At 39.3% G+C, this 72,089-nt stretch overlaps 2 protein-coding genes, 1 long non-coding RNA gene and 2 pseudogenes across 3 annotated transcripts in view; 4 read left to right on the top strand and 1 right to left on the bottom strand.

Annotated features, from left to right (window-relative positions):
• Positions 1-14,748: 14,748 nt before the first annotated feature.
• LOC139475448 (uncharacterized) lies at positions 14,749-19,622 on the top strand (annotated as a pseudogene).
• Positions 19,623-26,259: 6,637 nt separating this feature from the next.
• Positions 26,260-52,055, bottom strand: LOC139475447 (uncharacterized; annotated as a pseudogene).
• On the top strand, positions 33,740-39,382 carry LOC139474017 (uncharacterized). Its single transcript, XM_071256873.1, has 4 exons — positions 33,740-33,881; positions 36,721-36,807; positions 37,922-38,645; positions 39,229-39,382. Exons 1-4 carry the CDS (start codon positions 33,740-33,742, stop codon positions 39,380-39,382), a joined length of 1,107 nt encoding a protein of 368 aa, XP_071112974.1.
• On the top strand, positions 39,532-40,550 carry LOC139473627 (uncharacterized). The gene is made up of 3 exons (XR_011653958.1): positions 39,532-39,622; positions 39,855-39,996; positions 40,426-40,550. It is a non-coding gene; the product is annotated as an uncharacterized lncRNA (long non-coding RNA).
• A 19,137-nt stretch (positions 52,056-71,192) lies between the features above and the next one.
• LOC139474522 (uncharacterized) overlaps positions 71,193-72,089 on the top strand; it is an 8,807-nt gene continuing 7,910 nt past the window's right edge. Inside the window, exon 1 of the mRNA XM_071257575.1 lies at positions 71,193-71,684. Within this exon, the coding sequence (XP_071113676.1) occupies positions 71,531-71,684 (154 nt within the window). The 5' untranslated portion in view covers positions 71,193-71,530. The remainder of the gene's footprint in view (positions 71,685-72,089) is intronic.

The following is a 72,089-nucleotide window of genomic DNA, read 5'->3' as shown; positions in this document are numbered from 1 at the left end:
TGCCTTTATTAGATGAACAATGTGTTAGCATATTATTATCATTATTATCATTGTACGTCACTATTATATATTAATTGATGTAACTTGAATGATATGACACTTGCTTGAATAAACCCTAAGGACCTCACAGCTCTCTTCTCTCTTGTTTCAAGGCGAGCTCCCAATAGCTAATTCCCTAAACCGAGGCCTGACAGTTATTTGAATTACCCCTCAAAGCTGTCTTAATAGCGACAAGCCGACTGTAGGTTTTAGACACCATGTCTTTGCCACTATTGCTTAACGTTCACGGCACATTCCGCAAACGACGCATTTATGAGTTGAAACTACCCACCCTACTTTCAGATATGCTGGCACACTCAGAAAGGATTTCGAGGCCTGCGTTGTGAGCCGCCTTAATATCAATGAGTGGCACATTCAAGTTGTTCGCGGGAGTTGAACTGCTCGCAGTTCTTTGACAGTGTGTTATATAAAGAACAAATATAAATCTGTAAGCATCGAGAGTTCCACGGGATATGTGCGATGAGGTCAACAAAGTAGAGTATATTGTGAATGTAGATAACCACAACCACAGCTCTGACGTCATACTGACGTCATCTGACCTGTCCTTGACCTGTATTGAATATGTATTAAATAGGTATTGTTCTTAAGTCAACAGTGGGTTGAATAGGTATTGTCTTTATGTCAACAGTGAGTTGAATAGATATTGTATCCTATACTGACATCATCTGACCTGTATTGAAATAGGTATTGTCGCTATATCAACAGTGAGTTGAATAGCTTATTGTATCCTTTCGCACCTGTGTCAATAATGTATTGAGACCGAATTGAATAGCTATTGTACGACGACCCCATCTTGTACCCATCGCACCTGCGTCAATAATGTATTGAGACCCGAATTGAATAGCCATTGTTACGGTGGTCCCGCCTTGTACCAACAGTGAGTTTGAATAGCTTATTATATCCCTCGCATCTGTGTCAATAATGTATTGAGACCCGAATTGAATAGCATTACGATGGTCCCGCCTCGTACCGACAGTGAGTTGAATAGCTATTGTATTCCATCGCACCTGTATCAATAAGGTATTGAGACCGAATTGAATAGCTATTGTACGACGATCCTACCTTGTACCGACAGTGAGTTGAATAGCTATGCTAGCCCATCCCACCTGTGTCACCTAGGAAACGTTCTTCCAAAGAAGTACCTGATAACATCGGGGAAGACAAAATTTTCAAACACAAAGTGATCACTCTTTCCCGACATGATCTGATGAAGAACATTGATGACGACGGAATCTTGCAAGAACAGACTTCCAGATGTCGAGTGAGTGACCTACCCATTAATCTTCTGTTGGAGATCGTCTCACACGAAACTTTGACTATTAAGGATGAAGACCTATGGAAAGTCTCCTACAGTGAAAAAAGAAGGCTGCAAAGACTTTGATGTTCTCCTCAACATGCAATACTCTGAGGCGCTTGAAAAGTCGACTCACGTGATTTTCGAAGGACAAGGACAATCCAAAAATAATCAGACCTTCAATAAAATTAAATTCTTTAACTGCAGCGAAGTTGACATCATTGAAGAAGACGTGGAGGATGATGCATAATCGATGACACAGAGTCTGTCTTAGGTGAGTAATATGAAACGCATTGATTTTTCATGGATATATGTATCTCTTTTCTTTTTTTTTCGATTTGTCCACCTCTCAACGTTTGTGTGTTTGTGTGTGTGTTATGCATATCTTGTATGTTATGTTATGTATGCACCATTTTTTATAACACAAATGTGACTAAATAATGACTAATATGTTTATCTTGTGTGAAAATAAGTTCTCCTTAATACTTGTTGCTTACATTTACAAGTTAAAGTAAAATGAAGAAAAAAAAATTGAATTGTTTGATACAGACTATAGCTAATTCCCGCGCGAGGTTAATCGCTTGACTGCGTCCTTATAACAATAGAAGCCCCTCACTGCAGAAGATGTAGTCTGTTTCTACAACATGAATGCATTTGTAAAACTTTCCAGGGAAAGTCTACAAGCACCCCTCATTAAGAAGTACACACTGGGAAAACGAAGTACACCATGGGAAAACGATGAGAAAAAACTTAAGTTTTTATTGAAGTGAGATAAAGTAATATTTTGTTGTGTTATGTCTGTTTTCACAGTGAGGGGGACGGTAGAGTCACGTGACACATGTAATACTCTCAGTCTTCCATACAATGGACTTGAACTCAAAGTGGTGTTATAAAACAGTGCGGTTAATGTTTAACATTAAAGGTGTCTTTAAAAATAAATGTTATGGAATTAAGATGACAAAGAGAAACCTTAAATAATAAACATTAGATACTACTACAGTGCATATATTTCATTATACTTTTTATATTTTTTACAAATTAAACTTAGACTAGAAAATTCTAAAATTCGAACGTCGCTAGACCCGTCTTTCTCGTTTTTATTGCCACTGGTCGACCATGACGGCTGCTCCTTGGCAAGCTCATTTACGCGAACAGTATATTACGTAATCATGGATAAAGTCGGCGCTTACGTCCCCCCCGGCCCTTGTTCTATTGATAATGTTTTGTTACCAGCTGGCGCAGGTTTTGACCATCATCTAAAACTGTAAACTCTTGTTAGGCAATACTGATACTATTCTATTACCACCTGCTTTTGTGTAGTCAACTTGACAGCCTAGTGCAGATAACAGAGACCGAAATTAACACTTTAAAGTAATTGTTAATGTGATAAGAGAGTAGAGCTGTGGGGGATATAACACCTTGGGCGGTGGTCCTCAGCACAATTGCTTGAATAAACCCTAAGGACCTCCCAGCTCTCTTCTCTCTTGTTACAAGGCTAGTTCCCAATAGCTAATTCCCCAAACCGAGGCCTGACAGTTATTTGAATCCCCTCAAAGCTGTCTTAATTTGTGGAGACGTTCGATCCTCGGTGCCTGGAGCCAGCCTTGTGAACTACAAGTGACGTTACCGGTACCTGACTTCACACTACCACCACCACCTCCACGGCTTGACACCACACTATGCTTGCTGACACTATCGTCCCCTAGAGAAGCAAGAACACAGTCAGTCTCATCTTACCAAGCAACAACCCCCATTAATGGCACAGATACATCTCCCCAAATACACAGGTCAGCAGGATACTGAAAGTTGGTGGGCAGATTTCTACAATTTCAACTTCCTCCGATCCCATGGTCACGCAGACACCCAATCCTGTAGAATTCTGCCCTTCTACCTAGACAGAGCTGCTAAAGTATGGTTCAGGGACCTGCCTGCTCACACACAGCACGACATCCACTTGACGAAAACAGCCTTTCAGCAACGATTCTGAAGTTCATCAGCCTTCAATTGGAGTCTTCTTGACATGACACAGAAGGAACAGGAGGACGTTGGAGACTTCATCACCAGGGTCCAAGGATCCACCTTACACTCCTGCTTACCACAATCTGTGATAGTAGCCATTGCAATCAATGGGCTACTCCCATAGATTAAGCAGTGGGTGTATATGAAGGAGCCATTGACCCTGGATGAGGTTCGTCACCATGCCCAACTGGCTGTACAATCGCAGGCCCCAAGCAAGGAAGAGGTCAGCTTGGTCCGACAAGTTGGGCAATAAACGAACTTGGTGACCATGCTGATCACTACAAACAAGGTCTGTGCTGTACAATCAGCAACTCCCTCATCCCACCATCAACAGCACGAGCCCGAGAGACACCACACCAACAACAGCCACCCACCCCATCGCCAAGACACCATCGGCAACTACAACAGTACCTTCCATCAGTACCACTACAGGATCCATACCAGCCACCACAGGAACCATACCAACCACCACAAAATCCATACCAGTCACCACAGCAGTACCAACCACCACAAGATCCACCCAGCTAACACACGACGTTGTCACAACGTTGTGGAAAGGTTGTGGATTGGTAACGTCGTGATATTACGTTGTCACAACGTTGTTATAACGTCAACGTGCAACGTTATTTCACAACGTTATAACAACGTTGCACATTCACGTTGTGAAAACGTTGTGCATTGGACATCACACAACGTTTTGTAGCTACGTTTCTGAAACGTCGGTGAAACGTTATAGAGTTTGCTTCTCGATAGTCATAAAGGAATAGAACTCCTTTATCAAAATCAACATGAATTTGTCAGAATACCAAGGCAGTAATGCATTATCTTTGTATATATTCGGCATTTAAATTTTCATCTCTTAATACTAAAATTTCCAGAACGTAATTGCGTATCTCTATGACAACGTTATTCCATAACGTAACAACAACGTTGCAAATTAACGTTGTGATAACGTTGTGCTTTGGACATTACAACACTTTTTGTAAATGATGTTTAGGAAACCACTTGTAGATCTACCATCTCTTAGTTCTATTTTTTTTAAACATATATATCTATAACGAAGTTAAATGTTGTCACAAGCAATATTACAGTTAAAAACAATTGCGCCCATTTTTTGCGGCGTGAGAGCGACTGCTGAAAAGTTTAGCCTGTTGCCTCGTGAAGCGACGTCAGAATGACGTCACATTGTCGCGGAAGATTTGTTGTCACCAGCCATCTTAGATCAAGCTCACTCTAGACATATTAGAAGTCTACAACCAAGAGATTTTGCAGCAACTGGAACTGGACAGATGATCTGTGAATTCGGATAAGGTAAGTTAATTTTTCAGAAGCAGCCTCCGCTTGTTGATATGTTTCTGTACATGCAGATCGTATTATTCAGCAGTGGCAAGGTTTAGAATCCAGTTTGCCGGTCACTTTCACTGAGCGTCAGTGATGATATTATATTTGATACACAGAACATAATGTATATAGAGGTGAAGGAGGTCCAAGACTTTTTTCCATATTATTATTTTATGGATACCAAGGGTAACTACCAAGGGCAAGCATTATATGTTTGACCAGAATTCAGTCTGGCGGCGTTTTGTGGCCGTCATATTATGTTCGGGTTTCGATCGTAAACGTGTAGGTCTGTAAATAGGCCTAACTTATGCATCACTTACTGACCACTGACAGTTATCGCCATTTCTTCCGTGTTATTTCGGAAATCATTACTATTCAAAGTTTACTTGTACTAATCTTCGGACTTAGATTTTTGTGAAACAATGTGGCTCATTCAGGCCATGGGAAAGGTTTAGTATATTTTTCTTATACAGCGAAGAGAGGGAATCAAAACAATGGAAGTATTTTCAGATCGACTTTCTGTAGGCTACTAGTTATAGCCTTAGTCTTAATGCGCTCAATGATGTTATGAAAAATTGTATTTTCGGGAAGAGATAGAAACATACCTGTTTCCGAAAAGGCCTAATTAGCACTGACTGAAGTAGCCTAAATGTGGACCATCAGGTTGTTGGTGCTGTCTATACATTTTAGCAAGGCTCTTATCATGGTGTATTTTTTATTATTTCCAAAAAAGAATCAATTCATCATTTTCCGATAACTAGATCTATGTCCGACTCCCTTCTAATGAAAACGAGCAAAAGTAAAACGAGTCTCTCGTTGCGCGCTATAACGGGGTGTTTGCGGTATTGTCATATTGGTGATGATAAGCTAGTCGATAGTCAAAAGTTAAATATCACCATATATTGTCAGTGATTTGGTCATCGTTTGTTGATTATTAAGGTGAGATAGGTGTAGCCAATGTGCACCAATGAAAAATACAATGGAATTGATAGCAACCCTATTCGTTCGGTTTTCGATCTCCATATGTTGCCACGTAGGCTGCCATACTAGGTCTACAGAATTATATTTAACGATATTGAACTGTATTATGTTAATAAACGTAGTAACAAATAAATTTCAATAAATATTTACAGAGCTTTGTAAATATTAGAACATAGATTCTATATAAATATCCTGGCAAATTAATATGGAAAATATTAAGGTTAGTATTAAAAAAAATAATCACAATTTTAATTAGGATAAATACCCCAAAGTGTTAACACTTCTATTCATAATTCATATTCAACATTCATGCTTCAAATATGGGAACTATTTTTTTTATTTGGCAATGCATATTTTTCATTTATGTATATATTTTTCAAATAAGGTTTTAGAAACTTGGCCAACATATTCACTTGAATCACTAGTTTGTGATGTACAGCAGAAAGGTAAAGTTACTGCTTTTGAATAACTACAGTTGATCTATTGACTGATAAAACTATTTGCCAATACTACCACCAGTTACATCATACTCCAAGTAAATGTGATTTATCTATACAGTACTGGTTTATTTAAAAATGTGATACTTTGTGGTTTCTGTTTTTCTTTCAGGTGGAGAAAACAGTATTGTGGGAGCATATTTGTTTAAAGTACATCACTGACAGAAAGGTATGTATGATGCAATAATATATAGATGATTCTTATTTAATTATACCCACAATCTAAAAGGGCGGGGGGATAAAGTTACACCAATGATTCAGTGCTAAAAGCTTTTCTGCATATGTATGATCCAAGAGCATCATGGTTTTACTATCAGCGCCTTCTTCGCACTTTCAGCAGTTTTTAACTGTTTAAAGACTGACATCAGACATCAAAATATTATTTTGGGGAATGCAACCATTATTTTGTTATGTCAGAAATATGTCCCTTGCCTTGCCATTTTATAACATTTGTGTAATTTTTTATTCAGTTACCAAGGCTTAAGGAGAGACTATGGATACAGTTGAAGATCATCCCTGTGACTTTTCATTTGAGGATTGAAAAGGCTCCTCAGCCACTCAGCCCAAGTTCTGACTTGTCATTTAATAAATAAATAAAGGTCCACTCAAACAGAATTCTATTGTCATTTCGTTGCTGGGAAATGGATCTTAGGACATCAGATGAATAGACTATTCTGTGTGTCACAGTGTTGCTCTCAATGCTGAATGTATGGGGTAAGGCCAAGAAAATTTAAATGTTTCAATTTGTGCAGGGCTTATTGTTTGATGGTTTTTAATTTGCAAATTCGTGGGAAAATCAAATATCTTTTAATTGTGTTGAAACATTTGTGAACAATTTGCACATAGCCTTGAAAACTGTTTGGGAAAATAAATATCATATAACCAAATTGTACATGTAATTTAAAACATTTAGATTTTTATCTAAGCCGTATTTCAAACTCTGCCAAACGAGAGTGCATTTCATTGACTTGCTGTTTCACGGATAGGGTTAAAGTGAATTTAGTTTGCAGAATGTATTGCTTGGTACCTGATGTCTTAACTAGATTGGTACAAACTTTTCAGGCTGCCTGGGAGGTATTGAGGAATAAGACAGGCGTTAATCTACATGGATATTGCAACAACGTGCTGCAATGGCTGTAGTGTCGCCACATGCATGCGATACCTACGTTGTCGCGACGTTTTGGATAAACGTTGTAGCAACGTAAAAAATGGATGTTGTGACAACGTCTTGATTTGGTTGTATTTTGGTTTACGCACAACGTTGTAGCAACCAATCTGGGAGTCTACAGATTGACGTTGTGACAACGTTACATCACAACGTTGTAGCAACGAAAAGTTAACGTTGTCACAACGTTGTCACAACGTAGAATTGTTTGCTGGGCATACCAGTTACCACAGCAGTACCAAACACCACAGGGTCCATACCAGTCACCACAGCAGTACCAACCGCCACAAGATCCATACCAGTCACCACAGCAGTACCAACCACCACAAGATCCATACCAGTCACCACAGCAGTACCAACCACCACAGGATCCATACCAGTCACCACAGCAGTACCAACCACCACAAGATCCATACCAGTCACCACAGCAGTACCAACCACCACAAGATCCATACCAGACACCACAGGAACCTTCCAACCACCACAGGATTCATACCAGTCACCAGAGGAACCATACAAGTCACCACAGGACCAAAACCAACCACTACAACCTAATACCAGATACTGCAGGAACACTATCAACCACCACAGGAACAATACCAACAGTACCAACCATCACCACAGCACTATCAGCCACCACCACAGGAGTATCCAGCCCCACCACCACAGCCCAACCACACAGCACAGCAACAGCAACAGACACCATGCTTCTTCTACCCGTACAGCTCCGGCAACAGTCAACGTCTGCCAATTCCACAGCACCTTCAAGGCAGATGTCGCGGATGTGGTGAGTTTTTTCGGTTCCCTCACAAATACCCTCATAGAAATACAGTCTGTAATATTGCTCACGCATAAATCACCATGCAAAGGTGCATGCGCACATACTATGCACAATATCGACAGCCACAGGGACTCATACCTAATACTGAGCGTTCTGGGGTCAGGCAAGAGTCAGCCTTTGTATCACTTGTGGCTCCCTTGACAAAGAACACTGTTCATGTCAGGGTGAAACAAGTGAGAACTACAGCTCTTGTTGACACAGGTGCATCAGTTAGCTGTGTCAGCATGGGCTACTTTAACAAAGTTGGCATCAAACCCTCTCATTTACGCCCTTCTCACCTAACCGAAATAATAAGTGTAGGTGGTGAAAAACATTCTGTGCTAGGTTTCTCATGACATTAACATAGGGCATATCTACCTCTCCCAAATCTTTCATGTCTTTCATAACTTACATCACTCTTTCAACTCAGGCATTGACTTCCTTGAATTAAACAAAGTCATTATAGACCTGCCTTCAAAATGCCTTCACATACACGATGGTCTTGTTTCAGTCTCTCTGGCATCAATCAATGGAGACTACGCAAGACCATGCAAGGCTGTAATTATTCCTCCACACTCTCAAGCTGACATTCCCATCAACATTTCTCACTGTCAACAAGGTCAAGTTTTTCTCCTTGAACCAGTTCCGGCATTAAATGACATGCAGCTCCAAGGTGCTAAGTGCCTTATAACCAACAATCCAAAATCAGCTTGCATGAGATTTCTTAATGCTAGTGACAGCCATGCCACTTTATATTCAAAAACAGTGGTTGCTGTTGCCTCAGAGATTGACCCCACATCTGTCCTTGACCTTCCTGACACTTCTGATTCTGATCCTCCTACTTCTACAAGTGCTAACACAACACATTCACAGGACATTGACTTTGATCTTAGTGATGCTGACCTCACACATGAACAACAAACACATTTACGTGCATTTCTCCAATCACAAAGGTCAGTTTTTGCCTCAGATTGGTCAGAATTAGGACACACCCACTTACATCAAAACAAAATAGAAACAGGTGAAGCCAGACAGATTAGACTCCCTTTTTACAGGCAAAACGCAGAATGTTCAAGACAAGTGAAAGAAATGTTAGATGACAATATAATTCAACGTTGTTTTTCTGAGTGGCACTCACCTGTTGTCATTGTTAAGAAACGTGACAGCTCTTACCGCTTTGCCGTAGATTAAAGACGCCTCAATGCAGTTACTAAGCCTATATTTTTTCCTCTGCCACGTTTTGAAGATGTCGTTGATGCCAAAATTTTTAGTGTCCTTGATTGTGCTAGTGGCTTTTGGCAAATACCACTCCACCCAGATACAAAAAACAAGTCAGCCTTCATTACGCCTAATGGTGTTTTTGAATGGAATCGCCTTCCTTTTGGCCTCAAAATTTCTCCTATGGCATTTCAGCAAACCATTTCAGAGGCACACAAAGAGATGAATTGGCGTTACATCTTTATATATGTCGAGGACATAATAATATTTTCTAAAACCTTTTCTGAACATCTGAATCACCTCAAGGCAGTATTCCAAAAGATCAGTGAAGCAGGCCTCACTCTAAAACCCACCAAATGTAACTCTGCGACAAAACAAGTTACCATCTTAGGACATATCTTCAGCAAAGATGGCATCAATGTTGATCCTTCCAAATTAGATTCAGTCACACAGATTCCAACTCCTAAAAATGTCCAGGACGTGCGTCATTTCCTAGGTTTGGCCTCACATTATCGGAAATTTGTAGCAAACTTTTCGGGCATTGCCTCCCCAATCTTCTGAAAAAAGATGCATCTATCGAATGTCATACAATTGTCAACAGGCATTTGAAAAACTAAAACATGCCCTTACACCGGCACCTATCCTTGCATACCCTGACCAAGACCAACCCTTCATCCTCACAACTGATGCATCACAAACTGCGATAGGGTACATCTTGGGCCAACTTGATTCTCAAGGTAGAGAACATGTAATATGTTATGGCGGTCGCTCTCTCCATACTGCTGAAAAGAATTGGGGTATCACACATCTAGAATACTTGGCCGTCCTAGAAGGTATAAAAAACTTCTGGGTGTACTGTGCAAATGGATCATTTTCTGTTTACACAGACCACAAAGCTCTGACCTGGCTTAAGAAAACCAAACATGACTCTGGTCGCCTTATAAGATATACCCACTCCACCCATTTCAACAGAACCCATCTCATCAACCCACACATATGCACAAGTAGCTGCCACTGCTTCATCTCCTCTCTTACCCACTCCAACTTCACATTCGATGTCACCATCAAGCAGTCCCAAAGTGTCATTCCCTCATCACCAAGGCAACATGAGGCCTACTCCTTCGACTGCCTCCACTCGCCAACATGCTAAAGGCAACATGAGGTCTACACCCTCGACTGCCACTTTTCACCATTATGCCAATCCCAATACAGGCAACATGGGGGTCTACATCCTCGACTGCCCATTCTCCCCATCATGCCAATCCCAATGCAGGCAACATGAGGCCTACACCCTCGACTGCCTCTTCTCTCAAACATGCTAATACTCACTCAGCCAACAAGAGGTCTACACCTTCGACTTCCTCCACTCACCAATATGCTTATTCAAAAGCAGGCAATATGAGGTCTACACCCTCAACAGCCTTATCTCACAAACCAGCCAGCTGTGCTCACCCAAGTCCCATGCCACCTACTGACAAGAAGACAAACAAGTCGGCCACCACTGCCACAAAATCCTCCAACAACAGTGTCCACACCAAACTACAATTCATGTCTCGTCCCTCCAGCCAACTGAGGTCTTCTTCCTCTTCAACCAAATCATGCCCATCTCCACAAAACATGAAAACATTGACAATGACACTCTTGACTCACACAGTGTCTCATTGGAAGATATCGGTAGAGATGACATAACATCCTCTATATCTGTAGACTTTGTCTACAAGTCGGGTCCTCCCGATCCTCCTTCAGGTCCTATGGTCTTTGCTATAGGAACTGATCTTGATGATCAAGACTTGGCAGAAAAGCAACGTAAATCCCCTGACCTTCGTCCAATCATGGACTACATTGAAAAAGGTGAAATTCCTTCTACCTATACAGATGTTCTAGTCAAGGGTCTAACTGGCCTTGCTGAAGAGTATGACATATGTGATGGTATTCTGTACCAATTCTATCATGCAAAGCATAGAGGTCAGAAAAACTATCGCCCTCCTATGGTAACACAGCTAGCTGGCCCTGTCTGCTGTTGCAAAGAGCTTCTTTTTGCCTACCATGATTCCAAAGCTGGCGGTTGCCACTTTGGACGAGATGCCACTCGTCAGACAATACTGTATTACTGGCCAAGCTTATACCAGGATATTGAGAATTATGTCAAGTCCTGTGATGACTGCCAACGCTCCAAAAGAAGGACAAATGCCAAGCCAGCACCAATTGTGCCCATGCCACATTCTCTCGTCTAACATCCTTAGGCCATTGCCTGAGACTAAGGAAGGTTATAAGTATGTTCACCTTGCAGTTGATTCCTTCTCACGCTAGACAGAAGGTTTCCCTATGTGCACTCAAGAAGCCTCTGAGGTTGCATCAATCCTGTTCTCTGAGGTCTTCTCACGGTTTGGTGCTCCCCACAACTTCTCACCGACAGAGGAAAGGCGGAACAGCGTCATAGAGCATGCTCTCCGAACATATGCTGACTCTGATCAGACCAATTGTGTAATGATGGCCATGTACAATGTAACCTGTCAATCTACAGGGTATTCACAACACTACCTTCTGTTTGGAAAGGAAATGAATCGTCCATCTGACACAATCTTGCTGCCGAAATCTATCCTCGGAAAAGATGCACAGGGTCATCTTCAAGATCTTTTGAAAAATCTGAATGTGGCAAAATCCCTTGCAAAGGACAACATGTCTGCTGCTCAGGATAAAAGCAAGAATCGTCAGGATATCAGAGCCAAGGAACCTTTATTTACAGTTGGTGATCAGGTTCTCATGACTGATTTATGCAAGGACAACGGATTGGATATCGCGAGGCCGGTTCACAATCCGTAAAAGCCTGTGATCTGTCATGAATAGCCCATTGCATCTCCTGTACAAAAACTTTCTTTTGTACGTGTTGTCACAGAGCCACAAACTTATAATTAGCAGTCGTTAACAAACAAAGAAAAACACAAGAAAACAAAAGTCTTGTCATGCCACGCCTTTCAAATGTGCAACGTGAACGTGCCATCGGCATGTTGCAGACGGGAACGTCCGTAGCTGAAGTCGCAAGGACAATGGGTTGTAGTCGACGGACTTTATGATTTACAGACGCGTCTACAGCAAACGGGTACCACCGCTGATCGCCCTCGGCCAAGTCGACCACGAGTGACGTCACATGCAGAGGATCGTCAGATTGTCTCACGTCACCTCCGTAACCGATTTTTGACGGCTACATCAACCAGAAATGAACTGTTTAGGGGTAGACTGAGTGTGAAAATTGTTCGAAACCGTCTGAGAACTGCTCACTTTCAAGCACGACGGCCATACTGCGGGCCGATTCTGACTCAATTACACAGACGTCAACGTCAATTGTGGGCACAGCGACACTTACGATGGACTCGTCTTCAGTGATGAATCCCGATTTAATCTTCGATTTGCTGATGGTAGGGCGAGGGTGTGGAGGCGCCGTCATGAACATTACGCCCAGTGTTGTGTACAGGAAGTTGACAGATTTCAAGGCGGAAGTGTCTTGTCATCCGTGGCAACCTCAATGCTGCTGCTTACTGCGACCAGGTACTGGCACCAGAACTTCTGCCTTTTATGGCAGCACATGGACCCGGTTTGATCTTCCAACACGACAATGCCAGACCCAAAACAGCAATTTTGACTAGGAATTTCCTTCAGAATGCGGGAGTCAACGTCATGGACTGACCGTCAAGGTCTCCCGACCTCAATCCCATCAAACACGTCTGGGATGCTTTTGGCAGGAGTCTGCGCACTCTCCAGAACCAACCACAGAATCTGCAAGATCTTGGCACCATTTTGCAGCAACAATGGCGTTGTCTTCCCAATCATGTGTTCACAAGCACCACAAGGTCCATGCGGAGGCGTTGTGTGGCAGTTGTCAACGCACATGGTGGCCATACACGCTACTGAACTTGTGTGCCATCAGATTTTCGTGCTTGGGACTTATGATTTAAACTGTTGATGTTATTACCGAATACCGTAGGTGCTTGGAGCAAATTATGGTTACCACCGCTAATTAAAATCCTTCTTTGGACATTAATGATTAAAAATTACCTTCTCTGATACATTTGTCCGTTGTATATCATATTTTGGAGTACTTTTAAAAATGGGAAGTTTTTAATTTGACTCGACTGAAATTATGATTCCACATATCTCATTTTCCATGTAACAATCGATATATGACGATGGTTTGATTGATAACTGATTAGTAAATTGGGTTATCAATGGATTTATAGATGGTTGAATAAACACCTGATTATCTTAACCATGAGTTTGACCATTTCCGTGTTTCAGTAGTCATGGAAGCTCTTTTCCGATAATCAAACAGGATAACACAGGAGCCAAATGTTAACCACATTCACATAACTTCAGACGTGCTCATACAATCTGGAAAAACAAGCAAAGATGCCAACAAAGCTAATCGAGAGAAAAACGGAACATTTTAAGGATTTTTCAGAAAATTGTATCGGCTCTCCGCAATTCGAAGGGAGGATGCATTCAGAGACATATTTCAACTTGTCAGCATTCAATGAATTTGCAGATCACAGTCTGAAATCATTGATTGGTGACAGATCCCTTTACGCAGATGTATTCGTGCGAAAAATGATTAAGAGAATGTCCCAAGTTTGAAGATTACACCAACATAATTGTACTTACTGTCAGTTCAGGCAAGGGTGTTTCAACAGTAGAACCCAACACAAAGGTAGGATCTGATCACGAACTAGTAGACCCTTAGTAATTTGAACTACTTGCTCTGCTGTCAAAACCTGACAAAACGTCAAAACTTGAAATTCGTGGAATCTCAAGCAATTTACTGTTCGAGAGTCGTAGCTGAAATGCTTTCCGCAAAAAGGGGACATTGTCAAAGATGGAAAAGAAACTGAACTTGTTGACTATATACGGAAAAATATAAGTTTCAAACACTATCTGAGCTCATTTTCAAAACTCTACAAGGGTGGATCTTACTACGTTGGGTTTCAAATCCAATAGTCGCGGGAATCCCCTTTCAAGGAGATGAGGACAAACCCAAAGAAGAATTTGAAAAAAGTTAGAGAGTGTTGTGATACTTAAAAGAGATGGTACAGTTCATATTGGAGATTCTTGCAAGAATCTTATTGAAACCCATCTACACTCATTGGATAATAGTGACAACAAAGTGCTCGAGATAGCTGTCATTTTGTTGCTGGAATTCTGTTTTATGACAAAAGGCCCAAAGCCTACAGAATCGTACCCAGTGTTCAGACTGTTGCAACAGAAATCGACCTCAGAGCATGGTGCCAAAAGGTTATGCTCCTATGTCCAAAGGAAATGGTGTATATTAAAAGCTAAACTTGGTCTATATAGTTTTCTGACAATGTCTTCAGATGAAACCGATTCAAGTTTATCTTCATCATCAGATGAGGAGATCATGTGTTCTCCATGTGATTTGGAAGATATGAGTTCACGTTAAGGTGATGTAGACGGTTTTAGAGGCAGACAAGGACAAGAACCAAAATATAGTTTCGTGAAAGTTACCCTTAAATAACTTCCCAACTGCATAACAGACTATAGTTTATCAAAGGCACAAAATACATTCTTTAGATGTCTGATTCCAGGGAACACAATTTCCTATTTATATTTTGGCTTATATTCGAGACCATTTATTCTCTTCCGTTGGCGTTTTATATTTAATAATGCAAGTTCGGAAATTCATTACAATCTCTTTTACCTAATTATTAAATGTTTTGCATTATTTGTGTGTTGAGCATGAATGTAATGATGAAATAAAACTACTTATATACTTACAATTTGACAGTAACTTTCAAAGATTATCTTCTCAGTATGGTTTGTTATTGCAGTGAAGGAGACCTCACAGGTCAGACAACTACACGATTCTTTCAACCTGGAAGCCTTCGAGGACGAACTTGGGGCTTATTTCAATGATCTAACAAAGACAAGCGGTATGCATTTAAATTTATATTTTAGGTATGAGGTTAAATTACCCTTGGGAATGGGTGAACCAATTATCTGAGACGTAACATGGAGTTGCTCAGGCGTGTCACAAACCCCAAATCGTGGTTTCGTATTCCGGATTCCCTATGATTCTCGCTTTGTCAGTTCCATGTCCGTGCTCAATGGCTTCACAAAGAGTGCATCTGCATCAATTGCTTCGCCCTCCAATATGAAGGTGACTCTGATTCTGAAGTGTGTAGTTTTCACAATGCGTATGGCAGTATTCGTTAACAAGACACATTGTTTTGGGTTGCTTTAAGTTTTAGCCTGAATCTGGCTGCCGCCGCCACCAACAGACATCTCAGAAATATATATCCTAAATAGCCTTGGGGATTTGTATTTATATTTTGATGTGCCATGTGTCACGGTCAAGGCACACCCTCAAGGCTTCCTACTTTTCTCAAGAAGGTGTTTTTTTTATGTCAATGAAACGTGGTACAGAAAAGATCACAAAAGTTAGAAGTAATCTATTTTTAAGGTCAAGGCCATTCATAAAATATGTTCACCATTTTCTCTAAATGCCTTTTTCTGCAAGTGTGTTTTGTTTGTTTTATATTAACATTAAATACTTATGAATGTACAGAGATGACAATCTTGCGATATCGAAAGTTAATCATGGTGACCGTTAACAACACGGATCTTGAAGAGATATCAATAAGATGTATATTTCTCTTACAACCTACAGATATGTTTGGCACATTCATATTATGGCGACCGTGTGATAATGTTGTATGTGATAGTGACCTGCTCTCAATGAGTAACATCATACTTGGTATATATGATGAACATCCCTATGTCATGTTCTTGAAGTACTGATACTGAGAGTCAAATATACTCTCAAGGTTATACACTCAAAATTGTTTGGGGTTACTGTAATAGGATGTCATTTTGTACATATCATCCTTAGGGTGAGGTATTGAAGTGGTAAGGTTCTGTGTGACCTTTGAAGAGTGAGGTCAAGTTTACTGGCGTGAAAATAGTTCTGCCGCTGTTCCGACACATGTATATGTAAATGACATGTTTGTATAGCACCCATATGTTGTCAACTAGAAATAGGCAAGCATACGATTGGCCTAAATGAAGGTCAGAGTACTTATACCGGAAGCTCACATAACTATCTTATTTAGTTGGCTGTATGCATGTGACTTTCTTTTCCAGTAAGTTTGCATTACACAAGCATTATCCCAAACCAGAAGTTCAAGGCGCTCATGATGTGGTGACAATATTAATTTCTTATTGTTTTCACACAGGCAAAATGAGAGTTTTCCCCAATACAATGGAGCTCTCAATAGCAAAGCAACATCCAAAGGTTTTGGACAATTTGAAGTGTCTTGACTTGAAAGACATCTTTGTGTATTTAGGGTACACATTTGTTGTTGCCTTAAACATGCACAATAAAAGGATATGAATTCCGAGCAGGCTCATCTGTGATGCGTTTGTGTTTAGCAGCAACAAAGCTGTTCTGGTACTTAGCTTTGTCAATGGTCAAACAGACATAGTCAGGAGACTTGATATGTATAACAACTTTGTTGCTCGAGGTGTAATAGAAGCTCTGAGAACACTTATGAATGACATCAGTGTTATTAGAGGTGTCATCGATGAAGAAAACAACCTTAGCTCATGTCTTCCGGAGCTGGAGAAACAAGCAATGTTTTCCAATCCTACCTCAATCTCCATGAATAAGGTTAAGCGGGATGCTGCTGTCAAATCAATTCTAAGGTCTGTTGCAGTTACTCAAGCAGCAAGTGTTATTACACTGACTGCGAATGGCTCGTGTGGAAAAGGATTGTGTTTCTTAAATCGCAATGAATTTGAATTTCTATCTGAGTTCATAGACATGAAAAGTTCTACATTGATGCACACCGTTAAGGGACAGAGGGACATCATATCGCTTGATTTGGCAAGCAGGGCATCTATAAGTGGAAAGGCAGCTTCATGTACAGCAATCCGGTCATGATGAAGCATTGAAGGCTCATAGGTAAATACCGCCAGGGTCAGCATCATTAATTCTAATACCACCAGCATCCTTTATTCAGGCAATGACCGACACAGATGTGGCACTCATGTGCAAGTACATATAAATGTAGCTTGTACGAAACACTTTAAGCAGGTCAGTTTATATTCAAATTTAAAGTATTGTTGTGGTGTCATTTTCTACAGTTCTGAATAAACTATGTCTGTCTTATACAGGGACAAGCATCCCAACTTCGATATTTTCCCAACTGTAGCTGATATTGAATGTGGAAAGTACAAACATATCTTTGCTGCAAAAATGGACCATATCAAAGGGGATAAACAGATTGGTGGAAATATTTGCATAATATCCTCTTCAAAGTCAGGTGAGCATTTCGTGATTTGGAACTAAATGGATAATTACATGCATGTCAGAAAACAAATGAACGTTACAATTTATCTTTATTGATATAAAAGGATGCATGTAAACGGGTAAATAACCGTTGCCTTTGGCTGTTTTGATACAATTATTGAACCTATCCTTTATGCAAACTTTGGATCGGCGCATCCGTAAACCAAGTAATAAAGACCAAAATAGTTGGTGTTATATGTACCATTTATAGTGTTTCACATTTATGATTGCATGTTTTGTACATTTTAGCCTTTGGTGTCCTTTCCAATGGTTAAAGCATCAGTGTATTGCCAGAAACAGGTCAAACTGGGTTCTGTTTCACAAAATACTCATAGCACCAAGACGATCGACTGTCCAGACACTAACATTGTGAGAAACGTAGCTCTTAGATAGCGTTTGTATAACGGACCACGGATTGATAAATCGAGTGATCTCCAAAGATGGTTAAGTGTTACAGTTGTTACCTTATTTCATCTTTGAATGCGTTGCTGTGTTGTTCAATGTTTTTGTTCTATTATATATTTTACTTAACAGATTCCAAACCTTTGAGGAAACTTACCAAGCATACGACCAAAAGAAAATATATTTTTTCAAGATTTTTCTGAAAGACAGGAGCTGTGCATGTAAGTATTTCAGTGCACTATTGTTGTACTAGTTGTAAAGTGTTTTTTACATTACAAATACAACTAGTCGTGTTACATTTCATTGCTTAGCCATGCAAAGATCCTCTTGAGACAGGTATTGAATCCCAAGCGTGTCCTGGTTCTTGGCCTGCAGCGCCATACATGGGCTCATGGTCTTCACTAAAGGTGTAAGTGTCAAGGATCTATACCGGCATCACTTTTTAAGATGACACAACATAACTGAAATAATGCTTAAAGTTGGGTTAAACCAAACTCACTCTCTCCGACATAGCAATTATAAAAGACATGTTATTATTTTAGTTATCTGGTCAGTCTGGAATGGGTAAGTAAGTTTTAATCAAGTCGAAAATCATGGTTCCTTATACATGTATAACAGTTCAACGTAATAGTGCATTGTCTACACGATTGCATATTTCATGTTTCTGTTAGAGGTTTTACTGGAGATACGACATCTCAGAGACATCAATTGTACCCACCACAACATTCATCTTGTTATTGTTGGACACGTATTCATTGCTTCATATTTATGCTTGATATGAGCCTTCGCTTGTTACGCCGAAGATCCGGGTTCGATTCCCGACATGGGTACAATGTGTGAAGCCAATTACTGGTGTCCCCCGCCGTGATATTGCAATTTCATTAACAAGGCATGATAGTAAACAATACAGTTTTGCTATAAATCTTAATCGTTTTTCTCTTAATACTGGCTTCCAGTCAACTTGAACATACTGTTACTGAATTGCCTTACTATCATGTCTTGATAATCCTTTTTCGTCTATATGTACATCAATCAAGCCTTATACTTATCTGAACCTTATCGCACATGTTAATCTGTCATCATCACACCTTGTACAAACACCAATTATCCATATGTATTTAACCTCCCTAATGCATATTTCTGGACGTCACTTGCTTGATAACACTGTCAGTATTAACACCGTTACGATGCATTAAAGAAGTTATATATCCATAGAATTATCTCCTTTGTTAAACATTAAGATTGCCATTGCTACATGTATATTATATGGCTGTTTCTAGAATTGATATTTTCAAAACAAACTCATACATGTACTACATGGAATTACCCTGCTTGAACAGAAACCACTGAATAAGCTGGATGCACAATGCAGCTTTACACCAATTATGCCAGGAACCCAACTACCACTGCAAACTCCCTCATCTTTACCAAGTGTCGAGTCTGAGGATCAAACACTCAGAAATACGTAAGTGTTACAATATTGCGTTTAGACACAACAAAGTCGTCGTGTTCAAGTAGGTAGACGGACGGAGGAGTGAATATGACTACATGTATGCTCAAGCGGTATCTTCTGCTATTTCGTTCTCGTGATTGTGTCGACGTTGTACGCCACGACACCGTTGGAGTATTTCTTTCCTAAAACGGAAAACAATACCCGAAGCTATCTCGAACAACACCAGCACAATCAGTGAAACTATACCGTTTGTGAGGGATTTAAGACGAGCTGAAAAGAATGGAAGAAGCGGTGTGAATACAAATGTTTAAGAACAGTAGAAGTAGCTAGAAATGAATATTATTAAACTGTACTTTCTGAAGATTGAGTGGTACTTGTATATATTGGGTTTTCAATGTGGTAACGATCATGATGGTTGATAATATTTCGTCTATACTTTTGGTACTTTCGATATCTAATGAATAAAACGATAGCAATTATTATTATTATTATTAATGTACCTGTTACACTCCCAACCACTGCCTTGAGATCATTTTCATCGTCATCTTCATCATTATCCTCACCATCAGTAACTATGTGAGAAGAGGCTATAATATAATATATATGGGTTGTAGCATTGGAAGAGTGAATAAATAAGGATGAAACAGCCGCAGCAGCAGCAGCACTAGTAGTAGTAGTAGTAGTAGTAGTAGTAGTAGTAGCAGCAGTAGTGGTGGTGGTAGTAGTAGTAGAAGGGGTAGTAGTAGCAGTAGTAGTAGTAGTGGTAGCAGTAGTAATAAAAGTATCAGTAGTAGCAATAGAAGTTGCAGCACCAGTAGTAGTAGTGGTAGTAGTAGTAGTAGTAGTAGTAATAATAGTAGTAATGGTATTAGTAGTAGGAATGGTATTAGTAGTAGTAGGTAAAGTATCAGTGGAATAAGTTGACGTTGTATCTGAAATTTACAAATAAATGCTAGGGGTGAGAAAGAGATCGGTAGCTAATTTAGAGCATTTTGAGACATCAGTAATATTGAATCACCCCACTGTCACCCGTAAATACAAACACTTACTATGCTCGCGAAATGCATGTGGAACAGCAGTTTTGGTAATACTTCAAAAGCTTGTTTTTTATAATAATACGAATGAGATATCTCTCTTATTCATGAATACATATTTTTGTTATCCTGTTTTATATTGCATCAAAGGTGGGACTTAACATGCTCAAGATTTAAGCAAATAAGATGATTTATGCGTGCAGCACCTGTTTTTAAGAAGGTTCAGGACACATTGGAAGCAATTTAAAGAACTTGTTCAAATTTACACATCTAATAGTAGAATTACTGAATTCATATACTTTCTTCGGTGTAAGAGAACATATAAACATATTCTATAAATCTTGAAAATAATAACCAACATGGATCTTTTGATTACGTTGTACTTACATCGACAGACTTCTTGATTAATTTGAATAGACCTGTGATTAAAATGCACCAGGTCTTCACCTTAAACACTCGATGATCCGCGGATGGTCTGAAAACAGAACATAATATTTTGTAAAATATTCATCATGGAAAATAATAGTAGTTTCGTTTTGAGAATTCAACGTCACTCTTAACATTGTTTCAGTCATGTCAAGGTTGTAGACAAACAACACTAACTTTCAAATTCGGAAACAAAATCTCTGATATCACTATCTTGTCCCCCTCTCTCATTTTGATCACGTAGATGTCAGGGTAGGAGGCACCCACGAGGTGTTTGTATGTACCCCTACCCCCCGGGGGACACTCAAGAGTACGTCCGTTTGATCTACCTTTTGTTGTCAGTATATGATTTTTACAGACAACAAAATACGAAAACCAAAATATCGCAACCAAGATAATGCCCTTCATTATGGAATGATATCAGTCGAATGAATAACGTTCGCTTTTTATAGTGTCATACGACATACCTGCACGTGAGAAAAAAATGACTACCCTGTTGACATGTCAATCAACTAGTCGACTTTATACAGCAAAATTAAGGCGGTGTGTCATTGATCTTCATTTGTAAATGTAAAGATCACAGACCTGTGTCGGCATTATGTCTTTTGAAATTATAAAACTTTGTAACTCATGAGAAAAGACTGTCTGGCATATATGTTGGCATTTTGTTTTTGAACTATTATAAACAATGTAATTCTTGGGGAACTTCATCTCACCTTTAGACCCTATAAACATGGGATATCTATTGACCCCCACCTCATTCAAATAGCCTATGTTGTCTTATGATTAAAATAGAGTAATTTTATCATGATGAATATAATAATGTTGACACATGTATCTATTGTCTCACGCTGAGATAATTAACCACACTCACAGGGACTCATCATTTGAGTGTTGCTTACCAAATAAGCTATGTATGTAGGTTAGCAAAGGTTATACCCACACGGACAGAGGTTGTCAAATTAAGTTATTATGATAGTATGTATATGGAAGAGTTTCAGATCGGAATTCGAAGTAAAACCACCAACAACTTATTTCACTTTTGAAATTTATACTAATAACTAAAAACATGTTTTGGGTGTTTTCTTTAGATAATCAACAACGAAGGTTTATTTAGAAGAAAAACCCTTAATCGTGAGTATTATAAAAAAATAACTTTTCATGACATACAAAATTTTACCAATCGTCAATTGTCAGAATTATTCCCAATGACGGATTGTACACTAGAGCTCGAGACATTACCTATAAACATAGATATATGAATATGGTAATTTGTAAACCTACCTGAGTTAACAAAAATGATCGTCGCCTCTCCAGAAATAATCAGTTCTATGGAATCTTTAATTTCACTAATATCTAAAATTGTAATTTGCCAACAGTTCCTATTCTGTATTGATAGAGTTTTCAACTGTCTATTGCAAATGAAAAGCTTTCCACTGATAGTCAATATCAATTGTGCACAGAATTGAAAATTACAAGTTCTTGTAAACTGGATGAAAACTTCGAGTTCTGACAAAAAATAGATTAATATATATTTCAACTGACTCGACACTTCGTAGTCTAAGACGTGGTTTGTTTGAGGGTTGTTTCACGTGCGTGTATTGCTATATAAGTGCAGATATTTCTCTCTAACGGTACGACTTATATTCACAATTTAATTTCTTGTATAAACAGTCAAGTCATGGCTGCAGTTTTGCGAATCATGTCACGTATGAACAGCTGTGTGCTTGTCAGATTTACGATTTGAAAAAGGTAGAAAGAGTGGATGGTTAAACTCAATGGTGGGTAGAACCTTGTGAAAATGTTTTATTCATACCAGTTAGAGATGAGAGGGAGGGGAAGTCTTACTGTGTCAACTTTAATTGTTGTACCGTGGTGTTGGCAACTATGCAAGTTTGTTTTTTAAGATAAGAAATTCAATGGGATTAATGTAGAGTATAAACATTATTATTTGCTATTCTCACTAGATTAAGTACACCCATGGGGTGGTAGCATGTTTATCATGATAACACGATAAAAAGAAGTATGGTTATGAGTTGTGTGAAAATTTTATACTGAAGTTTATTTAACATATTTTGAATGAATCGTGTTGAATTATCCAATTACAAATGACACGTAGGCTATTGTTACGATGGTCTCGCCTTGTGCCGAACACTGAGTTGAAATTCACCACCTTATATCAACAGTTACTGGAGAGGATGTACATTGTATCCGAGTTTATCCATGTCAACAGGGGTGGTGTGGCAGAGGTGTGTGTGTGCGTGTGTGCATGCGTGTCAAACATGTTGTGACAAGATGGAATGAATGTTTACTGTGTTTGAACCCTGTTTTATGGTGTGTGATATTTTCTAATGAATGCAGTCGAAGTTTTTACTGGAATGTTTGTACTGCAAACACTACACTTTAGTAAACTGTATCTTTTTTTGTAATTTTCTGGTATATAAAGCACTTCCCTTTCTGGTGAATGTAGGTGTAGAAGATACGCACTCATTCATCAATGTGCACTCTATGATCTACTGCTCCGTGACATCGTTTAATCCATGTTGAGTGTATTTACAGGACATTTTTACTCGTATGTTATTTAGACTGATCAATAATCTTCAGTAAACTGTCAATGTTTTTTTTATAATATAGTGTACCATGTTACGTAGAAAATACACCAATGTGAAATACAAACATGATTTAACCTTTTTAATGAAAATCAGATAAACAACTGGCTGTTTTGACAACAGCACCCTTTCTTATCGTCAGCTTAATCAAAGAGAAGCAACTCCATCAACCTTAGTTGGAATTTGAATATTATAGTTTTCAACTGCATCTAGTTAGACGTGTTAAGCAAATGGTGCTTGGTAGCTTTGTTCATTTGTTGAATGATCTTCTGATATGCAAAGTTGATCTTGTGACATCATAAGTCAATGAACAATGTAGACTTAATCTTCTTCTCCTTGTTTCACTCTTCATCCTTGGACAATCGCTGCAGCCATAGTGTAACGAGTGTTCTCTAGGAAAGGGGATTTAAAAAAAACACTGATAAAATGAGATCTACATTAATTTTTTTTTAATTTATCACAATGAATTTATACATTGAGAACAAAGATTCCAACCTTTTTAAGAGGATAACAATGTTGGTGAATGTAAAACATTAGTTATGTCATACATTGTCACAAACATTTTATTTCATCTTATGCCTAATTTGAATTGACAAATTGTTCATAATCTATATGGATATACATGTTAATGTACATTTTTAAAAAAGTTCTAACTTTCTTGATTTTGCAACGTTGCCTGGCACACCATCAACTGCTTTTCGTTTGATAACTAAAGTTTGTACACGATTTAGTTTGTCTTCCTTTTTTGTCTGATGCTTTTTCACGAGATGCTTTTGAACATTTAAATGTTTTAAAAGTATACGAAACTCACGATAACCTTCTGGATGCCGTCTGTTTTGATCAGGTGACATAACGATATAGCAAATCAAATCCACAATGTTTGAATTATGTAATACATTTCCATTGCTCAGTAAAACTTGCAAATGTTTATCCAAACTCAATTGTCCACTCAGAATGTTTTGTTTAACAAACAACCACAACGCCATTATCTTCCCTATTGTGTTCGTAGGGGAAATGTCTCTAATTAACTGGTCAGGAACTTGAATCATGATCTCCCTTTCAGTTTGTCCCTCTGTAACAGGTAGTGATGTATCATTGTCAAGTCTATTAGTATTCGCTGTCTGAGGATCTTCCGCTGTCCGATTCACTGTCGTCTGTGGATTCTGTTCTTCTCGGTTGGTCATCAATCTCTGATACGTCTCTCTCGTCAGAAGAACCAAAGGTTTGCCCATGATGAACGTGTTCGTCCGACTGTGCTGACGACGAGAGGTATGCTCGACAGGCTCTGATGCAAACCGGGAGAACAGAATGATGTGCGAGTATCAACTCACGTTTTTCACGTCGACTTATTGTCTTGCCAGCCAAGGATCGAATGCACTTCTTGTGACGTGACAGTCGAATTTTATCCTCATCCGATGAGTGTATATTCCCTCTTAAAATGTTGAATAACAGAGTGATAACATCCATAAACTGTTCACGCGATGCATGCATCAGAAAAGCTTTTCTTTGCTTGGTGTTAGCTTGTTTCAGCATCAATAGAAAAGTCACATGTTTTTCCAGTAGCTGGCTCATAATGATGGTAGTAAACGTGGGGTTGTCTCGCTCTCGAATGAACAGATGCACCCTTGTAAATAGTGTTTTATTGCATCCTACCCTGCCTCGTTGTTGACCTTGGAGTCGAACACCATGTGGATATATGAGGTACAGTGAGGGGACAGTCTGAAGTGTTCCGTCATCGGGTCATCTTATGGTATCCATCGGTGAACGCGAATTTTGCATTTGAAACAGTAGACTGTCGTCTTGTCCTGTGTATATAAATCCATCATCTGTCATGGATTTTGGAGACATCTTCATCTGAAAAGACCAGTCAGCGAAGGTCTTGGTACTTGTATTACAAGGGTTGAAGTGGTGCCTTTTGCTATTTAGGAATGTAACAATAATTAAGTTTTTCCTGTTTCCAAGGCAACACATTTGACGATGACTCTGTTCATAGTGGTGTGTTTGTCCGGACCATATCTCTAAAACTAATAGGCACTCTTTCCCAATTCAATAGTATAGTTTTGAAAGCTCAATAATTATTTTTTTTGCGTATCAGCCTTGTCTTATTTGTGGTAAATATAACAACGCACCTTCATGCCTTTCACTTGCCTTGCAAAAGCTCCGTGTAGTATATTCAAGCTACATGTTCGCCTGTTTAAATTGCCATACATTAAAGTTTAATTCCTTCTCTCTGCAGCATCAAAATTATGCGTCAATTAATTAATGATGGCAGGGAATTTGATGCTCTTAAGTAATCAGTGTTTTCTTTCTCTGGATATACATGGTACGTGTGGATGCCTGTGGTAGTTCCATGCAACTCAGATACTGATGGGCTGCTGATCATGGTAATTGACCCAGCTGGTGTTATCTAATTGATCTTGACAGCACCACCGTGATTATATTACTGTAGAAATAATATCTAAAGTTAAGTTAACCATCTCATGTACTGAATACTCAATAAAAAAAAATCAAAGAACATTCAACCACACACATTCAAATGAAAGGAAGCTTTTCAGTAAACAGTTTCTGTTGGGGATCTAGGTTGTCATCCGATTGTTCCGTTCTCTGGGGGTTGTCTGATCGTCCTGGGCTTCCGTCCCTACTCTGATAACCACTTGATTCCGTAGACTTTCGAGAAATGACAAACTCTGGTCTCCTAGATGTTCTCTCATGGGAATTCTCACTTGTAAAACTATTCTGGTCATAATCACTGTCTGATTCCGAATTTATGGAATTCTGTCTCTGGAATGGAAAAAAAATCAAATATGAATTGTTTGTTTGTTGTTTAACGCCACACTCAGCAATGTTTCAGTTCTATGGCGACAGTCAGTAAATAATCGAGTCTGGCAGCAACCTGTGCAGTTGGAATACGATGACATGCATCAACCAAGTCAGCAGTCCTGACAACCGGATCCTGCTAGTCGTCCCTCATGACGAGCACAGTCGGGCCGCCTCCGTGGTCTTGTGGTAGAGCGTCCGCCCGGAGAGCGGAAGGTCCGGAGTTGATCCCCGGCCGCGGCATACCAAAAGACGTCAAAAGATAGTAGTTGTTGGTACCCTAGCTGGCGCTCGGCATTCAGGGGCTAAAACAAGGACTGCTCGGCTCCGAGTCAGTATACTGTGTCTGAGTGGGGTATTCATGTTAAACTGCGGCATGGTATCTCAGTGAGCTAGCACCATAAATCGGCATCAGTCCGGACTAGTACAAGCAGCCAAACACACACGCACACACGTGCATGCATGATAATCTATCACAGCCACCATAAGAAAATTAATTTCAGTTTACATCGAACAGTGTACTACTACTAGGCATGTTAAAAAGCTAGGTACACTGGATACACAAAAACACGTGTGCTGATGATCCTACAGTCGTTGTTTCACTCCATGTCCACATGACACTGTTGTCAAAGACGGTTAACTTCGCCGTGCACGGTTGCAGTTGAGCGATCCGAGCAGTATGATTATTGATTTAAACATTACTGTAGAAATATTATTTGAAATTTGAGGGATGGCAGACAGTATCATGCATACGGTACTGTCAATAATAAATGACCTGTGTTACTATCAAGGCATATAAGCAGCAACTACCGCTTGAGCATACATGTAGTCATATTCACTCCTCCGTCTACCTACTTGAACACGACGACTTGGTTGTGTCTAAACGCAATATTGTAACACTTACGTATTCTGAGTGTTTGATCCTCAGACTCGACACGTGGTAAAGGTGAGGGAGGTTGCAGTGCTAGTTGGGTTCCTGGCATAATTGGTGTAAAGCTGCATTGTGCATCCAGCTTATTCAGTGGTTTCTGTTCAAGCAGGGTAATTCCCTGTAACATGAGTTGCTTGTTTTGAAAATATCAATTCCAGAAACAGCAATATAATATACATGAAGCAATGGCCATCTTAATGTTTAACGACCGCCTCCGTGGTCTAGTGGTAGAGCGTCCGACCGGAGAGCGGAAGGTCCGGGGTTCGATCACCGACCGCGTCATACCAAAAGACGTTTAAAGATGGTACTTGTTGTTACCCTGTCTGGCGCTCGGCATTAAGGGGCTAAAACAAGGACTGGTCGGCTCGGAGTATACTGTGTCTGAGTGGGATATTCATGTTAAACTGCAGCATGGTATCTCAGTGAGCTAGCACTATAAATCGGCAGCCAAACAAACACACACACGTACATGCACGTCTCAACATAAGTGCAATAATTTTGGACGCGACGTGTAAACCCCATTTCATCTCACCTCACCTTAATGTTTAACAAGGGAGATAATTCCATGGATATACAACTTCTTTACTACAATGAAAGCGTCGTATCGGTGTTAATACTGACAATGTTATCAAGCAAGTGACGTCTAGGAATATGCAGTAGGGAGGTTAAATACACATGGATAATTGACGTTTGTACAAGGTGTGATGATGACAGATTTACATTTGCGATAAGGTTTAAGTATAAGGCATAATTGATGTACATATAGACTAAAAATGATTAACAAGACATGATACAGTAACAAGTATGTTCAAGTTGACTGGAAGCCAGTATTAAGATGAAAAAGATTACGATATATTGGACAATGGTGAATGAGATTAAGTGAGTGAGTGAGTTGGGTTTAACACCGCTTTTAACAGTATTCCAGTTCTATCGCGGCGTGTTAGCTTAATGTGGGAGGAAAGTCCGAAGTGATGCAGGTCTCAGACGTTTACCACTTCGGTGAAACCCACGAGCACGGGTATTGTGCTGACAAACCTAGAAACATAATCGGGTCGAACCGGGATTCGAACCCACAATCATAGGTTTCTGGCGTGCCTAAGGGACGCACCTCTGCACAGGGAATCGCGGCGCCTTACACCACTGGGCCTGCCGTGCCCCCCGATACTCATTGTGAGTAGGTCACTATCACATACAACATTACCATACTGTCGCCATAATCTTTAGATCCGTGTTGTCAACGGTCACCATGATCAACTTTCGATATCGTAAGATTATCATCTCTGTATATTCATAAGAATGTAATGTAACTATAAAAACAAACCAAAAAAGACTTCCATAGAGTTTTGAAATTGAGCTCAGGTAGTATTTGAAACGTAGATTATTCCATATAAAGTCAACAAAATCTTTGACAACATTCCCTTTTTTTTGGAGAAAGCATTTCAGCTGAATGCTACTACTCTCGAACAGTAAATCTGTTGCTTGAGATTTCACGAATTTCAGGGTCTTTTGACGTTTTGTCAGGTTTTGACAGCAGGGCAAGTAGTTCAAAGTGGTAAGGACCTACTATTTAGTGATCAGATCCTACCTTTGTGTTGGGTTCTACCGTTGAAACACCCTTGCCTGAACTGACGGTAAGTACAATTATGTTGGTATAATCTTCAAACTTCTCTAAACCATTTTCGCACGAATACATCTGCGTAAAGGGATCTGTCACCAATCAATGATCTCAGACTGTGATCTTTAAATTCATCGAATGCTGACAAATTAAAAAGTCTCCTTTCTGCCACACAGATGGATAAGAATGCACCCTCCCTTCGCATTTCGGAGAGCCGAGACAGTTTTCTGAAAAATCCTGAAAATGTTTCGTGTCTTTCAGGTTAAGCTTTGTTGGCATATTTTGTTGTTTTTCCAGATTGTATGAACACGTCTGTAGTTATGTGAATGTGATTAACATTTGGCTCATGTATTGACCTTTCGAATAATCTGCAAGCTTCTGTGAATTCTGAAACTACAAAATGATCAAATACATGGTCACGATATTCAGCTGTTCATTCAACCATCTATACATCCATTGTTTACCCAATCAACCGATCAGTTATTAAACAAACGATCGTCAATTATCGATTGTAACTTGGAGAATTTGATGTGTGGAATCATTATTTCAGCCTCATAATGTTTACAAATATTATACCTTAGAAATTTTGTGCGACTGTTTGGATAGACTTTCGTCAGGTTATCCAGTTTGTACATACATACATACATACATACATACATACATACATACATACATACATACATACATACATACATACATATCTGCCAAGCGACAGTGACATTTTAACAACAAAACGGCCTAACACACATGTAGATAACTAAACCCTACCTATATCAACTGCGCATTACGTTTATTCAATCATAACCAATGAAGGACAAAGATCAAATACAATCAATAAAGCCGAGTGGGTCCTTACTTATTCAACCTCATTCAGTCGATCCCAAGGACGGCGTACATGTATATATTTATCGCGCTTTTATGTGTGGCGAACCCAACACTGCAGATCCTTTTTTACTTCTGTTAACACACCAACTGTCTGTTGAGCTGAAATGAATATCGACCGTTGTATTTATTAAATCCACGTCAGACCTACAGCCTGATGCGTTGAGCCCAATATTACCAGCTCATGAAATGTACGTTATCTTGAGATACACCAAACAACATTTCCCTTCTGACATAAGCACAAAGATAGATTATGAGTCGTATTTATTGGATTGTGAACAGTCTTATGAACACACCAGCGACCCCGCGTGTACCTGTTTGCGAGTATAGATTACTACTGTCGGTTACACCCTGGGTATTATTTACTGCCTTGACAACACCGTCGTAAAGTGTCATTTGCAAGATAGCCTTTTGAACTGTAATACCCATGTGTTACGCGTGTGCACAAATACAAGATAGGATGTCTTACACTGACATATCCAACGCTGCTGTTGACATGAATAGAACAATATATTCAAGGAGAGATGAACCAGAAGGTACAGAAAATATATGTATTTACATGTAAATTTTGCAGGAAATTTGTGTAATCATTGAATGCCAGGCCTGTTTCATTCATTTCAGGGAAAAGCATTGATACCGCAAGTCTGTGTTTGAAACTGCCTTTTCTTCGGACTTTGAGACGGTAGCAAATTTTCCAAAAGCTAATTAAACTGGGCGGCAAAAGAAAGTATAGGTCGAGTTCCATGATCGATAAAAAAGAGGTTTTGTTGTGAATTATAATAAAATCTAGGGAGGGGTAACAAATGATTGATCAACCACAGTTTGAATGAAATTGCGCAATCACAGGTAATGTAAGCTCAAGGTAAACAATGGGTAAGAAATTTCATTTTGAAACGTTGTCTGAAATGTCACCAAAAAATTGTCAAACACACTACAAGTTCATTGTCGACACAGTTGCCTTCAATAGCGTGTATGGCCTCCAGCTGCCTCGATGCATGCTGTGATACGCCGTCTCATTGATGACGTCAGTCTTTTGATGACGTGGACTGGAATCCGTTGCCACTTGTCTCTCAGGGCCTGCTGCAATTCTTGTCTGTTGACGGCAGGCTAATGGCGTGCTCTAATCTGTTTGTCAAGATGGTCCCACAGATGTTCAATAGGATTCATATCGGGTGAGTGGGCATGCCAGGTTATAACGTCAACGTTCTGCTGGTTTAGAAAGTTCCAAGTCAGTCTTGCAGTATGGGGCCTGGCATTGTCGTGTTGAAACAATGTCCCCTGTTGTTGGTTCTTTAAGAACGGAATCACAACTGGCTGCAACACTTGGTATCTGTACTGCACAGCGTTCAGGTTTCCCGGTATAATCACCAAATCAGTCTTCTGATCTCCAAAAATACCGCCCCACACCATGGCACCTCCACCGCCGAATGGATGGACCTCTCGAATACACGCCTGAGCCAAACGTTCCCCTCTGCGTCGAAAAACTCGTTCTCTGCCGTTATTTCGAAACAAGTTAAACCGACTTTCATCAGTAAATAGCACTCGACGCCAATTTCTCACTTGTCAGCGTCGAACCTGCCTCGCCCATCGCAGTCTCAGGCGTCGATGTTGAGCAGTCAGTACCATTCTTCGGAAAGGACGATATACGCTCGGATTCCAGCAGCACGAAGTCGTCGTTGTACTGTACGTTGGCTAATGGGATGTCCCGACGCTGTTGCTACCGTCGCCGTCGCCGCTACGAATCTGTTTCGCGGGTGAATGAGCCGTACCTGACCGTCTTCCGGTGGTGTTGTCACTCGGGGGTCGTCCGGTTCTAGGCCTGTCCTGTGTCCTCCCTGTCTGCCTGTACCGTTGAATCAGCCTGGCTACTGTCAATGGTGTACAACCAAACCTTCTGGCAATTTGGACCTGTGTTGCCCCAATTTCGGCCATACCAATGACTCTCTCTCTCTGCTCCTGTGACAGTCGTGGCATTTCTTTTGTGTGCTTTCATCACGTGTGGTTATACCCTAAAGACGAACGCATTTATACAGCTAACATGCACGTGCAGTTTATGTCATAGGCGGGAAACCTGTTTCACCATTTTTTTGTCACCGCAAGAGCGCCGTCAAAGGTGGCGCGTTCGTGTGAAAAGTTTTTTGATACCTGTTCCTGGGCAGTCATATTACCAAAACCCAATTTCCACTAGTTATCGCTGTTTTTAGGAAAATTACAAATTGCCAACCTATACTTTCTTTTGCCGCTTAGTTTATTATGTCTATCGATATGAATTATCGACATTTACTTAATGTGGATGATGCTTCAAAGAAATGGAGAATGTGGCATTTGATGATAGTGTTGAGGTGGTTAAAATGTTCAGGAGGCTTTGTGAATTATCACACATACAGTTTAGGTGCTATTTTAAAATCATTGCCGTTTTAGTTCATTATATTTATGTATACATGCACATCTTCTCGTCTCAGAACACTACCTCATAAACATAACTATCCACCTTAACTTAACTCAACTTTGGTACGAACTTATAATTAGCTTCCTGAGTACACATGGTGATCATCAATGTTTGTGATAATCATATATAAAAGTAAGTCTTTGGCTTTTTTCAGAGAAAAGCAAGTGTACGTGTTGGGCTGCTTATGACTCCTTTGAAAGATCGTGTACAGAACCTAATGTCATCTGCTTCCACATAAAAGAATCAATATATAACGAACCAAATAAGAAAAAAAAGCGTTTAGTCCTGCGGGAATTTGAAACGCGTGTCTCTGCGTTGCGCAATTCCGGAGGTGGTATTTTGTTTATTCACATTACTGACCGAGCAAATGAAGATTTGAATATTGCAGAATTTGACCAGTATGTTGACCTAAGCTTAAAAAGATTGATTGCTGATGGTTGTTCATTTATTGACTCCTACTCGCGAAACTGGCTCTGCCTTGAAAAAGATTTCCAACAATTCACGGATATCCTGATTTTAACTGTTGCCAAAGGAACATGTGTGTCCAGTGTGAGTCTCAACACCAAAGTGTGTTCAGATCATGAAATTGAGTTTCCCTCAACATTTGAACTGTTAAGATTGCTTTTAAAAGGACCACGTCAAGTGAGTGAGGACACAGTGAGACCAGTTGATCGGCAGTTCCACCAGGACAATCAAGATTGGAGGGAGGATAGACATATTGAACTAAAAACCTTTCACGAAGTCACGTTTCGTAAGTACTGTTCAGAAAGCAAACACAATTCATGGAAAGAGAACTTTGTTAACTACGTTTGGAAGAATCTACGTTTTCAGGAATACCTAACGTGTATGTCTAAAGTGCCATTAGGTGGCTCCTTTTATGTTGGAATAACGGAAGGAAAAAAATCAGTAGTTCCAGATGTTCATGGAATTGATTTGAAGAGTACAAAGACGGACATCACAGAACTCTTTAAGCTGAAACTGACAACTGTTACTATCTACAGTTTTGACGACACCTTCAAAAATGGGCAGCAGGAGGAAAATGTCATGGAAATCAAATTCCATGATCTCAAAGCTGGAAATTCTGTTCTTGAACTCGCAGTCAAATGTGTAAGGGGCATAGTTTTTTATGACGATGGTCCACTTGCATACATAATAGATGATAAGAAACACATTGTGAAAATAGATAAAGTTCAGTGGATGACAGAAGTGAGATCCTTGAGGTTGAAATAAGCATGAACAAAACCCACTACATTTGCTGTTTGTTATAACTGTCTGCTGTTGTACCAGACTTACCTGGCACTGTGAACTGTTTAATATACACGAGGGTATATGAATGGTACAAAAGGAACTGGATACTGACTACATGTACAATGAGTGATTCCGATTCCTACCTGTCTTATCCATCAGATGAAGACATGCCTTGCTGCCCCTTTGAACTGGATCCTATGAGTTCCGAATCATCGGATGAAAATCCGGACAATGTTGACACGATGAAAACTCTGATTATCTCAGGTAGAACCATGTTATTTTATTGTATGATGTTTTACTATGTATGCCTGCTTTCCTTTTAAATGCATGTTTCAAGCAATATTGCTACCGCCACATTACCACTGCTACTGATCGAAGATACACTAAATGTATTACCTTCATTCCAGTCTTGCGACACCATGTACATGTGATTACCAAAGATGAAAGTTGCTTCTGTGCATATTATTGTTTATGAGTAGGAAGCAGCGTGATGAAAAGTAAGCTCAGTGTCAGTCAGTGTTTGGGATTAATTTCTTGTTGTAGTTGACAAGGAAGGCTGGAGTAGCGTGTTTATCAAACAGTAGGTTTTTTTATATACTGAACAACAAAAATTCCTGTGACATTGAATAAGATTTTATGCAAAGTTATGTTTTTTACCAAATCTGAAAGGATTGCGGTTTGCAACAGATAAAAGACTCCTGTAAGTGTTCAAATGGTTTAATTTGCCATACTGACTTCAGAAAATGCGTGATTTCATAAATAAACATGAACATGCCAAATTGTCAATTTACAAATCAATAGCGTGTGTGTCCACCTTTGGTTGCGATGCAAGCAACACATCTTCGTCTCATGGAATGGACCAGGCGTCGCACAAGGTTCTGTGGGATATCTGTCCATATCTGCTGGAGCATGTTTCGAAGTTCCTGGAGTGTCTGTGGAACACGTGGTTGACGTCGAAGGCGCCGATCCATCTCATCCCACATGTGCTCGATTGGTGAGAGATCAGGGTAGCGAGCCGGCCAGGGGATGACATTCACGTTGTTTTGTTGAAGAGATTCCCGAACAAGTCGAGCAATATGAGGCCGGGGCGTTGTCATGTTGAAAGGTAGTGCCTGGTCCATGACGCCGCCGATATAACGAACCAAAACAATAGGGCCGATGATCTCGTCGCGGTAGCGCTGTCCATTGAGATTTCCCTCTACCACTATCAAACGGGTCCTCTGTCTTGCTGTAATCCCGGCCCATACCAAAAAGCTGCCGCCCCCGAACTGATCTTCTTCCATGACACAATGATTGACGTAACGTTCACCTCGACGTCGGTACATTCGAATCCGTCCATCGCTGTGGCTGAGGTAAAAACGAGACTCGTCAGTGAATAGAACCTGTCCCTACTGTATGCCGTCCAGCGAAGACGCTGTCTGCTCCACTGTAGACGTGCTTGACGGTGGTTTCCTGTCAAAATGGGTTGTCTGGCGTGTCTTCTGGCGACAATCCCTGCACATTTGAGGCGGCGACGCACGGTTTGTGAAGATATTCGCCGAAGGCCAGGGATGCTTCTTTCAGTCACTGTTGCTGGCTGGAATCGATTTCGTAGGTGTGTTGTTAGAATCCAGTTATCTGTCGATTATTGGTTACGCGTGGTCTGCCACTCTGAGGGTGGTCTCTGACTGCGTTCGTCAGTTGACAACGTTGCCATAAACACCAAATGGTGTTTCTGTGGACGTTAAATTGTCTTTCAACTTCACGTTGACTCGATCCTGCTTCAAGCATTCCAATGGCTCGCAGACGCTCATTTACGGAGAGGCGTGGCATTTCGTAATGTTGAATAATTGCGTAATTTTGTTGTTTTTCTGATTGGTGGTTGTCAGCACGATGCTAAACCATGCATATGGAATCCCGTTAACGCACATGTTTTTATACCCATTCTTGGGTAGTAGGGCTTGCAAAAAAATGCATGCTTTTCTGTAGCAGTTGCGTTTTTGTGACTTGATTCCATACATGTACTACAATATTGAAAACCAAACTTTACTTGTTTGAAAAATACGCTAAAATATTGGTGTCACAGGAAAATTTGTTGGTGAGTATATTAAAGGCCGGCATGATTGAGGAAGTTGCACAAAAATATCTATTCCCGATGCAAAAATTACGAGGGTAGAACGTTATAAAAACCGTGTATCACAGTTCTAAATAGTTTTGGAAGAAATACAGACACCTAGATACACTCAATCAGCTTCAAGATTGTCACGTCATCTCGTCTTGTAAAAACTTCTGCAATATGTGTCTTGATTGTTTCAAGAAATAAATACACCAAGCAAGGTGCTTAGATAACATAATTGACCCTGTTTTTAATCTTTATGGTCTGTATAATTATTGGTCAACCGATGTGACAAGTAGGTTGTTAAGATTGGAGGAGCATCTGTTAAAACACCCACCCCCCATTCAAACCTCGAAATATCGTCGTCATACAAATGTCACTCCTCATTACTATAATCTTTGTTTTGATCAAAACAAAATGTCTCTGGATGACCCTGGGTGATCGATCTGTCATCGGGCCACAACTAATTTGATTGATAATCTGCTAAAATGCTGACATAACAGAAATTCCTTAGATGTCACATTGTGAAGGTCTGGTAATCAAGATTAGTAATCAAGCAACTGGCTACTTTTATACTGGGCACTTCCTTCCACTTCAACTCCTAAATCACACAACAATGTCTCATAAAAGCAAGGTTGACACCCACATTAGGATGGGAGAAAATCACTGGGAAACTCAGTGAAATATCTTTTAAATGGTAATTTTCTATTTTAACAGGCTACAATTACATATGTGTTCTCAAAGGATGATTTGGATAGTAACTATACATACGTGACATGAAAATAGAATGATAATGTCACAATGTCACCAATTAATGGAATAGCTTTAGAGTAATAAAAAAAGTCGCATACATGTACATTGCCGTTTAAATTCCATCACTTCCGGTTGGGAAAACGACTTTACAAGAGAAAATTCTCTGGTATGCCTTACGCTACATTGATACTAACAGTTACGCACTTTCACGTGCATATTTCTTAAACCTAAAGCTTAAACAAAAATTGTTTGCAGATGTAAAGGGCAGATCTGCAGTGTGTGGTGCACATTTTGGAAATACTGACAAGAGTTACTTGGAAAAATTGCAATCAAGAAAAGAAGGTATTTATCCTTACAAAAGTTTCGGCTTTAACACTTCTGCAGATAATAAATGTTTTTAATGGTATATTCACATATTTGTGACTGACCAATGAGCAAACTAAAGTCAGCCTGAACTCACATTGTAATCTTCCCGTAACACAGGTCGTGAGTGATGGTCAAGGGAACAGACCAGATCCGGACAGGATGGCCCATCGGTCTAAGGCACCGGCATTTGCTGTATATAGTTAAATTCTTCAGGCTTGTCAGGGTCATGGACGCCCCAGTCGTCTAATGCTCCGCACTTCGCCATGCAGAGTTGCGTCCATTGAGCATCAAGAAACCCTATTATTGTTGGTTCAAATACCAGTTCGCCCCGATTATGTTTCAAGGTTTGTCAGCACCATACCTATGCTTGTGGGTTTCACCAAAGTTGTAAACGTCTGAGACATGCATCCTGTGGGGTTTTCCCACCACTTTAAGCTGACACATTGTGATATAACAGGAATACTGTTAAACGCGGCGGGAAAACTGACTCACTCCTTTAGCATACCAGAATTCTATTATCCCATATTCGCCCCGATTATGATTCGTGGTATATCGTCTCCATTTCCAGAATAATTATATTTTGATCAAATGTGAAAAAAGCGACGAAACATCACTGGCGAATGTAATTCATTGTAAAAAAAGTAACTTTATGACTGTAGTAGACAGTAATGGCTTACAATAAGGCAACCACGTAACCCTATAATATGTGAATTCTGCCATTTTCCCGAATATGAATAGGCGTACCTTGGGAATTAAAGTAATATTTCAAAGCCTGGAAAGAACAAGTATTAAAAGAATTTACCTACTCACTTACTTAAGTATGGTTCCAAATTTGAAGGTATAGGAAGATTTTTTAAATACTTTGTGTGTTAATGGATACAACCCATTATTCAAGTTGAAGGGAAATGTTGACATACCCTTGGTAGTTATCAGTAATAATTGCTTGATGTAATGTTTCACGTGGACTGTTCGTAAAATACAGGTAACGCTCTGCTTAGAAAGAACATGTTCGATTGAAAGTTGTAAGAGAAACGTGGACACCAAGAGCTGATGGAACATATGGTTAATTACAAAAATGTTTTTTTCCCAGATGAGTGCGTCTTTTTCCCACTGAAGCTGAAAGAGTATCTATCTAACAACCATGCGTGTATAATTGATGGGTTGAAGGGTTTGAAGTATGATCAGCCATTCATGTACCTCGGGAGGTCTCTTGTTGTAAGCCTAAACGTGGACAATGACAGAATCAAAATACCCAAGCAGCTTATTTGCGATGTCATCATTTTTACACACAGCAAACCCGTCACTGTTCTAAGTTTTGTGAGAATGGATGATAAACCTGAGAAGTATGTCTTATACAATTCACTTTTGGCGAGACACATCACCACAATTATGCGGAAGTCACTGCAGGACAATATCAGTGTGATAAATGGAGTTGTTGAAGAACATGCTGAACTCAAGACAAGAATTGAAGAGATTGCAAAAAGGGCAACATCTTTTTGCATAGCAGAGTCCAAGGAAATGAACAGGCCACGGAGTAGAGCTGCAGCCACATCGATCCTGCAGGCAGTAGCAGAATGTAAAGCAGTGTCTTTGCTAGAAACAGAATCTGGAAAAGACGTACCTGCCTATACATTGAGCAAACTGGAATTTGTAGAGATGATTGAACTGATTGATGATGTTGCCGTTCCTCATCAGAAATCAATCACTGTTCAAAACAACAGGCTGGCTCTAGAATCAGCCTGTAGACTATCTAGGCTGAGCAAGATACGAATACTTGTACCCGGGCTTACTGAACAGCAACGTACGAACTTAAGGTAAAAGCCGAAATGATATTAATACAACAAAGAGTACTTGTTTGGCGTGGACATGCATTCCGTCCGAACACATGTATTCATTTAATAAAACAGAACATGTGTTCTCGGTGACATAATGATGTATATACTTGAACAAAACAAGGGCTTGAATAAATCTGAGCACATATATATATAAATACACCTATTAACAAACTACTAGTTCCCGATTGGCCGATAATAGAATGTGAGGGGCATGTCCCCATTATAACACTCTGCGATGTCACTGATTTCGTATTGTTGCCTACGGTTAGTTTGTGTTATGATTATATGATTATATAAGCAGTCTGTGAAGTTATTATTGCTGACGTATTTATTTATAACAACTACTGACTTCAATATATTCTTGTTTTATGCAGCTATAAACGTACAAATACCGGCGTGCATCCGGTTTTACATTGCGTATATCGGTTATTAAATTCATACCTCCATACACAGAAAACAATTATTAGTTACTTAGAAATTGTATCATGTTCGCAAGATAAAAGTATGTAAACGCATTATGAAACTGTGGTTTTATATTCACGCGTCTCATTTTGTACACTAGGAAACACTATCCAAAGTTGGACATTGGACCAACGAAGGACGGATATGATACAGCCAGCGAGGCAAATCCCCCCTTGGTATTTGATAGAGACTCGCTCAGTCGTGAGGTCAACTTGTCAGTTTCAGGTAAGGAAAGTCTTCATCCTTCAATTTGATATTTAACACATGATGACAACTTTGACATAAGAAACAGCCATATGTACAGCTGGACATGTTTCGATTGATTAGGGGACATTCATATTTTATAGTCAGTATGATCGCTGCATGGTCTCACACTTAATATATATGTATTGTACCATTTAGAACACAACATTGAACGTGAAGTGTTAACGAAGAAAGTGGTATCTTCACTTGAAAAGGAAAGCCATCATTACATCCCAGCAAGTACAAAGGAGGTATGCACTCTTGCTTCAGTATGAAATGTTTTGCTACATGTACATCTCTTACCTTTGTATATCACGTGAATTCAAAGCATTTATGTTTTATGGTTCATGAATTTAAACACTAACGTCCCCCACTGATGTGGAATAACAAACATTATAATTGTTCTCTTTTGTCAATACAAATAACTATGTACATAATATGTTTGGCGTATGTATTAACAAAATAACCAATTTGTGTCCACAGTTTCCTAAATCAAGAAATAGGCCTTTGTTTTCGTCATTGCGACGCAAACGTATAACACCCGAAAATCGAAGTCTACAACGTTCTCAATCCATGTTGGAAAAGAGACAAATTACAAACTTTCTACCAAAGATTGGACTTGCTGGTAGGACAAATATTATATATATCTTAAGCATCATAATAATTTCTTTCACAATTTTAGTTCAGTTTACTTGATTATTATCATTGAGAAACATCCCTAGTTCATACTGAACAGAACAGTTGCAAAGCAGGTGTGAAAGATAATGAAGACATTATCACACTAACTGATAAGTATGATTACAAGGCACGGTTTGAATGCAAGTATACATTTGTGTGGGCCTTTCAACTCGGCAGGTTGTTTTTCTACATTTCAGAGGAAATCAGTTGTGTCCGCATCACCTATAGAAACTAATCTTGTACTTAAAAAGTATACTAATTCTGAAGTTTCATTAATGTAATGTTGATGCTAATGACAATCATTTAACATTTCTAAAATAAGCCTTACAATGTTAAACAATGTTATATGTTTCACTTTTTCTATTTTCAACCCTAGACCTCTACGTGAACCATGCTTTTGGGTCGACTGCATCTCTTCCTGGATCAACTTACAGTCAACTAGACAACATGAAAAACATCCAAAAAACAAGACAGAAAACTTCTCCTCGCACATGACGTCGCAGTGGTCGTCTTTTTAAAAGCATCATTGATTGTTTTAATTTCCTTTCAAGTGAATGACCTTTCAAAACACTTGAGAACTGTGCCATCAGTACAACTGTATGTTATGTTTATACATGTCATGTTCTCTCTAAATGTAGTTCTGGCTGTAATGTCATACGCAAAAGTGATATTCCTGAAGAATGTTAATTTTGGGGATGCTTTCATTTAAAGTTAAGAAGTTATTTTATATTAGTACATAAATTTGTGAAGTACTCGATTCTGATTGGTCAATCGTAGGTACCAAATCATTATAACCACCTGTGATTGGAACAGCAGATTTGATAACCGCATCTTTGGATTTAAAGAAAAAACGTAATAACTTCTTGAATTTAATTAATATTGCAACAAAGCACTATATCTACTAAAAGAATGTTCAAATTCTCTCCCCGATATTACCGAACTAAAAAGTACCATCTCTTAATATAGCTTTTATCATACGCAAACATATTTCTTATATACTAAATATGTGTATACGATACATTTATGATAAAGTAGACACAATTTATGGATAACATGCTAATATGGTCCGAGATCGCTGATTTACTGTCTGATTTGATGGTTGCAGTCTGTGCTCTTTGATTCTGGTGTTGATGAGCGGGATGTTTCACCTACTTAGATTGTCGACAGTTACAGTCAATTTTATACACCAGGTCTTTAGGTTCTTGACGTTTGGTTGTGCTTCTGCCTTTGGCTCTTAGTAGGTTATTGAGGGAGGTAGAACTGGTGAAGTAGGTGTCAATTTTGGCCTGATGTTTGAGGAGGCGGCTGCTGATGTGGGAGGCTTTTCTTATGAATGGGAGGGCGCTACGAAAGGGCAATGATACAGGTTTATGGTTGATTTAGGGATAATCGTTGAGGTGAGTGAAGACTTGGCGGAGGCGTTCGATCTCAGGTTTGGGGTCAGCAGAAGAAAGGGTGATGGCTGAAGTGGATGTTCTGATTGGTATGGGAGGGATTCATATGGACGCTGGTTTGGATTCTGTTGTTTGGGGTTCTGGATACAAGCACATTTCAGTGATGAGACGGCGGAGAATTTGCAGAGTGTCATCTGTGGGTAAGGTGGTGAAGATGTCTACTACATCGTAACTGATGATTTGATCTGGGTCGGTAATGTTCTTGAGCTTGGAGCAGAATTCGGTGGAGTCTTAGATGAAAGTCAGCTGATTTTCCAAAGGGGCAAGAATTCTGGTGAGGTGTTGGCCTGTGTTGTAGAAGACAGTGTCACGGGAACATACACTTAGACAGACTTTAGGAGAGTTCTCGTGGATTTTGATTGGGACTCTGGCATATGGTGGTTGGGGTGATTGAAGGGGAATAGTTGTGAAGTACTTGGCCCAATTCAAACTTGTTTGAGGAGGGTTTTATGTTGGAGTAGTAGTTTGGCATTTGGTTCCTTCTGGATCTTGGAGTAGGTGGAGGGGTCTTGGACAGTGTTCATGATAACTGTGGTCTTGCAGGGCAATCTTAATGGTGCTTGGCCCAATTCAAACTTGGCTTTAAGTTGTTTGAGGAGGGTTTTATGTTGGAGTAGTAGTTTGGCATTTGGTTCCTTCTGGATCTTGGAGTAGGTGGTGGGGTCTTGGACAGTGTTCATGATAACTGTGGTCTTGCAGGGGCAATCTTAATGGTCTTGTCATCTCGGAGTTCTTTGATGACTTTTCTCTCAGCTCTGGTGAGGATAGGGATTTGCGACTCGGCTTTGGCAAGAATGTCACAGATCTGATGACGTAGATAGTCGACCGTCCCCACAGGTGTGAGTTGCTAGAGACCTTTCTCAATATCAGTTATGAAGTCATTATGGTTCCGTAGTGATCTGGTAGGGATATACTTCAGGCCTTTGGACAGGACGTTGGTCTGTTCTGTGTTGTGTTCCTTGTTGCTGGAATAAACAACAGTCTTTTGGTGGTGTTGTTTGTTGCTAGGGCGACCTGTGCTGGTTTGGGGCTTCTGACCGCATTCAATCTCCCTGCTCATGAGAATCTGTTATAAGTCAAATTTGTATATATAAACAGTGGGCGTATTAGTTAATAGAGAGTGTTGTTCATTATACAATCCAACTTACGTCTGCATGTGCCCTGTTGTGACAGGACAGCCCTTTCGCCAACTCGTCATTTTTTCTTTTTCAAATAATTGTAAATATTACTGCATTGTATTATCATTTATTCTTGTGAACTAATGCACCAGCGAATTGTCTATAGTGTAGGCTATGTTCCTATTGCAACTGGTTCTTAGTTTGAATAAAATTGTCTAACTACACCAGCCCGTGGAGTTCTCTGTTGAGCATTCTTTCCACACGTAATTATTCGGAGGTTACCTTTCTCTTCAATCTCTGGCTTAACTCATAACAATGTATACACTGCGTATCGGATAAGCGAACAATGGATTCCAACAACGCATATATATCGCAACACAGAACATAAATTATTACAGTTTCTACAGATTAGAACATGCATTTAATATACGCGACACACAACGTTTCATTACGTTCATAATCTGGCTGAAATGTTGTGTATCGTCCTTTATACACGAAATGTTCGCAAACAAAGTTTCAGCAACTTTCGTCCATCCTTGTGGTACCCCCGCTCCAATTTCCGCCTTGGTATTGTAACATCGATTTTGCACAAATACGTCTACATCAAAATTGAAATTCCTTTGTCAGGTCGAAAGCTTTTGTCAAATGTCACAACTTAAATACTAAGTCTTGTTTCATAGAGCAGCATGACAGAACAAACACACAGTTTCATAAAGTAGTATGACAGAACAAACACATAGTTTCACAAAGTAGCATGACAGAACGAAAACAGAGTTTCATAAAGTAGCATGACAGACAAACACAGTTTTATAAAGAAGCATGACAGAACAAACACAGTTTCATAAAGTAGCATGACAGAAAAAAACACAGTTTCATAAAGTGGCATGACAGAACAAACACAGTTTCATAAAGTAGCATGACAGAACAAACACACAATTTCATAAAGTAGCATGACAAAACAAACACAGTTTCATGAAGTAGCATAAAAGAAAAAACACACAGTTTCATAAAGAGGCATGACAGAACAAACACGGTTTCATAAAGTAGCATGACAGAACAAACACAGTTTCATAAAGTAGCATGACAGAACAAACACACAGTTTTATAAAGTAGCATGACAAATCAAACACAGTTTCATAAAGTAGCATGAAAGAACAAACACACAGTTTCATAAAGAATCATGACAGAACAAACACACAGTTTCATAAAGAAGCATGACAGAACAAACACAGTTTCATAAAGTAGCATGACAGAACAAACACACAGTTTCATAAAGTAGCATGACAGAACAAACACACAGTTTCATGAAGTAGCACGACAGAACAGACACACAGTTTCATAAAGCAGCATGACAGAACAAACACAGTTTCATAAAGCAGAATGACAGAACAAACACACAGTTTCATGAAGTAGCATGACAGAAGAAAAATACATGGTTTCATAAACACAGACCATACATCGTCTTGTCAAGAGCACAAACCAGCAATCTATGAGAGAGAGGTTTAACGCCGTTTTGAACAGTATCAGACGTTTTCACAAGGATATCCACGCAGGCATGTTGAGTTTCCTGACAAACTGACTCAAAATGAATATTCATTGAGGGAGCAACAGGGATGTCTTAAACTAGTATGAAGTATATTTACACTTCTATCTCCAGATAATAAGTAACAAGGAAGTAATGTTCAGGTTTAAAACTATATTTAAAATATGAAAGTGTAGAAGAAAGTCTACATTCCCGAGAAAGGTCATTCCATGATTTGAGTGTGTCTGGTATTGAAAAGTGCAGGTAAGTAACAGTGAAAATGGTTACAAATCTCTCCAAAAGCTTTCCAAGAATGGATAACAAGCTGATCTATAATTCGAGGGAAACGATTTGTCTCTTTCCTTATACAAGCATCCATGTTGTCAGTCATTTGTTTCCTGGAACTCTTGTCCTCCTGTAGATTTTTCTGATCGGCTGGGACTTCTGTCCCTACTATGATAACCACTTGATCCCGAAGAACGTCGAGAGATGGAAGCCACTGGTCCTCTTGGTCTTTCACCATAGGAAATCTCACTTGTAAGGCTATCCTGGTCATAAGCACTGTCTGATTCTGATGTTGTGGAATGTTGTCTCTGTAATGGAATTATTGTAATCAGCATAGTCTCAATGATACAGCAGAACTTCGCGCCATGTTATATGTCTGGCATAAACGCTGGTGTGACAAGAGTGAGTGAATGAATCGATGGATGTTGTTTATTCTGGCCCCCATGAGACTAGCAAAATGTGTGTGAATCACACTGTCAAAGTTATGTAAGGCAAAGGTGGCATAACTTTCCAATAGTCAACTTTCCCTTTTGAAGTACAACCGAGCATGCTCTCCCTACCGCGATTTCAAAGGACGTTATACACCCTTGTTCTGAAGTTGTTTTATCCAGGTTACAACATTCAAGACCTCAGTAAAGCTTTCAAAATGTTATGTGACAGACATGTGAAGGACATATACAAATATGAGGCATATGTGACAAATATGATATTAGATGCAATTCCCTTTTTTGACTTGAGCTGTATGTTCTTGTGATTTTTTCAGTCGAACATTTGACTTGCCTTTGCATGTGTTTGTGACGGGTACCATCTGTGGGGCAGGATACGCTCACCTTTTCGCGAACACCTGATATTATCACTATTTTATCGTGATTCATTAACACATACTCATGATATAGTCGGAATCGTAAAAACGATTGGCGGAGATTTCTTATGAATATGGGAAGGCTTTTGTCGCTTGTATTGACAATATTCGGAATAAAGATTGGTGTCAAAATAAAACGTTTCCCGAGGAACTTTACCTTGATATGGACTTCTGACTTACCTAAAAGAATAATATGCACATGTTAATGTTATACGGCCACTTTGAGCCAACATCAGGTCATATTGATATCAACTCATATGTCATATTAACGTCCAGCAAAAAACATATATGAAAGAAGCTAGGTACATTAGATAGACATGATCCTACAGTCCAATGTCGTTATCATCAAATCTGCATTAATCGTATTTCACTCTACATTCACAAGCCACAGTTCGCTGGTAATGGTACAGCTGAACAAACTGATCATTGTGTATCCATCTTCGATCTTATACCATCTACTTGAGGCATATTAGAAGTGGTTTAGGAACACACATTTCACTCCAACTTAAACAGGTGCTTAATCATTATACAAATAAGAAACAGTATTCTTTGGACGCGGGTCTGCAAGACATGGGCACATTATTATGATGTGTTTCCTACTGTTCGAGACATATGTATTTTTCAGTAAAACGTGGCTTGACAACTTTTCTCAAAAAAATATCCCCGCTACCCTGAATGTCGAATGATTACTCTCTGATACTAACGTTTTGGATCTTCAGACTCGGCACTTGCTAAAGATGAAGACGGTTGCAGTGTTAACTGGGTTGCAGTCGTAATTGTTGCAACGGTATATTTACCCACCGGTTCAACATTCAGTGGTTTCTTGCCAACCCGGATAATTCCCTGTAATATGATTGCTTGTTTGGAAAATGTCAGTTTCAACAAAAGCGACATGATATAGCTTATTGGAATAGCAAGCAATAACCATCGTAATGATTTACAAGACGTCAATAAGAAACATTTTCTCCTCTACTGTACAGACACACAAGCAATTTCTATGAATTTTTAATAGCAACTTATTTGGTTTAAAAAATATGAATAACGAGCTCTATGCTTTGGACACTTGTCTGCAAGATTTGGGCACATTATGTTGGGCACTGAGATGATGTCTGAATATCAACCAGCTACATCTTCATAAGGCGGATTTATATACAGTAACCGAAACACATACTTCCTGATTTAGATACATCTCTACACATAGTCTTTCCTCCGTGGTTTCAAATTACAAATTTAATTCGGACGTCAACAAGAAACATTTTCTCATCAACAGTAGGATCACATGTACACAAGTATTTGCAAATGACATTGTTTTAATTAAGTTGATTTCTAAATAACAAACTGTATTCATTGGACACTATAGTCTGCAAGATTTGGGCACATTTTGCTGGGCACTGAGTTGATTTCCGAATATCTACCAGCTACATCTTCATAAGGATGGATCTTGTCAGTTATCACATACACATACTTTCTGATTTGGATACACCTCCACCTCCGTAGTTTCAGCTGACAAATTCGGCATCGACTGGTACCTACGTTCTGCAAAGAAAATTGTTATAGGCCTGCGTTTTGTGTATAAGCATATAGATATGATATCGAACATCATGTAATAGACAGACGACGAATGACAGTACTTCATCGGAATGTAAAAGTGACAGTTGTGAGAACAAACGGTGAAGTGAAATCCAGCCCGTTTGCTGTCGCAGCTGTACCTATATACATGTAAGCCACGCTTGTTCTACCTGTCTACGCATAGAGCCCAGTCAAGTTCTCAAATAGTCAAATAACTCATTCGTGTATATTCTGAACAGTTCAAGCAAACAACACTAAACTGTATCTCGAGTAACATGCAACTGTTTTATAAGTTGTATTTACTGTAGTACTACACATGACCAACATGAAACAAAGGTATATAAACTTTAGTTGTGCCCTGTTTAGACTACTTTAGAGGGGAAAATGAAAAGCTATGATATGTTTGTTGCTACGAACTAGTACGCTGTACCCACATATTGAGTTCCTTAAAGTTTCTTAAGCTGCACAACTTGCATGACAAGTAAACTATACTATTATCAATCAAAAATCTGAATTGCAACCATGTAAGCAAATCGATACCGGTCAATATTGCATTGAGGATAGGGTTCCTTCAAACTGTTTTTGTCTTTTAGCCTTTTCTGTAAAAAATGCATACATATCTTAACTTTGATCTGTTACTAAATGGTAAAGAATATGAAAACATTCAGTTTTGTGGAATTAATTCCTTTCGAACACACATGAAGAGAATTTATAGATGGGAACTTCTTTATCCATAATAAAGACGTTGACATCCATAAATTCCCTTCTTATCCTTACTTAATGTTTGTAGTCCACTTTCTAAATGCCTCTCAAAGAAACTACAAACAGTGCTAAAACTAAGTGGACATCATTTGTGGATAACAACTTTTTTAATACTGTAAAGGCGACGTATCGGAATAGATCCTTATACCGTTGTCAAGCAAGAATTGCCTTTACAGTATTAACGAAGTGGTTATTCATAAATTGTGTCTACTTTGTCATCCGTCAACTTCTAAGTAATGCCTTTCCAACAATTCATGGCTAAAACTGAATGGGAATTATAATTTGAGTCACAAACTTTAAAAAATTATATTATTGCATCTTGTCATCCCACGTTTTTTAATTTTCTAGGAATAAATCCTGGATCCAATAATTTCATCTGGCGCCTGTCAAGAGACGGGACATTATGAAAGTGTTTAAAATCATATTCTGTATACTGACAAAATGGTTCGCACACATGTTTCACTGGCCTTGGACCTTAGAGACCAACTATTAGACTTCGACAATTTGACATGAAACGCACATAACTCTCCCAACATGTGTTGGAATGATCCCATATGGTTTATATTTAAAAACAAAATAAACCTTTCGGAAACTTTTCCCCCATTGTAATCGGCTCTTAGGACAAGCACGGTGTGCTTGGGGCCCTCCATTGAATGACTTATGTCAGGACTTAGTTTCCTGCAATTATTACTTACCCTATAACAAGATGCATATTTGATGGGTATTTCTGGATATCTCTGGCATTATACATTTTAGACTAGACCAGATTAAATATTACTTACCCATTCCAGACTCTTGCGATATCTATAAAGATAACATCACTTCAAATATGTTATGTGAGTAAGTGAGTAAGTGTTCTTATGATAGAATGTCAGGTCAATGTGTGAGAATAGCCAAAAGTGTTACAAATATATATCCTAGACTTTTGTGACTTTATTGAAACCCACGAACACAGGTATGGTTCTGCAGATCATTTGAATCAGCGCTATGATATGTTACACAAGTAGTTGTACTTGTAATGTAATAAGCAATTTAATTTTCATCCACAAGTTCAACGTACATGCACTTTATTACTTACGTGCACAGTGGCTGTCTTTCGGAAAAAATGTGGAAGCCAAGATTGTCTTTTGGTAGGATTCTTGGTAAGTTTCTTCAAAGATTTGGAATCTGTTAAATTAAAGATAAACAGTGTGCATTATCCTGAAATTGATGGTAGAGCACATACATTGAACATACAAAGTAACGTCAAAAGCAACCTATTCAAAGATATACCTATTCTGGTATACTATCAATGGTATATAATTACACTCATTACTTTGGTTTTCTTTATTTGGTATACGGATCCGCCGATCACAAGTATGCCTAAAAAGAGGTTTACAATTTTAATAAATTTGCCAGTGGTGACAATAATGTATTCATCCTTTTACATGCACCCGTATGTATCAACAATGGTTAATATAAACCCATCAAATGTTTTTGATGCGCATGTTATCATCCACCTAATTCCAAATCAGGAAAATGTAATGCTCACCTGCTTTTGTATTGGATATGATGCAAATATTTCCACCAATATTTTTATCTCCTTTGATATGGTCCATTTTTGCAGCAAAAATATGTTTATACTTCCCGCATTCAATATCAGATCCAGTTGAGAAAACATCTAAGTTCGGATGCCTCTCCCTGCATCAGATAGACTACGTTTTATTCGGAAAGAAAGAAAATTACATCACAGCTACCTCTAAAAATAAATTGAATAAAAGATTTTCTGCTTAAAGTGTTTCGGACGAGCTACATATATGTATATTTGGATGTGACATGTATGTCACACGATGCTTGTCATTGCCTAAATGAATAATGTTGGTGATATGTTTCTCAAGGAAGTAATGATGACACTGACGGTATTTACCTGTGAGCCTTCAACGCTTCATCATGACCGGTTTGATGTATATGAATAGCTGTCTTTCCACTTCTGGATATCCTGCTTGCTAATTCAAGCGCTATGATGTCCTTCTGTCCCTTAACGGTGTGCATGAAGATAGAACTTTTCATGTCTATGAACTCAGATAAAAATTCAAATTCGTTGAGTTTTAAGAAACACAATCCTTTTCCACACGAGCCATTCGCATTCAGTGTAAAAACATTTGCTGCTTGAGTAACTGAAACAGACCTTAGAATTGATTTGATAGCAGCATCCCGCTTAACCTTATCCATGAAGATTGAAGTGGGATTGAAAAACATGGCTTGGTTCTCCAGCACCGGAAGACATGAGCTTAGCTTGTCTCCTTCATTGATGACACCTCTAATAACACTGATGTCATTCATAAATGTTCTCAGAGCTTCTATCACACCCCGAGCAACAAAGTTGTTATACATATCAAGTCTCCTGGCCATGTCTGTTTGACCATTGACAAAGCTAAGTACCAGAACGGCTTTGTTGCTGCTAAACACCAACGCATCACAGATGAGCCTGCTCGGAATTCTTATCCTTTTATTGTGCATGTTTAAGGTAACGACAAATGTGCTCCCTAAATACACAAAGACGTCTTTCAAGTCAAGACACTTGAAATTTGCCAAAACCTTTGGATGTTGTTTTGCTACTGAGAGCTCCATTGACTTGGGGAAAACTCTCATTTCGCCTGTGTGAAAACAATAAGAAATTAGTATTGTCACCACAACATGAGAGCCTTGAACTTCTTGTTTGGGATAATGCTTGTGTAATACAAAATTACTGGAAAAGAAAGTCACATGCATACAGCCAACTAAATTTGATAGTTATGTGAGCTACCGGTTTAAATACTCTGACCTTCATTTCAGCCAATCGTATGCTTGCCTATTTCTAGTTGACAACATATGGGTGCTATACAAACAGTCATTTACATATACATGTGTCGGAACAGCGGCAGAACTATGTTCACGCCAGTGAACTTGACCTCACTCTTCAAATGTCACACAGAACCTTACCACTTCAATGCCTCACCCTAAGGATGATATGTACAAAATGACATCCTACTATATTTGACTCTCAGTATCAGTACTTCAAGAACATGACATAGGGATGTTCATCATATATACCAAGTATGATGTTACTCATTGAGAGCAGGTCACTACCACATACAACATTATCACACGGTCGCCATAATATGAATGTGCCAAAAAACATGTCCGTAGGTTGTAAGAGAAATATACATCTTATTGATATGATACACTTTAAGATCCGTGATGTTAACGGTCACCACGATTAACTTTCGATGTCGCAAGATTGTCATCTCTGTACATTCATAAGTATTTAATGTAAATATGAAACAAACAAAACACACTTGCAGAAAAAGGCATTTAGAGAAAATGGTGAACATATTTTAAGAATGGCCTTGACCTTAAAAATAGATCACTTCTAGCTTTTGTGATCTTTTCTGTAGCAAGTTTCATTGACATGAAAAAAAACACACACCTTCTTGAGTAAAGCCGGAGGCAATACAAATAACCAAGGCTATTTAGGATATTTATTTCCGAGATGTCTGTTGGTGGCGGCGGCAGCCAAATTCAGGCTAAAACTTTAAAGCAACCCAAAACAGTGTGTCTTATTAATGAATACTGCCATGCTCATTGTGGAAATTACAAACTTCAGAATCTCCGTTTTATTAGAATAGTCACCTTCATGTTGGAGGGCGAAGCAATTGATGCAGATGCACTTTTTGTGAAGCCATTGATCACGGACATGGAACTGACAAAGCGAGAATCACAATTTGAGGTTTGTGACACGTGTAAGCAACTCCATGTTACGTCTTAGATAATTGGCTCACCCATTCCTAAGGGTAATTTAACCTCATACCTAAAATATAAATTTAAATACATACCGTTTGTCTTTGTTAGATCATTGAAATAAGCCTCAAGTTCGTCCTCGAAGGCTTCCAGGTTGAAAGAATCGAGTAGGTGTCTGACCTGTGAGGTCTCCTTCACTGCAATAACAAACCATACTGAGAAGATAATCTTTGAAAGTTACCGTCAAATTGTAAGTATTAAGTAGTCTTATTTCATCATTACATTCATGCTCAACACACAAATAATGCAAAACATAAAATACTTAGGTAAAAGAGATTGTCATAAATTGCCGAACTTGCATTATTAAATATAAAACGCCAAAGGAAGAGAATAACTGGTCTCGAATATAAGCCAAAGCATAAATAGCAAATTGTGTTGCCTGGAATCAGACATCTAAAGAATGTGTTTTGTGGCTTTTGATAAACAATAGTCTGTTATGCAGTTGGGAAGTTATTTAAGGGTACCTTTCACGAAACTATATTTCGGTTGTTGTCCTTGTCTGCCTCTAGATCCGTCTACATCACTTGAACTCATATCTTCCAAATCACATGGAGCGCACATGATGTCCTCATCCGATGATGAAGATAAACTTGAATCGGTTTCATCTGACGACATTGTCAGATAACTATATAGACCAAGTTTAGCTTTTAATAGACACCATTTGCTATGGACACAGGAGCATAAACTTTTGGCACCATGCCCTGAAGTCGATTTCTGTTACAACAGGCTGAACACTGGGTACGATTTTGTAGGCTTTGGGCCCATTGTCATAAAACAGAATTCCAGCAACAAAACGTACAGCTATCTCGAGCACTTGGTTGTCACTATTATCCAATGAGTGTAGATGGGTTTCAATAAGATTCTTGCAAGAATCTCCAATATGAACTGTACCATCTCTTTTAAGTATCACAACACTCTCTAACTTTTTTTCAAATTCTTCTTTCAGTTTGTCTTCATCTCCTTGAAAGGGGATTCCCGCGACTATTGGATTTGAAGACGTTTTCGCCTCGGCAACCCCCACGTAGTAAGATCCACCCTCGTAGAGTTTTGAAAATGAGCTCAGATAGTGTTTGAAACGTAGATTATTCCATATATAGTCAACAAGTTCAGTTTCTTTTCCATCTTTGACAACGTCCCCTTTATTTTGCGGAAAGCATTTCAGCTGTATGCTACGACTCTCGAACAGTAAATTGCTTGAGATTCCACGGATTTCAGGTTTTGACTTTATGTCAGGTTTTGACAGCAGAGCAAGTAGTTCAAAATAGTAAGGGTCTACTAGTTCGTGATCAGATCCTACCTTTGTGTTGGGTTCTACTGTTGAAACACCCTTTCCTGAGCTGACAGTAAGTACAATTATGTTGGTGTAATCTTCAAACTTGGGATATTCTCTTAACCATTTTCGCACGAAGACATCTGTATAAAGGGATCTGTCACCAATCAATGATTTCAGACTGTGATCTGCAAATTCATCGAATGCTGACAAGTTGAAAACTGTCTCTGTTCTGTCACACAGATGAATAAGAATGCATCCTCCCTTCGAATTGCGGAGAGCCGATACAATTTTCTGAAAAATCCTTAAAATGTTCCGTTTTTTTTCTCGTTTAGCTTTGTTGGCATCTTTGCTTGTTTTTCCAGATTGTATGAGCACGTCTGAAGTTATGTGAATGTGGTTAACATTTGGCTCCTGTATTGTCCTTTCGAATAACCGGTAAGCTTCCGTGAATAATTCTGAAACAAGAAAATGGTCAAACTCATGGTTAAGATATTCAGCTGTTTATTCAACCATCTATACATCCATTGATAACCCAATGTACTTATCAGTTAGCAATCAAACCATCGTCAGATATCGATTGTAACATGGAAAATGAGATGTGTGGAATCATAATTTCAACCTCATGTTCTTTACAATTATTATGTCTTTGAAATTTCGTGCGACTGTTTGGATAAACTTTAGTCAGGTTATTCAAGTTTCGTGTCACGGTCTTTGGACGTGAAATGCAAACTTTGTTGAATACCCAAAGGAAGTTAATCATAAGCAGTTTGTTAGTGAATGATATGACCCATGTTATTTAATTGTTTGCTTTTATTGGACAAAATGTCATGACTGATATGATTGAAGCATTGCTTACTCGAATCTGTTGGTGAACATTCCATCATCAGCTGATGTAACGCCGGGCATGTTAACGGTCTTCTGTCATGAAACACAAGTGAACATGTTTATATCTGTGCATATATGGATGCATACATACATACATACATACATACATACATACATACATACATACATACATACATACGGAAGGTTTGAAAACTTACCTCACATGTGCTTCTTGCCGTCTTTCTCAACTATACCTCAGTTCTGTTTGAAGGCCACAGAGAATAATGAGTCTTGGTTATCTGCTGAAACAGATTCCACTGCATGTAATAGGCAAAAGTAGGCTGAATTGATCACAGAATATCAGTGATCACACTCGGTGTTCGTAAAAAGGATAATCATGTCCCGTTTTACCGGTAGCACCCTCAACTTACACTATTTGCAGAACATGGTGAGTGTTTGTTTGTTGCATAGCGGCGCACCCAACTATACTTCTGTCGATCGCCCCGACCAAATTCAACTGCGCATAACGTTTATTCATGACTACCAATGTGGGACTAAGATTCAATCCAATCAATAAAAATCTTACATATTCAAACCTTAGGCTATTTAGTCAATCGCAAGGAGGGCGTGTTCATTCAATCGGTACAACTCAGGCTTTTTTACTTCTGTTAACACAGCAAATGTCTGTGGAGCTGAAATGAATATCGACCGTTATTTTAATCATTAGATCAATGTCAGACCTACAGCCTCATGCGTTGAGCCTATTATTACTAGCTCAATACACATGAAAGGTACATTATCTTGTGATACACCACACTCATATCAATCTAGAGTTTCCCTTCTGACGTAAGCACCAAGATTAATTGTGAGTCGTATTGTTCGGATTGTGAACAGTATTGTTAACACACTCATGGTTGGTGGGGTTTTGCGTAACAAATGCAACACACCACAAAAGAAAGGCAAATCTGTTTGGAAATGTGCACGTATGCCCATGCTGTTTACCTGATTCACCTTTCATGTCTACCTAACCCAAATGGCAGCTGACACAGCTTGATAAAAATCCTTATACACTATTGAAAATGTATGTGTATAGTGACTGGCTATCTATACATTGTGGTATATTGTGACTGCAACAACAGATAACACTTCGTAGTGTCTACGCACAATGTTTAAGACGTATCATTAACAAGTTGGAGCATTTGTTTTGCCAATAAACTGCCCCAGTGGATCCGGGGTCGAAAAGCTCAACACGCAGCAAACGCTGTTTGTAGGTGTTGAATAAGATAAGCGTTGATCGCGATGTGTGACTCAGCTGACGGCATGTTGTTGTACAGCGCATAACAAAAGCAACCTCGAAAATCTAAAAGTGGCCTCTCGTCGTGAATTGCTCTTCAGTTAAAAAACGCGTCGATGTCGCTTGCTTAGTGCAAGTACCAGTGCACGCTCACTATATTGTGAAAAAATATTGCTTACACTAAAACCATCTAAGAAATTGATAGGCCATAACTCTTTGCAAAATGTATTTTTAGGCGTCTAAGTCTATAAATAGATATGTTTTCTATCTAAAAATTGCAATAGCAGGACCTAAATTAGACCTGTATTTATCTCAGCCATCCTGTCCTGTATTACTCGCGGATATTTTGTAAACGGCTTTGATAAACGCTTTTAGCGAATGGTGTGGCTTAGGCTCTATTATTCTGATATAACGTGAATATTACTGACTGCGGCGTGAAACAACATGCACATATTCACTCCTATAAGAGTGAGTAAGTTAAAGTATAACGTCGCATCGGCATTATTTCAGCCATACAGTGACGAGACCAAGTTAATTTAGTTACAATTGAGTAATTTATGCAAAGTAATATTTAAAAACAATTTATAAAACACATTTGAGCATAACAATATCATGTACATATATACTGTTTTAAAACACGGGCTATAAGCCACCAGTAACCAAAGCTAGGCCACCTCGCTGGGGATCATGGGGACCTACAGTACCTCTGAGTTGGTGTAAAAACACTGGTTGACGATTATCATAGTTACATCGATTATCATGGGGGGGGGGGGGGGGCAGTACTTCATCCCTCGGACAAAGCCTTCAATAATGTCAGTTGATAATAGTAGTATCACACCAAATTTATAAGCGAGCATTTAATAATTCACATACATATTTAAAATGTATTATACATACCAATTTAATGTGATGAAATGCCCACTGACACGGGACCGGAGATCTATGAGATTTACGCTGTGATATTGTGGAACCCTTACGATTGTAAAGGATTGAGATCCCAAGTATAACTCTTGATAGTTGGTTTGAAATTACTGCACGGAATCAGTAGTGCAGATAATGGTTTGTCAAGAGCTGCCTTAGATGCAGCATCGGCATTTGAGTTACCTGTTATGCCCACATGGTAACCAGCAAAATACATTGGCCAGCAGAAAGATTATTATAGAGTTCTAAAATGTCAAGGATAATAGAGTGATATGGTGAGACACTTTGAAGTGCCTGAAGATGAAATTGTTAGATTGGTTGTGTTGTTATAGCTTTGGCCTCAGCAGCAAATATATAACTTGTATCTGGGATTCTTGAGGAGACAGTTCTGGATCTAATGATGGTGGTACTAGAAACTTTGCCACCATCCATGAACCCGTCTGTAAAAATGGAGCGGTGAGAGTTATATTGAGTTCTCAAAGGATTTGTTTCGGATTTCTTTAGTTGGGTTAGAGTGAGGTTTGCCTCTAGCTTCACCAACTGCCAGGAAGGGAAGGTAATATAATATATAATAGGATTCTGATTCCAAGTGGCGAAACCAGGTTTGAAGACTTCGAAATAGGTTTCCATACTGAGGGAAAAAACACACAATTGTATGCTGGATTTGAGTGCAGTTTAGTCATATACTGCAGAGAAAGTTTAATGCGGCGCTGTTCAAGTGAAGGTTCATCGGCCTCCACATACAAACTGTCCATGGGAGAGGTCCTGAAAGCTCCAAGACAGAGCCTTAAGCCTTGATGATGTATTGTGTCTAATTTTTCTAAATTGCTTTTGCAGGCTCCACCATAGACAACCGTAGTCTAGCGTATTAACGATCTGTACAAATGAAGGAGGGTGGTCTGATGCCCTCCCCACTCGGAATTTGAAACGACTTTTGACAAGTCGAAAGCCTTCAAGCACGTTACCTTTAGATATTTGAGGTGTGGTAAGAATGTGAGATGACGGTCAAATCTGAGGCCCAGGAATTTGGCCTCCTCTCCTACCTTGATAGGAGTACAATCTAAAAATAAATCTGGGTCCTTATGTGGTTTGTATTTACGACAAAAGTAAATACAGTTTGTTTTGGATTTTGAGAATTTGAAACCGTTATCGTTCGCCCATTTTTGAATTTTGTTACGACAGAGCTGTAGCTGTCTTTCTATTGTATTCATATTCTTACAATGACATGAAATGTTGAAATCGTCCACAAAAAGTGAACCATTAACGCCATTGTTTAATACTTCAGTGAGACTATTAATTTTGATGCTGAAAAGTGTGACTGATAGTATGCTGCCTTGAGGGACGTCCTGATCTTGATCGAAATGATCAGACAGAGTAGAGCCCAGTCGTACTCGAAGTTTTCTGTGGTTTAAAAATTGAGATATGAACTGAGGTAATCTGTCCCTCAATCCAAATTCTTGCAATTTGTTTAAAATACCACGTTTCCACGTTGTATCATATGCCTTCTCAAGATCGAAGCAGATTGAGACAGTTTGTTGTTTGTTGACAATGGGATTTTTATTGGATGATTCTAAATGCACCAAATGGTCAATTGTACATGTACTTCTGTTGTTTTGGAAACCACATTAGATGTCACTGAATAGGTTATTGGTCTTCAAGCACCAGACCACTCGATTGTTGAGCAAGCGCTCCGTGGTTTTACAAACACATCTAGTTAATGATATTGGATGGTAATTGGATGGATCTGTATGATTCCGTCCAGGCTTTGGAATGGGAATAATAATAGCATAGTGCCACGAAGGAGGAAATGTCCGGTTGTCCATATTTCATCAAATATATTATTTAAGTAACGTTTTCAAACATGAATCGGGTAAGTGTTTCAGGAGCTGATAGTGGATGTTGTCGGCTCCTGATCGATGTCATGAAATCCCCAGGGCAGTTTGCAATTCATTCAAAATGCTTCGTTTTAGACCTCACCATTATGAGAGTTAAAACTTACCTTTTTCTTTCTCTGAAAATGAGTATGATAGTTTGATGATGAGGAACGGTTTGACAAAGTTTGTTGGCAATTTCGGATTTAGTAGTTAAAAGTGTATTACCATCTTTGAGATGTTGAACTCCAGATTTGGATCCATTGCCCTTAATCTTTTGAATCATGTTCCACACCTTGGACATGGTTGTGCGGGAATTGATTTATCATACATAATTCCTCCAGGTTTGACGTTTATTTTGCTTAAAGGTACGTCTCGCTTTGGCGGCCGTGATTTTAACGTTATTCAAGTTGTGGACAGTGGAATGTCGGCGGAAATATTTCTCAGCTTTCTGTTTTCTAGCTTGTTTACAATTAGTATTTCACCATGGTTTACGTAAATGAGGGTTAGCAGAGGACATAGGAATGCTTTCAACTCCAATAGCACTTAATATATCTGAAACTGTTAGGTTTTAGTTTTTCAGTACAAAGTGTTTGGAATAAAGACCAATTGGCCTTTGTAAAGTTCCACCTTGTAGAAGGTGGTTCGTCAGACGGATTAATAATTGTAAGCTTTGTTGGAAAATGGTCACTTCCTCAAAGGTCATCATGGATCGACCATTCGAATTCATATAAAATATTTGAATCTGTCAGTGAAATAGCTAGGGCAGCGTATGCAGATATGTGTAATTACCATCATTGAAGATGCATAAATCATTGTTTGAGATAAAATCTTCAAGGACTTTTTTCTTTAGTATTTGTGTCAGTACTCCCCCAAAAGTGATTATGACCGTTTAAATCGCCCATGATAATACAGGGCTTCGGTAGCTGATCGTGCAAAGTCTGAAGATCTGATTGACGGATAGTTGTGGAAGGTGGAAGATACAGTGAACACAGTGTAAACACTATGTTTAAAGTAACACGGACAGCAACAGCTTGTACAGTAGTGTGGAGTGGAACAGGGTGATTGATTATGCCCTGCTTCACCAGGATAGAAGAACCCCCTGTAGCTTTATCACCAAGGGGGAGGGGGGGGGGGGGGGGGGGGAGTGGTAAGAACTGTACTGACTGATATCCAATAGATCTGTGTTTTTTTAGATATGTTTCTTGGCGACAAAAAGCTGACGGTTTAAAATCGTGGATCAAAAGTTATAGTTCATTGGATTTGGAAGAAGCCATATGATTCCCATCGCAGTTTGAACACTTCACATCCTTCATGCAGTCAGTGGCCTCGTGTTTTTAACAACAGCGGTAACAAACGGCAGAGGGATGACAGGACTTGGATCCATATCCAAACGCTTGGCAGGTGTAGCACCGGAGTGGATTGGGGATGTCTCTACAACCACACCATCCTTTTTGACTGTAAATCGTTTGACAGCTGTAACAGACTGTTGGACAAGTTCTTTCACTATTTCATCCTCATACCGGACAGGCAGTGAGCCCTGTCGTGGACAATGCCCTTGTATGAGTTCAGTGTCCTGTGTTCAGAGACAGCAACCTTGAAATTTACAAACTATTTCAAATTGGGAAGATTGGTGGATTGCTGTCGCCATGCACATTCCATAAGGAGAACGGAATCGAAGCTTGGTGACATTTGCAACCTCCCCGCAGATACCAGCGATACCTTTAGCGATTGCAAACACATTCAGATTGATGGGTCTTCGTCACAAGCTTCGATAATCAAAAAACGTGGCCACTATTAAGATCGGTTTTGGGTATTTTCGTCAGGTGAATTGTCAGAATCAGTATATCTACGTTTTGAACCAGGATTTAGGGAAGCCATGTCGAAAGGAAAATATACTGCAGTGTCAATTTACAAATTAAAAGCGTGTGTGTCCACCTCTGGTAGTGATGCATGCAACACATCTTCGTCTCGTGGAATGGACCAGGCGTCGCACAAAGTCCTCTGGGATATCTGTCCATATCTGCTGGAGCATGTGTCGCCGTTCCTAGAGCGTCTGTGGAACACGTGGTTGACGTCGAAGGCGCCGATCCATTTCACCCAACATGAAGTGAGAGATCAGGGGAGCGAGCCGGCCAGGGGATGATATTCACGTTGTTTTGTTGAAAAGAATCCTGAACAAGTCGAGCAATATGAGGGCGGGCGTTGTCATGTTGAAAGGTAATGCCTGGGCCATGACGACGCAAAAAAGGTAGAACAACAGGGCCGATGATAGCGGTAGCGCTGTCCATTGAGATTCCCCTCTACAACTATCAAACGGGTCCTCTGTCTTGCTGTAATCCCATCCCATACCATAAGGCTGCCGCCCCCGATCCCATCCTCTTCCATTACACAATGATTGATGTAACGTTCACCTCGACGTCGGTACACTCGAATCCGAGCACCGCTATGGCTGAGGTGAAAACGAGACTCGAATAGAACTTGTCCCCACTGCATGACCGTCCAGCGTAGACGCTGGCTGCACTTGTGTAGATGTGCTTGACGGTGGTTTCCTGTCAAAATGGGACGTCTGGCGGGTCTTCTGGCGACAATCCCTGCACATCTGAGGCGACGACGTACGGTTTGTGAAGATATTCGTCGAAGGTCAGGGATGCTTCTTGTAGTCACTGTTGCTGGCTGGAAATCGATTTCGCAGGTGTATTGTTCGAATACAGTTGTCTTGTCGCTTATTGGTTAAACGTGGTAATTTAACCTCATTCTCAGACACACACCTATAACACATATTTAAATGCATACCGTCTATCTTTGTCAGATCGTTGAAATATGTCTCAAGATCGTCCGTGGAGGCTTCCAGGTTATAAGAATCATGTAGGTGTCTGACCTCTGAGGTATCCTTTACTGCAATTACAAACCAAACTGAGGAGATAATCTGTGATAGTTACCGTCAAATTTTAAATATTAAGTTGTTATATTTAATCTTTCCATTCGATATATTCGAGTTAGTGAGTGAGCGAGTGAGTGAGTTGGGTTTAACGCCGCTTTTAACAGTATTCCAGTTACATAGCGGCGTGTCAGCTTAATGTGGGAGGAAAGTCCGAAGTGATGCAGGTCTCAGACGTTTACCACTTCGGTTAAACCCACGAGCACGGGTATGGTGCTGACAACCTAGAAACATGTTCGGGGCGAACCGGGATTCGAAACCACAATCATAGGTTTCTGGCGTGACCAAGGGACGCAACTCTGCGAAAACGTAAGTATGTCTTGCTGTACCGGTAGCATCCACCACTCAACACACATGAAACAGTAATTGCTCGTTTGGTACCTAACGAAGCATCCAACACAATTTCCGCAAATAGACGGCAGTATCCAGACAACAACAAAACCTCACGTACATAGCTAAAACCTCCCTACATTAACTGCGCATTATCTGTTTTCAATCAGTCTTTGTGGGGGATCAACATTCGATAAAATCAATACGACCAAGTTTGCTCAAACCTTAGAGTATTGTATTTAGTCAATCACAATTAGAGCATGTCGACGCTGAAGATCTTCCTGCATGCATATATCGATCGCGCTTTTGTTATCTCTACTGAACCCAACAACGCAGATTATTTATGACTTCTGTTGATACAAATGTCTGTGGAGGCGAAAAGCATATCGACCAGATTATTTAGCAGGTCCATTTCAAACGCATATTGTTTGTGAGTTGTATAAACAGATTGTTAACAGACTTGTTATTCACGATCACCAATGGATTACATTTGACTAGTTCTTTGACACATCTTTCAATATGTTATGTTGTGCTCTGTGTATCTGATTACCCGCTCCGTGGGGATTCTGTGTTAGATTATGTGTCCAGCAACCCATGTATGTCGTTAGCTGCGACTATGTGGATCGGATGGTCGGACTTGGTTGATTGTATCCCTACAATATAAAACATTTGTTCATAATATCAATCACTGATCCAGAGCCGATTATTATATCGACAGGCTGCTGATATATAGATGGTTTATTGACCATTGCGGTTTTAAACAACATACAGCTCTGCTCCGGGCTTACTATCGATGTTGTACTGCTGACTACAAAACTATGTGCACCCAGTCCTTTGTGTGTGCGTCCCTCAATGTGAACGTGTATGAACACACACCCTAACTGATGGTTGGTGGGGTTTTGCGTAAGCAAATGCAACACGCTACAAAAGAGAGGCGAATCCATTTGAAATGTATACCCATGTAGTTTACCTTATTTACCTTTCATGTCTACCTAACACAACTGGCTAGGTGTGACGGCTTGATAAAACCCATTAAACACTATTGAAAGAACATGTGTATATGATATGGCTATCCTTTACTTTGAGACCGCCTCTGTGGTCAAGTGGGAGAACGTCGAGAGCGGAAGATCCTGGTTTCGATCCCCGGCCGCGTCATACCAAAATACGTTAAAAGATGTTACTGGTTTTTACCCTGCTTTATGCTTGGCATTACGGGTCTAAAACAAGAAATGGTCGGGTCGAAGTCAGTATACTATGTCTGAGAGGGGTGTTCATGTTTAACTGCGGCGTGATATCTCATGGGACTGGTGGTTTTATTGAAAGAACATTTCACTCCGAAACCATCAGAAAGTGTTCAGAGATTTAAATTCCATTCACAAAATCGGAAGGCTTGTGAAAGTGTAGCAGTTTATGTCGCCGAGTTGAGAAAGTTGACTGACGGGTGTGATTTTGGAACGTCAGGTTAGTGTGTATTCAGACAAAGTTGTTCAGAGACTGCTCAAACATTTAGTGGTGCATTGGGAAATTGCTAATGCAATTGAGGCGGTAGACACAGTGATAAAACTGTGGGATATTCAGTACACAAGTTTCACAGTAAGCAATCAGCACAGCGTACCCGAGACCAGAGGCCTCATGTTGGATCTGGAAATAACAAACCATGTTTTAGATGTGGAAAAATAAGATGAAGAATGAGATGAGTCTGCAGGTCAGAAGAATCAATTCTGCAGAAACAGAATTCTAAGGCTAAATTCAAGGGAAGAAATTAAAGAAAGTGAATGATGTAGTGAGTGATGTGAACTCATGTGGCCCAGGTGACAGCAGTGCTAGTGTGTAAGACTTGTTTGAGAACTCGCTATTTCATGTTAGCACTCAGCCTTCAGCTTAAGGTGACCCTAACTTCCCAAACTCCCACTACATTACAGTGGATGTTAATGGTACACCAGTGACGTTTGAGGCTAGCCAAGGGTAATGTTTCAAATCTTCTTGGTCGTGCATGGGTACAGCCTTTGAACTTTGACCTGAGGACCTTATGCAATCTACAGATTTGACACTTCATGATATTCTTGAACGACACACAACTGTTTTTAAGGAAGGTCTTGGAACACTTAAGGGATTCAAAGCTCACATCTACGTGGATAAAGATGCAACTACGAAGTTTTGCAAACCTAGATCTGTGTCGTATGCATTACGTCAGAAGATAGAAGTTGAACTTGATCGCTTGCTGAGTGAAGGCATTATTGAACCAGTCAAGTGAGCTTGTCCCATTTTGCCAGTCCTGAAACTTGATTCTTCTGTCAAGATTTGTGGAGATATTAAGCTGACAGTGAATCAGTTTTCCATGTTGGAGCAATATCCAATACCAACGTTTGAAGATGTGTGAACGAAGCAATTTGGGGGACAAAAGGTCACCAAACAGTTAGTCTTGAATGAAGAACCGCGAAAGACGCCATGATAAACACTCACAAACGACTCTTTAGAAACACAAGGTTGCCATTTGGAGTGTCTGCGACACCCGCTATCTTTCAACGGATGATTGAGATTATTCAACAAGGACTCGATTACTCAGCGGTTTATCTCATGGTATCATAAACTCTGGAATCGGCTACAGTGAGCATCTTCGTATTCTGGATGAGGTACTTCATCGATTGTCAGAAGCAGGATTACGTTTTAGAAGAAACAAGTGTGTCTTTATGGCTGATGAAGCTGAATATATTGGCTATATAGACTGGACAGCGAAGGTTTGCAGCCGGTGGAGAAAAATGATTGCTGCAATTCAGGAAGCTAAGGTCCCCGAAAATGTGATGGAATTGAGAGCTTAACTTGGTAATCTGAACTACTACATTAGATTTCTTCCAAATCTGCCTGACACTCCCTCTCCCGTGTACAAGTTGCTACAAAAAAGTGAAATGGTCATGGAGTACATCTCAACAGAAAGCGTTTGGGAAGTCGAAGAAATTGCTTCAGTCTTCGAATGTCTTGATTCAGTTTGACATTTCCAAGCCACTTTTACTGCAGGTGATGCATCCTCACACGGAGTAGGTGTTGTTTTGTACGTCTTGTGTTCGTATCTCTGTACTGTTGTATGTTATGTGGGCCCCAGGACCTTACAAAAGGTACACAGCATACCAATGCAGACTATGGAAGAGATGACCGTTTTAATGCTTCAGGAGTTGGACACATGCCCTCTGAAGTCTCCAGAAATAAGTATCCAGGCTCGCAAGGTCTGAACATTATCTATTGTTCGAGAATTTGTGATCCGAGGTTCGCCACAGCATGACAAGTTGGATGACCACAATGGGCCGTACTACAGAGTTCGTTCTGAACTCAGTGTGATGGATGGATGCTTATTGAGAGGTTCGATCGTCACCATTCCACTGAAACACAGGTCTGTCACATTGTTGGAGTTGCTACAGCCCCACCCAGGAATCACAACGATGAAGGGCTTGGCCCGAAGCTATGTTTGATGGCCACATCTACATGTATATGCTGACATAGAAACAACACTAAACAGTTGTGATGCTGGGTACCTTACTCAGTGAAAGTTTTAAGGGAACACCTGACTCATAAACAACAGCAAAATTCACATGCCTTTTCCAATTTTAAATACGACACAACGTATTTTGAACTCTCATTCCAAAATTTTGACCAAGAAACTTTTCAATGGTGTTCAATGTACTGCCGTAGCTTTAATAGCTCTGTTGTTTCAATCAGCTAGAACTAAACCACCATGTCGATGAATTGGATTGCATGTTTGGGGATGGCACTTCTTTATAATATATGCGCGGATAGCACGCGATTCTGGTCATGCATTGGTCAGAGTATTTAGGGCATAATCAGCTACCTGATAGTGCCATATCATAGGAAAACATTTAACTTTAGATTTATCCTGGATTTGTATTTTCTAGTTAATGAGGATCAAGGCGGCGGGGCGTGAGACACCTGTTTATTTCCGCTATGTAATGTCGCTATTGCATGACACTCTGTTATAACAATAAAATAGGCAATACGTATTCCTAAACACATCTATCACATAAATATATAAATCAATTAAATATTGCATAAAGAACAATTAATTAAAATCTCATTGTTTAGTCCCTGCATATGTATGTCAGGTCTGCAGCATAAGAATTTCATGATAAGTTAATCATAAACAAATTGCTATATATTACCTACCAGCTGAACATTACTGATTGTATACGAAACATGTATACAGGTGTAATTGAAATAGGCTTATATTTATGACATTATCATCTGGGCATATCAAGATGAAACAAACTACAACAAAGGCATACCCTGTGGGTGACACGGGAGCATTGCTTTCGGTCTGAGTGGCGGCCAACCCTTCCAATATGTCATATGCGGTAGCCTACATGATAAATAACATTCATATACTATCGAACATTGCTGATCATGAATACACAACGCAGACAACATATATATTTCCTAACTAGCATTATGTTCATATTTACAATATTCCTGATTATAACATATCAGATAATATTCATACGGATAAAGCTTACAATTTGCAATTAGACAATTGAAATAGTGCGCAGCCATAACACTGAAATCTAACACATTGTTTCATGAACCCATTCATAACATTCATGCTCATAAATCGCTAACGATTTACAATATCACAAATATAAGATTACTATAAGTTATTTAATGCAATCAGTAAGATTAATATACTTTTAGACAATAGACTAAGTTTAGAAAGTAATAATATTAACTAACCTGTGAACTTGTGATGATAGTGACAAATGGTCAGAGGCGTTAAGATGGCTGGTGACACAGATATTTAAAATCATCAATCAAGACAAAGAACTAGCTAGCCTTCAGGCCTTTGATCAAGACAGTAAAACAGTTATATAAAATAGAATAACCAGACTACCCCTAAAACAAGAATGAACTGACCCATTAACCTGATTATGCTGTGAGAGTAATATACCTGAGATAGAGATTGACAGACAACTAATTATGATATGTGTTGTAAACAAGCAGACTGAGTAGTGAACAACCTTATATACATATATACAACGCATTATAAAAAGTAATTGGTACAATTGTCAAAAATGGTTGATTTTATCTATGTTACAGGTCTACTCGTTGATACCTATCATAATTGAGACTCAACCGACTCAACAACTATCGTAATGTTGAGGCAGGAGAAACATCAGTCAAGTAGTCGTTCTGCCAAAACATCTTTTGTTCACTGTCAAAGATCTTACGGTAGCACTGCATGAGGATCCTGATCCTGTGTCAAGGGTGTTAACTGACTATAAATTTCCTGCTTCCATCCTTGCCGAACTAGGCTGGAATTTTGGAGTTACACTTTGGCTTGTCTAACGAGTCTATGCATAGTCCAGTCAAAATCACGTAATGAACTAGACATCCGGTTTGTAAATAACACGTGTAGGTTTCGGTCGACTGAAGGATTTGCAAAACATGTGCTTCGCCAAATGGGCGTCAACAGATATCTTTTTAATCAAGGTGCTCAAGCGATTTGATGCACTTCGCGAGGTAAGACCCGTTGTGTTACAATATAGATCTTGATAATCGATCAGATTGTCTTGACGGAGCACCGCCATTTTGTTTGAAGCAATTGCAATTGAAGTTATATGAGAGGTGGAATCTGATTGGTCAATAGGAGAGACATAGAAGGGATTAGAAGCCCCATTGAAACGTACAGTTTAAAACTGTATAAAGAGGGTTCACTCACCAATCAAATATTTCAGACTTTGATCTGGAATTCTGTTGAAAGTTGTATCCACATACTTCTGATGTGTTTATTGTTCAACTCCGATATTATCTTTTCGAATACTAAAACAAGTTCAAACTTTGTTTAAGAAAGTTGTGTGTATATCAATTCATCCAACACATCTATTGATAGCTCGATCGATAAATTTTCTATCGAGGTATCGCCAATGATATGTTTTTTCACACTTCTTTAGTTTCTGTCAAAATTATACAAATACTTCATTTATACAAATATTTAGCCTTTTGATATTTCATCTGATATACACATACTCTGTTGGGTGAGGTTATCTTAACTATTCAGGTATTCATACGACCAGTGTCTGGTTACAATGTGATTTCATACATAAGCGCAATCTGCCTAGGTTTATTGCACAAAACGATGTTAGCTTTAATTTGGTTGGTGAGAAAGCAATTGCTCTGATCGGTATCGTTACGCCGTATTGGTAGATGGAATAAGCCAGGTCAGGTTTATGCATAAGCTGTACGTACAGTTTCGCTCCTTTTGTAATGAAGGTATGGTGGACTTTACCACATGCACAAACACATTCAACTGTGCCTATATTGGCTGTACGTAAAGTTAGGTATACTGCTAAATAAATGTAAACATAATATGGTGCATATCTTTTGTGACGTGTCGTGATATGTTATCAAAGATAAACACTAAGCCAACCATATGTTTGAATGGCCTCGTGGTTGGTTCAGGTGCCTTTGATAGTAAGTGAGTTGGGTTTAACGCCGCTTTTAACAGTATTCCAGTTATATCACGGCGTGTCAGCTTAATGTTGGAGGAAAGCCCGAAGAGATGCAGGTCTCAGACGTTTACCACTTCGGTGAAACCCACGAGCACGGGTATGGTGCTGACAAACCTAGAAACATAATTGGCGTGAACCGGGATTCGAACCCACAATCATATGTTTCTGGCGTGCCCAAGGGACGCAACTCTGCACAGCGAATCGCGGCGCCTTAGACGACTGGGCCACCCGTGCCCCCGGGTGCCTTTGATAAGTTACGTATATAGTGATTTCATAACGGCTGCTTAGAATAGGTCCCAAGCAATCTATGTAAGGACGTCCTTGTCTTTTATTAGATGGTGAACCAGCACGAAGATTGATAGTGTCTGAAAAAGTAATCGATACACGTTGCTTATAAAGGAAGGTTTTACCCATGTACGCGGTGCAGACATTTCTTTATTGCGATCTAGACACTTATTCTGTACACGTGAGGTAATTATATATAATACGTCTCACTGTGTACTTACAGATGAATGTATATGTGCATTGTGTGCGTGTGTGTGTGTGTGTGTGTGTGTGTGTGTGTGTGTGTGTGTGTGTGTTTGTGTGTGTGTGTGTGTGTGTGTGTGTGTTTTTGTGTGTATGTGTATCGGTGGTGGTGGTATGTGATAGCCCCACCTCACCTACGCCAAAATAACGAGGATCCTGTAATCAAAAATTAAACAACGCATGTGTACCGCTGAGCATTAAATTTCAACGACATTCCAAAAAGTGATCGTCCGTGGACCGTTTTGTGCCACTTTGAAAAGGTGCCAGCGAAGTAGAGCTCATTTAAACGCATTCAGACTGTTCTAGTTATTTCGGTTCAATTCCTACCTGATATTTTGCATAACATTACCACTTTTATTAATGAATAAAGCTATCAACTGTTAACGTGACATCTCAGTGCTTTTAAGACTGCTTTATGTGTAACGATACTGTCCGACGTATTCCACAGAGCATTGTAGGGCGGTCACGACGTGTCAATGCGTTTCATTGAATAGGGCATTACAAAATTACTCGCGAAAAAAGCCGAAACAAAATGATACCATCGTTGCATCGTAAATCGCTTGTACGTTCAGCGTTTGTAACCACTTTCCTTTACACCTAACAAAAAAACATGACCCCTTGATATGGTGCTATGAACCTTACTACAGGTTTATCCTGGGGCGTACAATCCTTCAATAGTGTATATGCACCCAACCCCATCCCATGGCCACTATAGCATGGAAATAACGAAATCATATTATTGCACCAGAGAAATGTAACTTCAACGCGTTCCACATAGGTTTGCGAATCTTCATTTGAGTCACTATATTCACCAAAAGTTACTTATTGATAATGTCCATCAAATATAATGTTCCGTAGCGATGTATGTAAGTCATTCCCATCCTCGTTGACGATCCCTGTGTTTCTAGCTCCAGTCAAAACTAAAAAAAGTTACAGACTCCGCAATTGATTTTATTGCGAAACAACACTACATGGAGCGTCTCCTTTCCATATGCGTTTCGGATCAATAACATTGAATCAATCTCCTTGATTATGTTATGCCTGTTGTCATGTTACCAGGTAAACAGCACAACCATTTGAGCTGCATGCGTATGAATGTTGCACAATCGTTAAGAAAAACGCCAATCTTTGTAAATAAAACACATCGCATGTGCACACAGGTTCATCCATGCCCGCGTTCCGTGGTTGAGTGGCATACGTTGTGTCACAAACTGTGTCACAAACGTTTAGACAGGTAAGAACTATTCATATGTAACTACGCTATTAGTTCTTGCTCACCTGAGCTGAATTTTAATACAGAAACGTCCTTGTTTTTATTACCACTAAAATACGAATTTTATGAAACAATGTACCTACGTGAACTGAGTGAAAGTTGTTTATCAGTAATCCAATTTATATATAATCGAGTTTGTACAAACCATGGTCATGTACTGAATTCGAGGGCAAAGGACAGAACATCAGATGGTGGAATCCCATACAGGGCCAATAATATAACGGTTTTCATGTCAAAGACTTTTAGAGTTCTCCATTGATATTATTCAGTGTTATGAAGGGTACAGTTCCATTACCATCAAACAACAATGGAATTGTATACATTACACTGTTAAAGATACTATGAATTCCGTCATAAAAAACGTAACACACATGTTTTTTCTATGGTTTCTAACGAGAACGAGTATTTTATTATCCATGAATATCAGCTGACCTTACTTCTGTTTGATAGTTTGCTGTTTAACGCCGCACATAGCAATATTCCATCTATGTGACAGTGACAGTGATTGACATCATGAGCATCGATTCACGCAATGGGGATACGATGGCATGCATGAACCAAGTCAGCGAGTCTGATCACCCGATCCCGTTAGTCGCCTCTTACGACAAGCATAGTCAACCTTTACGGCAAGCATAGGTTGCGGAAGATCTATTCTACCCCGGATCTATCGTACTTCTGGCTGATATAGATATCGCATCAGAAATGCTTCTGAAAAATATTTCAGCATTTTGTCATAATTATGTATTAAATAGATGCTTTACATATATTTTTATTTTTAGAGATGAGTACGCTTTCATCAGATATGGATCGTAATGGACGAGGCTACAAGTGAGTATCAGATGAGTTAATCGTTATTCATGGACTATGTTTTGGTTTCATATATGTCTCAGAATAGATAAATATTAATAATAACTTTTGTTATAAATATTTGTATCATAATAAATTTAATTGCAATTTGGGTCGGAATAGATCCCCGATATTCCTTCTAAAAATGGGGACCGTATGGTCTGACAGACTATGGTGCTGACGGCGTGTCATTGTAGGAATTGATTTAGTAATGCAAAGTAGTAAAAGCAAACCCAACTTGGATGACATTGAATTATGACACCAAATAAGCACTTCTCCCTTAATCAGTCATGTATACATGTAGGCAATATTTATACCTTCATAATGGCAAAATGCGCATATCATCCCGTATAAAATGAAAACATAATATGGAATTTATCTTTCAGAGAAATGTAAAAGATGTTTAGCCGCATTGAAGTCCTTCATTAAAACATCACCGGAACCTAACACACTCATTTTACATGTTGATGTAGTCCTGCTTACTAAAAACAAGAAAAATAAAGACAAGAAAAAACTTTTAAGGAAATTTGAACGTAACGTTTCAGCCATAGGAAATTCACGTGGTGGTGTGTTGTTGGTTCATCTACAGGGCCAGTCAAAAGATGATTTGTTCCTCGGTTATTTTGATCAAGCAGTTGATCAAAGTTTGAAAAATGTGCTACCTGGGGACGGATGCCTCTTTACTGATGCATATGCGAGAGAATGGCTTCACAAGAAGCATGGTTTCCAGAGCTTTTTTGACTTCGTGGTGGTGACTATATCTAACTCAAAAAGTGTATTCACAGTTGAATATAATACTAAAGTAACATCTGATCACCAAATCGAAAGACCAACAGCTTCAAATCTTTTGCACATACTGTCCAATTCATCACAAAGCAAAGTGTCTGCTCCAGTGATTAAAAGGACTCTACCCGACCTGCAAAGTTTGCATGAACATAGAAGTATACAGCTGAAAGCATTTTATGGTCAGCAATTTGAAGATAAACCTGAAGAATTGGCTGACTTTATATGGAAACAATTGCGTTTTCAGGAATATATGAGCTGCATGTCGAAACTTGAGGGTGGTGGCTCATATTATGTTGGCATAGAGGAAGAAAGCAACACAAATTCATCATCAAAACACCCTGTCATAAAAGGATTGAAATTGAGATTTGACCAGGACAGATTAAAGAAGTGTTTGTTGGACAAACTTAACACTGTTCTCATTCTTGGAAGAGACAAATCTGTCAGTGAAGGACATGGTCTAATAGCAGTAGATTTTCATGATGTTGGACAATTGGGAATAGTTTTAGAAATTTCAGTTCGGTCTGTTGCTGGAATTGTCTTTTATGAAAGGGGGCCAGAAGCTTATGAGACTGTTGAAGGTGGGAAAAAAGGAATTACTCAAATGCCGTTTGATAAGTGGTTGGACAAATTCACAAGTGCTGGAATGTCTTAAACACACACTTCATGATATGAATATGTCGCATTGAAAACGGAATGGCATCTGTTAGTGGTTCAAGTCTGAGCTCATCATATCTCTCATATTCACCAGTAGGAGATACTGTCTGGTCAACAACTGATTTAGAGGATACAAGCTCCTCTGCAAGAACAACGTCCAAAAACGATTATGTTGAAGAAAATTATTTCAAAGGTATGTTCATCTTAATACGTATTAAATTAGTCAAATGTAAGAATACTTTGAATACTTTGACTGAACGTTTTGAAGAAGATTCAGGTCGCGCTCATATATAGATCGTCAGAAAAAAAAAACATGCTTGGGTCTGGTATCAATCCGACGGTTTCGGACGATGATCTTCATAGGGTATTCGCAGGACGTCCATAGTAAGAAGTGTCAAACTGTCATATATGCCACCTGGATTTCTAATGCGCCTAAATCACAACTGGTACTTTTTCAATAACTACCACCACTACTACTACTACTACTTCTACTACTACTACTACTACTGCTGCTGCTACTACCACCAATACTACTAATTTTACTACAGCGACTATATGACAACATACTACTATTACTACTAGAACATCTACACATGAA

This window comes from Haliotis cracherodii, unplaced genomic scaffold (genome assembly GCF_022045235.1).
Source record: "Haliotis cracherodii isolate W230 unplaced genomic scaffold, xgHalCrac1.p SCAF_3, whole genome shotgun sequence".
NCBI classification, from domain to species: Eukaryota; Metazoa; Mollusca; class Gastropoda; order Lepetellida; family Haliotidae; genus Haliotis; species Haliotis cracherodii.
This window is presented reverse-complemented; position numbering and strand designations above follow the sequence as displayed.

Bases quoted from the DNA above. Each gene is read 5' to 3' on its own strand.
- LOC139474017 (XM_071256873.1), top strand. From the start codon at position 33,740: ATGAGTGATTCCGATTCCTACCTGTCTTATCCATCAGATGAAGACATG. The intron at 36,808-37,921 runs GTATTTATCCTT...TTTTTTTCCCAG, and splicing joins ATTGCAATCAAGAAAAGAAG to ATGAGTGCGTCTTTTTCCCA. The intron at 38,646-39,228 runs GTAAAAGCCGAA...TTTGTACACTAG, and splicing joins CAGCAACGTACGAACTTAAG to GAAACACTATCCAAAGTTGG.